The following is a 72089-nucleotide window of genomic DNA, read 5'->3' on the forward strand; positions in this document are numbered from 1 at the left end:
TGCTGCAAGAAAACCAGGGCTACATTAGGCTGGACAATTGCCGTATTATTAGATAAAGGTATAGGAAGAGCCCAATCAGAATTCAGGTACAGCAATTTATTCACTTGTGCATGTGATGAGACATCACAAAATCCTCAATGCAGTGCTGGGGGTTTGATTGTGTTTACAAGTCTAGAGAGAAGAGTGCCCCCTACTGGCTACTGAATACCAACTCAAACAGTCCCTCAAGTGGCCTGGGAGTTCGTCCAGCAAGCAGTCAGCTAAGCCAAAGCCTGTTTAATTTCAGAAATCTGGGAAAGGGGAACACGGAGGCCCAGCTTGTATGAACTGGTAATTGTGCCATGCTGTGCACCTGGTGCCTGCCATCTGATACCTAATTCACTTTTGCTCTATGCGTTGTTTTCGGCACAATGTTTTATGACCACATGAGAAACTGGTTATCCGGAACCCATCAATTGTGTATTATATTGCTACTCAGGACAACTGAACCATAATAAGCCCAAGGTAGTTACCTGAGGAGCACAAATAATCCTCTTAAAAAGGGACATGAGGCACTTGGAAATGTGACTGTGGTTTCTTTGTCAGCAATGTTAAACAACATTGCAGGCCCTTTTGTATTGCCTCGAACAAATAGTATTATATTTATATTAATATACTTACACATATTAAATTTCATGAACTGCCATGTAATAGACCACAGCAGAATTGACAACATACATTAAATAAGAGCATATTAATTATGCAAAAAGGAGGTTATTTATTTATTTATTTATTTATTTACTTACAAGTGAACATAGCATGCATCAGCCTCTTTGGCCTTGTCATGTAGCACTGAGGCATCAAAGCAACAACAAAAAAATCTATAAACTCAGACTAAACTTCCTGCGTTGCTTAGGTTGCGCCCTCCTCCGTTTCCTTTCTTCATTCACCTTTGAGCATTTCTTTGTTTTCCCACAAGCTCTCAGAAAGGACCTCGCCTTGCTGGACGTGATGCGGGCTGACCGGAGCCGGAGTGCAGTCAGAGGGCGGGCCGTTGACACTGATTTCAGCAGATGCTCGGCTCGAGGGGTTAGCCGTTTGGTATTTCAGAAAACCCCGCCTCCAGCCAGGTCTCTGCTCCCGTCTCCCTCCTTGCACGCTGTAATTGCTCCCGTGCATACACGGCAACGGGTCTTTCCAAACGCGGGCTTCTGTACAATCAATACGGAATACTGTACGGTGCTGAACTGAGTTAGACCTTCTTGGGTGGCGTTGCTGCTTACAGACCGCACATTTCCCAAATTAATTTCTGCCAAAAAATTGTTGAGCCATTGCTCTAAACATGACACTGTATACAGTAACTGCAACAATGCTGAGTATCCTTTTAGATGTAAATATTTCAGTTTTAGTGTATGTTTTTCAGTGGCTCAGACTGTTCGAGTGTAATGGAGCATATTTCATATACTTGCAGAAGTATCCAACTGACTCGAGGCTTTACAGTTACCAGTATAGGGGCATCAAGGGGTTGCTGGTTTAGAGCAAGAACATAAATTAACTTCAAAAATAAAGTAACTCCAGGCAGCTTGTACAGCCGAGATATGTTTCTAGAGGCTACACATAAGGACACATTATTTTCATAGGGTTCACTAAAATTTTGAGCATAAAAAAATCAATTTTTTTATTTTGCGCGAGTACTTATTTCCATCTCAGTTAATAAGCCACAAAAGCTCTTCGCTTCCAATTTCTTCCAACTGATAGCCAGTATAAGAACATCATGGGTTTGTGGTTTAAACAAAGAAAATGAAGTAACTTCAAACAAAAAGTAGCTTCAAGTAGCTTGTGCAACAATGTTATGTTTCTACAGGCTATACATATGAACACAGTCGGTCAATTTCAGCGTGCTTAGCTGGAGTTTAAACCTCAGGTATAAACCTCTACGCTACAGAACTGTGTTCTTGGAAGAGCTACTCTTTATTTCACATTCAGATAGCTGTTCCAGTTGCAAAGTTCTGTAGTCTAATGGTTCAAACCTGAGGTTTAAACTCTAGCTCAGCACCCTGCAATTGCCACATAATTGTTAATGTTTATTCACAATTATAAACATAAACATTTATTTTTATTTTGTGCCAGTTTCTTTCCATAAGGGCCACACAATATTCACTCCCAATGTAAAGGACTAGACAGCGGAGGTGGAAAGTCTAGGGGTCAGAATGTAAAAGTCCTTCCATATGCATCTTTTTCACTAATTACTTCTACCTCCTGGCTGAAGAATTGTGCTAATTAGCAAATCCAGGTGATTGGAACAAAATACTGGGGAGGATGTTTACTTTTTTAGCCTGGATTTTCCACTGATGATAGACAGACTTTAGTTTATATCCAGATGGTCCGGCAAAGCGGTAGCCATTGTACTGCCTGTGCATGCCTAATGTTAGCTAAGATACTCACAAATTTAAACCGGAGACACTATTTTGTCTGACTCTGTTGATGAATGGTATTTAGTTGAGTCTGAATTTGAGGATGAGGAGTCGCGATGGTTTGAGGGTGAGAGGTTGAAGAGCGAAGGTGAACTGGCACGCAACATCTTGTTTGAGGACACCTTGTTACATTTTCAATCGATCTGGGTTGCCTCAAGATACTTACTGAAAGTGACATAAAGATGTTTTGGTGATCTGTTTTCTAGCTTGAATTGCACAAAAAAAAAAATCATTTTCAGCCTTTTTGAATTTTTTCTGCTTTGAGGCGTTTCTGTCACGTGTCCTTTTCATTAAGGAAGCTGTGCCTTGGATGCAGCGGTCTCGGAAAGAATATGTCTGAACAAAGATGAGATTAAATGTAATTTTAAAATGTAATAATATTCAATTTGATAATAATAATATACACATGTACTGTGTCTGCGAGCATAACATCAATGTACTAGCCCATTTGGAGTTACCTGTATTATCTTGCTTTAGACAACAGACCCATTAATGCCTCTACTACGGTGTCTGTGAACCTGCCAAGTCGTAAGAAACTTCTGTAAGTATCTAAAATATCCTTAATTGCATAAAAAAGGCCGGTCAGAAGCATACTGTACGCTAAACTGAAATAGCATTTTGAAAGCACAAATAAAAAAAACCCTGCTGGGATGGCAGGGTACCCCACCCCCTCTCTCTCATTTACATATTGTCTTTTCTTGCGCCTGTTCCCTTTCCTCCTTCTTTGTCCCACAATAAAAATAAAGCCATGCGATGATCTTTTGTATGTGTTCAGGGAACCAAAAACAATGTGTGGCAATTGCACGTTTCGCTAAACTCTCCGTGGAGCTTGGGTGATCACAAACAATCGTTTTTGCGACATCGTTTGCAATTCCATCCACAAAACAGAGTTCCCGTATGAGCCACTTCGCATTTCCTCATAATCAGAGACGGCGCTTGCATGGGCACCTCATTAATTAGAACATTTCAAATTAACAGCGTTGCTTGATAACTATCGTGCCAGCTAATAGTACCTTGGTTCTTGCGATTTCCCCTCAATCCATTTAAGCGCATGTAGTGAAATGATAACACTTCCCTTTAAACACTATTTGCATGGCAATATTCCATGCCTCTGATGTACGTAAGCTGTACAGCAGTGGGATCTACCACGTTTCTTTCCTATTTCTGTTTCTTTTGTGGCTGTTTGTTGTTGTCCTGATTTTTCTGAACGAGACCACTAGGCTACGTACCGGAATGAAATTGCAGTGTTCCAGGGCAGTGGCGAACAAGACTACCAAACTCTACACAGCCAATTCGCCTGCGATTCTATCCCTTTAAATGATGTAGAGATGAAATGGAATGAAAGCGGTTAGGGCAACGATAAACCGATGGTCACAGTTTCATTTTCTTAGATGTAGCAAAGAGCCCAACACAGTGTGGGAGTGAGTGGGAAGATCTATGGGACCACAGATACTCTGATTAAAATGCTGCTTAACCAAACCCTCGAAAACAAGATGAAAGGACCTGCACGGAGAGAACAATTTAGCTCACCATGTGTAATCATATAGCCGAATCGATAATAAACCAGATGAGGGTGTTGCCCAATACCTCCTCTGTGTCGTTCAACTCCTATCTGAACAGATAAAAAGGAAAACATAAAAACAGTGAGACACAATAAAACAAAAACCAGGAGGAGGGAACACGTGACACGTTGTAAAGAATGGCAAAAAGAAAGGCAGATAACAGAGAATGACAAGGTCGATGAGGCTTATACATTTTTGAACTCATGAGCTTAGTGACATAACATTAAATATATTCTGTTTTGACAGCGATACCTTCTAAGATCTATTCACTGGCGTGGTTTCAGTGATGATACCCTTGCAATAACCTATGGTCCACAATACTCCCAACATCCCAGACCTGCCCATGGTGTTGGTTAGAATTAAGTAGGAAACACTGAGCTGGAACATTTCCTGGGATTCTAACAGCCACGTTTTATGGATATTTATTTCTCCAGTTACAGCTCATATAATCCCTCTAATGAAGTATTGATTTCATCCTGTGAAAATCAGAGTGCTGCTGATTGCTGACTACATCATGTGCATTTCTGATGAACCTCATTGTACCTCAAGCAAGGAAACATGGCGTCAGCTGATTGTTAGGAGCTGTACGCGAGCCTTCGCGAGGTGCTTGGCTGAAGAGTTACGATGCGTTACGGAGGGGTAATGCTGCTCCCTAACAGATGTATAATCACTGCAGTTATGACGCAGGCTACTTACACAATGTAGGAACACATCCAATGCATAATACTTAATGTCCATCATAAAATTCTCATCAACACATTTTGATAGTGTATATATTCTGCTCTGATTTAGTACAGATAATATCTTTTGGACTCATAAAATTCATTATAAAGGAGAAGTAAGCAGGCAGAACTAGAACGTTTTTGGCTGATTCCACATCATTTCATAAGTTTGGCTTTTCATATTATGAAGAGGAAGGAAATAATACTGAACTTGCTCTGTGATTGGCTAAACTTAAAGACCTGTGATCAAACTGTTTCTTCAACCTCATTGCATGATTCACATACTTGAGAAACTGAGGCCACAAAGGCTGTCTTCAATTTAATAAGAGTCATGGAGTGCTCAATTTCAAGGAGAAGCATAATTTAGGGGTTGCTAACCATAACTACATAGCCAATATTCTGATGGTGAAATCAAAGCAGGACAATGGAAAGACAAAAGGACTGATGAGAGCCTTCAAAATCAAGATTAATTTAATTTAATTTTTTTATTTGTTTAGATGTCAGAAAAAGACTGAGAACCCCTTTGAGCTAAAGAGTACAACTATTTAAATGATTGTTATTTTCATCAATATTCTCAATAAATTAATTTTTGTTTGTTCCCTTTTGGTTAATACCAAGTTTCCAGGAAAACTAACAAAAGTGTTTGACCGGCGTGATCTAATGAGTTTCAAATAACTCATGTCAGGTGAATGTCCAACCGTGAATGTGGATGAAACATTAATTGTAAGCGATGTGTATTGCCGTGTATAACAGCAGCAGTCAACCGAACAATACAATACAATAAAGTAATGCATGTATGTTCTTATTGCAAACTTGTGTTCAGCAAGCAACTGCACATCACCTGAGGTTAGAGGCAATCTCAGATGAACAGCTAGCTGGCTGCTCTAATTATTTATCAGCCCTGAAAGAATGCCCATTTATTGAATCTTCTGGAAGCAAATCTGACCTTTCACTCCAAACAGTCCATTTGAAAATTAAAAGCATCTGACATTAGTTAAATAGGTGTTTCACAGTCAGACCATGAAGTTGTAATTTAACACTGGGAAAAGCCTCAATGAGAACCACTTCTGTTATACATAGAGGTACAGATTTGATATCCTACAAAATGTTTAAATAGGTGCATTGAATGTAATGTTACCCATGAATATGAAATAAGGAATTACAAGTGAGAAACACATTGTACAATGCCGTTGATAGCTGAGTATTGAAGTTTAACATTGACACATGTCTTTATTGCATGCTGATTACATTTACTTAATTTAAACTGATACAATGAAATCATGGACAATGTGTCTGTCATTCAATACATGATAGCATATGTGTATACTCCTATGTGAAATTGCATACGATATACAGTTTATCAATGTTCACCAGCTAAATTGTGAAAGCATACTAACTATGCATTAGTATTTGCATTCACGTGTACGCACTGCATGAGTACTGCACATGAATGCATTTGTATAAAATTGCATTGTAAGAAATGGCATTTTTTAAATATATAAATTGAAATATATAATGGCAATAAAAATGCCATTATTAGGTTAAAATATTTAACATTTCCCTATAGGCCTATGAATCTAGTTTGAATTAAGTTATACATGTGCCATATACATTTTTCTGATGCTGAATGCGTTTAGTGCTCCTTTCCAGAATAAGTGCATTTTGTTGCACTCACTGCGGAGCTGAACACGTCTAATTTTCACCCTAATTTGGTATGTCCAATTATCGCCCGTCCTAATGCCTCCCATGCTGTAATTAGCATTTCAGAGATCCCAGAAAGTTCCCCAGGGTCCTGCTCAGGAGTCTTGGTTGTAATTTGGTTCTAAAGGTAATCACAGGGACGTTACGGCAGGTTACCTCGCCGACAGGCTCAAAACCCTCAATTTACACCTCCGCAAGCCAGAGCGTCACACTGCGACAAGCACCACCGGGCTGTTACTGCCCCAAAGTGATTGGCCTACACTAATCTCAAGAAACGGCTTCATATTAATAGCGTGGTTCACATCAGAAGGGACAGTGAGCATATGTCTTTTAAAATGTGGTTATGATAATCTTTAATCTTTCCGCTGTCAGCGATAAAGGATAACTGTTCGTCTTTATTGCATGACATTCATCACACATACATAATGTGCTTTATTTATTTATTTATTTATTTTAAATAATGAAATTTTGTTTTTTATGAAACAACGGGTGTCAGTTCATTTTCACTGTGTTAAGGAATGCCACTGTAGCTACTCAGGGCGAGTATCGGCATGCCGTTGAGGAGGCGTTAATTGAAAAATGGAGTAGAGCTTTGAAAATTTGAAAATACGATGCGTACTCGGAATCAGGAGCAAATGTGCAGCGGGGAGAAGGCCCCGGTCCTCCTCAAAACAAGAGTGACAACCATGAAATCTTCACAGCACCGCTGTCATTCTAATTTATTCCCCGGTTTGTGAAGGGAAACGTATGAAGTCGCTGGCTGTGTGTATGTGGCATGCAGCCCCGCCTAGAACTCCCAAGGAAATAAATGTGAGGGGCGGGCGGGCTCAGAGGTGTATCCTGCTCCTTGAGGAAGCACCTAGTTGAGGTGTGGAGGGGGGTAGAAGGAGGGGGGTCCCTTGCCATAAGTGTAATAATCCACTAGCGCATTAAAGCTCATTGCCCTCCCATTTGCATCATTTGCCAAGCAATCTGCAATGGCAGATTTGCAGTGCCTCTGCCAGTGGGCACAACCCACCACTGTGTCCCAGAACATACATTATAGCTTATTTTTCATGCCCAGTTTAGTAAACCACAGTTAACTACTGGGATTTTGGCTGCACCAATGATGTAGACCTGACCTGCAAATAACTTCTCTGCATGAAGGATGATCATCTTTCAGGAGCCATAACTATGTGATCTATGGGGTGAATTCAATGCTAAAAGTTGTTATACTCATAAATTAGCGCACAATAAATGTTCAGCATTAAACTCTGACAAAGTACATTTGATCCCTATTGAACTTGTATAAACCAGGTTAAATGAACATTTACCATTCCACTGTGTATTTGTACACTCATAAAAACTGTTTAGAAAAACTGTTTAGAGCTTAGATTAGATTACACTAGATAGCCAAAAGTATGTGAACATCCAACATACTTTTGGTCCACCCTTTGCTGATATAACAATTAGATGTTGGAGCATTGCTGCCAGGATTTGCTTCCATTCAGCCATAAGTGGAAGCAAATCCTCGCAGCAATGCTCCAACGCTGAAAATGATTTTTTTTTTTTTTTGTGCAATTCAAGCTAGAAAACAGATCACCAAAACATCTTTATGTCACTTTCAGTAAGTACCTTGAGGCAACCCAGATCGATTGAAAATGTAACAAGGTGTCCTCAAACAAGATGTTGCGTGCCAGTTCACCTTCGCTCTTCAACCTCTCACCCTCAAACCATCGCGACTCCTCATCCTCAAATTCAAACTCAACTAAATACCATTCATCAACAGAGTCAGACAAAATAGTGTCTCCAGTTTAAATTTGTGAGTATCTTAGCTAACATTAGACATGCACAGGCAGTACAATGGCTACCGCTTGGCCGGACCATCTGGATCTAAACTATCTGAATCTAGTCTGTCTATCATCAGTGGAAAATCCAGGCTAAAAAAGTAAACATCCTCCCCAGTATTTTTTTCCAATCACCTGGATTTGCTAATTAGCACAATTCTTCAGCCAGGAGGTAGAAGTAATTAGTGAAAAAGATGCATATGGAAGGACTTTTACATTCTGACCCCTAGACTTTCCACCTCTGCTGTCTAGTCCTTTACATTGGGAGTGAATATCTTGTGGCCCTTATGGAAAGAAACTGGCACAAAATAAAAATAAAAGTTTATGTTTATAATTGTGAATAAACATTAACAATTATGTGGTAATTGCAGGGTGCTGAGCTAGAGTTTAAACCTCAGGTTTGAACCATTAGACTACAGAACTTTGCAACTGGAACAGCTATCTGAATGTGAAATAAAGAGTAGCTCTTCCAAGAATACAGTTCTGTAGTGTAGGATATATATATATATAGTGCACATTCATCTCAGAAATGTAAAAGCTGTTGTTGTATAACAAAAAGCACATTTTATGCAATGGTTGAATGGAATTTGGAACAGTGTATATTAAACACATATATCATTGATAGTGGCAGAGCTACCATTGGCATAAACACTCTATGCAGTCGTTTAGGGCCACAAAATTCAGATTTTAAGTGGTGAGTGTGATTTATGTTGGAGCACTTTGGGGCCACAACATTCTTGTTCAGTATCACCAAAACCCAAGGTCTGGCTCTGAATGTAAGATACAGATAGCCATAAGGTAATTTAATTTCTCTAATCAAAATGTTTTATTGATGCTCCTGCGTTTTTTTTAAACTTACATTTGGAATAATAATGTATCTGTATTAACATTATTTAATCCCCTAATTGCAGGGATGTGATTATTGCAGTTTCTGTATTATTGGAATACCAGCTTCTATCTCTCCTTGTATACTTATACATTTTTTTTATGATTTTACACCTTTGAGTTTTTTTTTTTTTTCCAAGAAATATACTTTAAAGGTTTGTAGTTCTAAAAAATAAATCAATAAAAAAAATCCCATTTTTGATTGTTCCAGATGTGACAGCTTGGCCAGCCAGCTAGCAGGCACTTGACCAGAGGGGGCTGCTGGTGTACAGTAAGACACAGCCGTTCCACTGAGAGAATCCATCCCTCTCCGGGCACTGTTGCAGCCAATCATTTACTGCCACACAGCACAGCTGGACACCATCACAAACAGCATGGCCAGTATTCAAAAGCAGACCTTGACATCTACCCATACACTGGAACAATGTCTTTATAAAATTAGCCAGACCATTAGTCCTCTTTCTTCTGCTTTCTAAACACACCAAATAGTATGTTTACGGTGAGTTGTTAACTATTTTTCAGGAAGTGGGATCTTTTAGCATTGCAGCTTTTAGCATTGCAGCTCCCCAGGCCTGGTGGAGCCTATAACAGCGAGCCGTAGTGTGCACGATTTATTCAGTTCTTTTATTAGGGGAAATTTTTTCATGTTATTGTTAACTGGCAGACAATGGCGATGCAACAGCTCTCCCACTCCCGGACACCCCACACTAAATGTCGCATTCGCAATGGCCTCATTAGGAGTAGCAGGATCAGATCATTACAAAGCATAGCTGGCCATAGGGAAGGCTGTTCCTTTGGAATGCTGCCCTGCGCATGCCATGTAAATTGTGACCGCAATATGTTCTGCTCTTAAGACTTGTTAGCATATGCGAGGTGCCCTCAGGTTTTGGCTATGGAAACATAACTCTGTGCTTGCACTGTTAATGGGAGAAGCATTGATTGCCTAATGGTGCCCCAAAGGTAGAGTTCATATGCTATTTGTCTGAATGGCCACTGCATAGCAAAGTCAGTCACTGATTCACTGTCCTTTGTTCATTGTATACAAAAAGAAAAAAAAAAAAACACACATATACACTCATACGCAGATGCACAAGCACGTGTGCAAACATTGACTTGGTCGCTCTATCTAAGGTAATGACAGTAACCTGTTGTGGCAGACTGCAGCCTAAATTGGAGACACATTCAGTTTTCATCGCAAAAAATAGCTCAAAGAAATTATATGTTTTATAGAAAGTAACAGGGATCTAAAATGCGAGTAGTCAATCAGAGACATAGAAGAGACCTTAGAGCTTGGATAACAGGAATATTTGTGTGTATGGTTGAGTATGTCCATGAATGTACTCTTTCCAATTAAAATAATTGTCACATTACTCAAGGGTATCCAGAAAATTCATTCATAACTCATCAAGAAATGCTACATAAAAATAGCATTTATAATAAAGTCAATAGCAAGCAAGGGATGGCTTATGATAATGCTAAAGCAATATCACACGACAGGGAGTATGTTATGGTTTATATCAGCATGGTTGTACAGCGGTCACAATGTGCTAATGTACACCATAATATACAACCTTGAGTGTGAGATTGCTTATGTACAACAGCTTTATGCAACACTTTCACATTGTAATGAAGATAACCCCCACAAACACCTGTCCTATTCATTGTGCTCTTGCAATAAGCAGTTACATCATCATTGAAGGCAAGTGAGCCAGTAGCTGTAGCAGCCATATATGCCCAAACAGTAACACTCCCGCCACCATGTTGTGGTGCAGTTGCACAATGGTTTTGTTTGCTAGACAACAAGATATTTCTCTTCTGCCTTTTTTGTCGAGTTTTGTCGAGAACGGTGAGGAAGAACTTGCCTGGCCTGCACAGAGTCCTGACCTCAACCCCATCCAACACCTTAGGGATCAATTGGAATGCCAACTGCGAGTCAGGCCTAATTGCCAAATCAGTGCCCGACCACACTAATTCTCTTTTGGCTGAATGGAAGCAAATCCCTGCAGCAATGCTCCAACATCCTCTCAGAAGAGTGAAGGTTGTTACAGCAGCAAAGGGTGGACCAGCTCCATATATAGAGAAAAAGAGAGAGAGATCATGGGGTCATATAGGATAATTTAGTACAGATTCTTCTCATTGTTAAATGTCTAGATTATGCGATGAGTTACTGATTGTTACTGATTATATGTGTGGTAACTGAAAAAAGACTTGCATTTATTTTAAAATAACCATCACCAATGTATTTGACTGGCACATCTCTCCATTAAAATACACATTAATTATGCAATGTTACCTTTCACCACCACATGAAGGCATTAAATGTATTCAGTATCATCTCTCTTACCATGTAAATGATATGGAGTGATGTGTTCCCCATATGTGATATAACATTTCAAACCTCTCTAATGATATTGCTTTCCATGACAAATATGCATTTTAAATAGTATGTTACTGCCACTATACCATTACCAGAACTTGAACTTCTACGACTGTAGCAGCAGTAACTTTGAATTAATATTTTAGATGCTTTGATGGGCTTTATTGTATGTAATTATTCAATTATACATTTTTCTAAAAAGCTATACATTTAAGCTATAAAGATACCTACCAGAATTCCTAGTGCAAAACAATATTTGTGTTTGGGAACGGCTGTGACACTTCACCTTGAATATGCATTATATGTGCTGAAGCCGTGTGACCTTTGAAAATCAATACATTTCCCTCATTAGGTTCTGGAAAAGTCTAATAATACCTCGGCTAATTGCACACAAACACAGCTGGGAGCGGTCGGGTGAAAGAAATGAATTTTATAAAGTGGGTACATTCATTTAAACATTCTTAATTAAGGGTCTGATTCAAAGCAAATCTTAACGTGTTTTTTTTTCCTCAGCCTGTGCCTGTGAGCGCATTAGCGGATTAACTCGGCAATGAAAATAAGTCAATGCATTCGCCATCACACACCGTATCGTCAAAGCACATTACAAGACATAGGCTGCTCGTGTATTAAATTGTTTCATCACCCTCATCATGCTTGCGTGGTTGTGACTCGGGGAAACATTGGAGAAGAAGCTGAACTGTGATGGTCCTGATAATTCTAATGAAATTCTATTTTTTCTAATAGCGCCAAATGGAAGTGGAATAGTCTGAGAGCCGTTTAAGCGCACACTTCTGAATATTCCTTATTTCCATTTGAATGGTGTTGCCATTACAGGGGGACACAGGGTGTTGACAATTTTGAGAACTTGATAATCAGCACACATGATGCACACTAGCAATTCCTCCAGGGATATTGATCCACCTGTGGTCATTGTAAGGACTGATACACAACCATGTTACATTGATTTTTCAAAGGTTTTCTAAAAACATACCCTTCCTTTCTTTTCATTCATATATAGTTGCAGAGCCTGAGCTTTTGTGAAAGCATCAAAAGAGAAACATGTACCATATGCCACATATTGTCAACTAAATTATTTTGAACTGTAGGCTTGAATAGGCTTTACTGCAAATAACAGACATTATTTGCAAAGTTTCCTTCTATATGAACCATCATAATCATCATATAGTTCCTGTGATAACACTCCTAGCTAACAAATGCATCATTGAAAAATCAAATAAGGTGAACATGCTCACTGGAATATTAGCCCTTGAGTGATCTGGAAGAGAATGTATGCTGCACTGGGCAAATTAACATTTTTAATGAGCCACAAAGTTCATATGCAAGATCCATCCCTTGGGAAATCAGTGAACAGTGAACAACCAAGGAACCTTAAATCTAGAACAGTGTCACTAGAGCAACAAATTGAAAAGGCAATAGTGTGTCATTAAAACAAAATAAAAATACAGATCTTTTTTTTTTTTTTAAGTGCATGCACAGTTTTTTTTGTGCACAGTTATTGTCTGGAAAAGACATTTCCGAACAAAGTGCATTCAGGTTAATTTATGAGAATGCACAGTTCTTCACCGTTCTGCATATTTAAACTTGGAATTGATTATAAGAGATGGTTCGTGATTACAGTGTCATGTAAAGACAATGGTGCTGACATGTCTTTGTGTTGTAGTTAAATGAGAAATATGATGAAGAGATACAGAGGAGGGTGGAAGGAACAGCTGAGATAAGACAAAAATATCTGTCCATATATATACAATTACATGTAAAAACAGACGTGGGAAATGTGATTGTTTTTCCTCTGTACTAATTATATTTGTCTTTAAAATCAATGAAAGACTACAAGGCAAACTTCTGATGTCTGCATTTATTTCATTACTTTTGTTTGACATATATTTAACTATATTTCGATGAACTTTAGATGAACTATGGCACAAGTGACTAAAGATATGTGTATAAATTATATTTTTGGTAATACACAAAAAGGCTGTGGTTTAGCCACCTGCGCTATCTGCAACTGCTACTGCCATTTTAAACTGTCTGTGACACTTTTGTTTTCTACCAGCTCAACTCAGAGGGAGTTTTTCCATTTACACAGAAGTACTATGAACCATTCGTATTTGCCTTTTCTCACCCAAAGTTTTTTTTTTTCACTCCTAAGTGTAGATATCTCTCCATGTGCACATTCATAAAGAAGCCTTACAGCCCTAAATGGAAAGTGGTCATTCTCCATGACATTACAACAATGCCATTCAATGAGTCAAGCCTCCCTATTTTAAGTCAGCATAAGTATCGGGACAAAGTAAGTTTTGACAAATTGACTGACTTGCAAGGTCAATATTTCATTGCATACCCCTTAAAATTGATGCCTGCATCAAGTTTGTGACTCACTAGGTTCATGATGCGTCCCTTTGAGATTCTCTGCCAAGCTTATACTGCTGCCTCTTGCAGTTGGTGTGTGTTCTGTGCTGGGTTTTCGAACTTCAGCTTCATTTTGAGCGAGTGAAAAGCGTGTTCAATGGCGTTTAAATCTGGTGACTGACTGGGTCACGTCAAGCTCTTCCACCGTTTCTTTCTGATAAGTTGCTCAGTTAAGTTTCCTGTACCTTTAGGGTCATTATCTCACTGCATGATAAGCTTCCATCCAATGAGTTTGGTGGCATTTCCCTGAATGTTGGTGAAAAATATGCTTCTGTACATTTCAGCTGTCATTCTGTTGCTGCCATCACTGGTTACATGATTTATAAACACCACTGAACCGGTTCCAGATGCAGTTATACAGACCCAGGCCATTACACTGCTTTCACAATGCTTGAGAGGTGAAGTAGTATGCCTAGGGTCCAGAAAAGTCCCTCTTTTTCTGTACACTTTCACCTTTGCATCACTCTGGTGAAGGTTTAAGGTATTTTTTATTTATTTATTTTTTTCACGGCTGTTTGTTCTTGGTGGTGACATGTGTAATTGTAGCCTCTGTAATTTGCATCTCTCAGTCTTCTGAGCACCTATGATACTTCATCCCCTAATGTATGCATATAATTAGCAATTACTCAAACTGACAATTTAGGACTTTTGTTCACAGCTCTTATAATCATCCTGTCATCATTTTCTGATGTCTTCTGCAGCTGGGCTGATCACTGGTGATTCCTAAGTCCTTCATTTGTTAGTTTTTTCTTTTGGACATTATATACTGTTGACTTTGGAATACACAAAAATTCTGAAAATGTATTTTTGTTTCTCTTCTTTCATCTTCACAATAGCTTTCTTGGATGTCATATTCAGTTCTCTGACCTGCATCTGCAGTTTTCTCATCTTGTGTCTTTTAGCTTATCTTATCTTACTCCTTTTACATAACTGTACTGGAAGACTCATCATATCCTTCATTTTCAATACAGGGAGAGGCAGATGCAGAGGCAGAAAGATGCCAAAGTAGCTTCTCTAGAAGACCTGTGGACACAAGACAAAACTAGAAAAACAAAAGCTTATATTGGCGTGTGCCTCCATGAAAAATTCACATTTCATATTGAAAATCTTGTCAGCAAATTGTGGCAAAGACATGGCTTCCTGAGCACACACAGAACCAGCCTTTCCATGTTTCGTAGGAAGGGAATTGTTGAAGCAGTATTTATGACAATGTCTGGATTATGGCCATGTGATTTATAGGCGTGCAGCCACTACAATACTTAACCTGCTGCCCTACAATTTATCACTGGTGACGCACATGGTACTCATCATTGTATATTATATGAGAAGGCTGGCTATTTTTTTTTTTTTTTTTTTGCAGGCGCAACAAACATTGGTATCTGTTTATTTACAAATCTCTTATTGGAAAATTGCCTCCCTATATTACATCATTGTTGCACTGGTCTTCAGGACCTTATAAAGCCCATTCCGGCGACTGGCATGTGTTCCAGGTTCCTCGTGTTAACACAGAGCTTGGAAAGACTGCTTTTAGTTTTGTGTTCACCAGATTTGTGGCACAAGCTTCAAAACATTTCAAAAAAGTATCGTACCTTTTGGGCATTTTAGAACTTTGATCCTAAGCATTACTGCCTCAGTTTGCAGCTGTTTTAACGGATTATTCACATTGTTTTATTTGTTTTATGTTTGTTTGTTTGAATATGTATTTTTTTTTTCTGTAAGCTGGCATCATTGTAAATGAGGGCTTCCCTCAATGATCTTCCAAGATTTAATTAAAGGTTGAAAAGTGAATTTAATTATAAAAGTAAACTGTACGGACGCTTACAAAGGATATAACCCATGCCCCGACACTCACTCTTTCCATTTTTAAATAATGCAAGTAATATGGCAAACCTGTGAAATTTGAGGCTGCATAAGTATCATTTGTCTCAATACTTATGCAGTCCAATACTTGTGCTTAATTCATTGAATGGTATTGTTGTAATATAGTTCAATGTTTCTTTTGATGGCTCTTTGCTCATGCCATCACTCTAATACAAGTCAAACGGCATATTGTTTGACTACCAATATAAAATTGTGGAGTACAGATAGCCAAATAAAAAAGACAGCCAAATAAAAAATGAAAAAATAAAAATCAATTTCTTTGTCCCAAACATCATGGAGCTCACTGTATATGATTGGTTGTCTTATCTCCATTTGTCTTTGAAACAAACAAAACCCCAAATGCTTCAAGAAATGCTGAATCACAGGGGTCATTATATTAAGGACTTGTTCAGCCAAGGGACATTTCTTCAGTGGGAGGGATCCGATATAAATCCCCTCTAGCTTTGAACACTTGTCATCAGTTATTCAAATTTAGCTCAGCAGAGATAACAACATGTCTTTATTTGTTCATTGATGCTGGTGAGGTTGTTTGCTGGAACATTTCGGTGCTGTGCTTTATGCTCTTATAAAGAAAATAAACCATTTCAAGCACATGCACGTTTCAAAATTTGGAAAATATGCTTGAACAATGCATGATATATCCAGTTAGAAACTGGGTCCTCTCGGAGGAAGCGAGACAGGCATTTGCACCAACTGCACCAATACGGCTTTCAAGCTGGCAAGAGCATTCGCAAGTTCATAGTTAACGTTTATGGCCGACTACTGACATCACACGCTAGCTGTGCAACACATCTGCGAGCATATAATGCATGTTTAAAAGCCAATAAGGAAGAATCAATTTTATGAACTCAATGTATGGCAAGGAAGGCTGCATAGATAGGTCTGATTTTAACAAATGGCATCAGTTGTTTCCCCCAGTGACATCAGTTCAGCAAAACATGCTGTCTCATAAAATCTTGCAACTAAAAGGCGTGTATCAGGCACGTGCGCAATTGGACAATTCTAAACAAGCCAGAACTGCTAAAGTGATCAGTGATGTCACTTGAAGAACAGCCCTTATTGTTTGTGAAACATTAGGCTTGGTCGCCTGCATTTGGCCCTGTTCACTCGCGGTGGGAGCACATCAACCCTCCCAGGTGTATTCCATCTGCAGCAAAACTGTATCTTCACAGAAACTATAAAAAGAAGCTTTTCACTTCTTTGGTCGCAAGCTAGCTTGATTGATTATTTGGACAGGTGTAAGTGCATGCTATGCAAATGCACATCTGCTGTGGATTGCACTGTATTATGATCAGGCTGTTGAGAACATTGGCTAAAGCACATGAGCTTGATGGCAACATACATTCTCCAACGCTGCTTAGTTAATGAAATAAAGGCTGTCTACCCATTCAAAGTGGAGAACACTCCATTCACGTTTAAGGAAAAGTGAATTAATTTGGTCCTTAAGAAAAAAACTCAAAGCATATGTTGTAGTCAAACTACCTCTACGAGTTATGTATATGATAAATTAAGTTTAGCTTCTCATAACAAATACTGTGTACTGTAGCAACATAAAAAAATATACATATATTTTACCATTGAACATATTTAACTCCAGAAAGATGGTGCCTGCAAATATTTATAAATATCATTTCCATGCATTATATTTGGCTGAACTATCATCATATATGTCCACCTTTATTATTGCAAGTGAAATTCAGAAGAATAAGTCCAAGTAAGTGAAGAAAAAGATAATAGAACACATCTGGCAGGAAATCACAAGCACCTGACAAATGACACACTGATCTGCTGCTTTCCAGAAACAATATGGTTCAATAACCGTGAGCTTCAGACTGATTCCTTTATCACATAATACATGTTTTATGTAGTATATGAAACAAGAACTATAAAGTATGTGAAAAACATCAACAAAGTACATGAAGTGCACATTATTATTATATGTGTTTGTAGGTTATTTAGAACTATAATTATTACTTCTTTTTTTTTTTTTAATGTTTTAACCCCTGATATATTTAGATGTTGACTATGCAAACTCTGTCTAAACTTTCCTGATTGTATTTGTTCTTAGCTTGCTGTTAATTAGCATTAGTTTCAATCGGTTTCATTCTCTAGTGAATAGAAGCCATTTTTATGTTTTTTTTTTTTAATGCTTCTCTGTGGCTTATTGTCACAATTAACTAGAAGCAGCAGCATATGAAGTATGGAAGTCATATGCTGGTGCTTCACAAAAGAACTGTCGGTGGTTTCATCATCTTTGCGGTACTCACCATATGAAAGTGCAGTGCAGTTATCTTCCTGGCTACATGGTGCATGTACACTGTGGACGGACATTTGGAAGGTTTCCTTGTCCTCATACCGCCCACCCCCCCTCCACCACCCACCCCCACCCCATCATTGACTCATCCAAGATTGCCAGATACCGAACATGAAGAATCAGAAGGTAAATGTCAGTGACAAAATATGTTATTCTTACTGTATGTGTTGGTGCTTAAATGCTCATTGTATCGCGATTCTCATTAAATTGGACTCTACTAGACACTGAGAGATTGTGATGGGTGTCATTGACAAACACAAATAAAGCTGTTGTCATAAACCAGCCTTAGGTCTACAATTCTCATATGGTCTGGGCTGAAACAACACTTCCACCCTCAGGCTTTTCAGAGCAATTTATAACACTAGACTGAGAAATCATTCTACAGAAGGTCAAAATGGCAAACTGACATCATAAGAATATTATGCTGATTATTATTTTTATTGCAGGTGCTGATCACACTTTAAATAAAAAGCCCCCCCAACACACACACACACACACACACATCTGGTTTGGGCTACTTTATATATGTCAGTCTATGTAATTGGAGATCAATTTTGATTTGTTATACCTGCGAAGCGAATAACTGTGCTTTCCTTAAATCTGTCCATTATCATTCCAGATTGCATGTAGTTAGTTAGTAGTAGGCTACTGCGAAGCGGATGGGATTTCTTGTCCCAGTCGATTACCATGTGAAATGTACTAGTGCAGCGCTATTTTCCACGCAGTTGGTTTTTGTAACAAAAAAAAATCGATCCACTTCCGTCTGTGCACCAGTAACCAGTTAGGCAGTTGCGTCACTGTGGGCATGGCTGATTAAAACCGAACGTTGTAGCTGTACCTGTAATAAACTCAATTTTCAACAGCCCATTTGTATTCAACGAGAGACTGGTTCACTTGTTGCTGCTTTTGCATAGGCTACCATCTGTTTTGTTTGCATTCGCTCTATTCACCGGAGACTGCCTTCAGAAACTGCTCTCATAACAGTATCACAGTGCTGCAATCTAATGAGATGCCCCCAAAAGACTACACATCGAAACAGACAGCTTCTAGTTGTCAGTGGTGATCAGAGGGACCCCGTGCGCTTTAGCCAGTTGTCGTGTGGATCACTGCAAAGAAACTTGTCCACCGGTGCACATCGGCTCAGCGAACAGACTCTGGGAAGATTTCTACTTTAATACCAAGAAAAAATAATTTTCCAAATGGAAGCATCAAACAGCACATCCAACATAACTGGGAACTTTACGAACCAGTTTGTGCAGCCGCCGTGGAGAGTGGCGCTGTGGTCTGTCGCCTACAGTTCCGTTGTTGCTGTGGCAGTTTTTGGGAACTTGATTGTAATATGGATAATACTGGCCCACAAGCGAATGAGAACCGTTACCAACTATTTTTTATTGAATTTGGCTTTCTCTGATGCTTCGACGGCCGCCTTCAATACTCTCATTAATTTTATATATGCCGCTCATGGTGAATGGTACTTTGGAGAATCGTACTGCAACTTCCACAACTTTTTCCCTGTCACTGCAGTGTTTGCAAGCATCTATTCCATGACTGCGATAGCAGTTGACAGGTAAGGGCATGGTGGAAATATCAGAAGAGCTTGTATAACAAGGAGGTCCTTATAAAACCCTAACCCAAATTTACAGTTGGTTATGATAGTAGTGGAAAAATGTTATTTTAAAATATCACTAACGACCATTGGTCGCTTCTGCGTGATCGCAATGTGCCAAAAGAGCATGCGGGTCTGAAACATGATGTTATCTGTGCCAATAATATAGTTGCAATCCAGTTGCGGAATTTCAGTAGGCGCGCAGCTTTACATTTTGCATTGCGAGACTATATTCGCTGTAGTAATGTTCCAGGCAAACAGCATTAACGTATATTCCTTCATTCATTCGTTCGTTCAGTACACTGTTCTGGAGACGATGCGGCTTGTCATTCGCAAGCGCGAGTAGTGTACATCGACATGCGGACCTTCACAATTTCTGTTTTCGATTTTATAGGCAACTAGAAATACACAATCATAAGATTTTACACCTCCTTTCATGAACTAACTTGAAAGCTTACAAAATATATTTCCTGCTTACCGTAGGGTATGGTTTCCTAATTTATGTTAGATAAACTATAGCCTTATATGCTGTAATGACTTTAGTAGGGTGCGCATTTGTTGTACGGTTCCTACCATTTCCATATACTGCTTTCTGTACTGCCGAAATTGAATTTAAACCACAGGGTATAGGAATACGCCCCGCGTTGGGTTAGAGTGTGTAGCCTACAGATAATGGGTGTTGGGGGGAAATGTTAAACCCATTTCTCGGCTTCTAATCTGACAACAGCCTGCAAGCAAAAATGTCCCTGCAACAGAATGGGCTCAGCATATATACGCAATATATGAATCGCATTCCCCATTCATAGAAACACTGTAGGCTACCGTACGTGTAAATTATTTTCAATAAGCTTTACATACCTACGCACTAAATATCTTTAATAGAATACAATATCCATGGGTAATCGTTACATGATATTTTAAGTGGATAGCTATCTAAATGCAGTGCCAGAGTCCATGGTTTGCATCTTAACGGGTTTATGTAATATCAATTCTTATTTAAAGTGTGATCAGTGGCAAATAGTCGGAAATTATCCTCTTTAAAAAAGTTACATGTCGTTGACTTTTATAAAAAGCGAGAGAAAGTAATTGCTATAGGCTTGGGAATAAGATCAACAGTTGTTTGATAAACTGCAGGACTATAGTAATACATTCACCTTGGATTATGATTTCGGCTATTTTAGATTTTTTGCCATCTTGATGCAGTGTTGTCTGTGTCAAAACCGCGTCCTGGAGAAAGAGGTGATGTCAGTAATATTCTCTGTGTGTGTGTGCGAGCGTGCGTGCATGTTCCATTTTGAATATGGAAGCTCATGGTGTCACTCAGTTGCATGAATGAATGGAAGCTGAGGGATAAGAAACCTTCAGTGATAGTGAGCCAAGAACTACAGCCCTTCCATTGAATCATTGAACCGAGGAATATGCTTAGAATTGTGAGGCCACACACAATAACAATACAATGTATACGATACCATTATTATTATAATTATTATTATTATTAGACATACACACTTTAGTTCATACAATTGGAGGAAGAACTGAATTTCATTGCTAAATTCATTAAATACTCTAAATTCCACTGTAAAATGCTTTTGCAGCAAGTACAGATTTAGTTCCAGAGCAAATAAAATGAATTTCCCCTTGGTTTTCACAAAGCCAGTTTTGCTTTCTCATGTGCTGTTGTGCTCCAAATCAAGCAGTGCAAGTCTGCAAAAAATGTGTCAATTAAATGTCTTGAATATTGATGTTGGACGATAAGAAAGTGCATTAAATGGGGCCATGTTTTATGCCGACAAATTTGAGTGCAAATATGGAAATATATGTACATTTGAGAAGAACTATTGTTATATTGATCATTCTTAAAATGGGGTTTGACAGTATTGGCATTTGAGCCCAGAAAGCCTTTCTCAAAATGAGGTAACATTACAATGTGGTCCCTTCATACACAAAGCAGATAACACACCTGCTCTTTCTGGTCACAACAAACATTAAGCTCTACAGAGAAAAGAACGCCCAACGGAGATGGATTTGTCATACTGTGTAGATCAGGGAATGGCTAAATAAACATAGACCTGGATATGCACATAACATTGCATAAACAAATTGCAACCGATGAGAATTACAAAGCAAATTTCACCATGCTCTCACAATACTCATTCTCTCATTTAAATAACTTGTCTACGATACAGTACCTCAGGGAACTAAGTTTAAATAAGAAGCCTCTTCACCAGGGCTGCCCACACCTGTTCCTGGAGATCTACCGGCCGGTAGCTTATAACCTATAATATATAATAACCGATAAATCAACTGATAAAACTATACTCAGGTGTGTTTAATAATACCTTTTTACCTTTTTTCTGTTATCATTGGAGCATGTGTATAGTTGGCATCAATGCAAACTTGCCCAGAGAGTTCAATAAAATGAGGTTTAAGAAATACTCATTGGGTCACATCGTTGTTATGTGCACAGTAGCTTGGGAGCTATATTTTGTAAACCAAAGACAATTCCAATCAAAACCGACCCTGGACTGCTTTTACAACTTGAACAGTCACGAAACTAGGTAACAGGTTTATTAAATGGAGAACTATTTACTGTAAATTGGGTGGGAGTAGTCGACAAGCAAATAAATGAAAGTAATTTAAGTCTGGTACCTCCATTTATATCCTGTTACTCAAACAAGTCACAGATGAAGCTCGATACAGATTACTTCCTCCACACTCGACTCTTAAATGGCTCATCATTTCATGCCACTTGTGTGCCTGCAGAACCTGTTAAGCATTCAAGGATTCCTTACTAGACTTGATCAATACTCCATTTCATTGTTGTTCCTGATGGGTCCTTTGGTTGTAAAGAAAATTGAAGGAGGATGAAGGGATTTAAACAAAGTGGTTCATACACAGTAGAATGTTCGGTGTTAATTCAATTCTAAGGCTAAGTTCACATTACAGGCCTTAATGCTCAATTCCGATGTTTTGCTCGGGTCCGATCCTTTTGCATTGACTGTTCGCATTCATGTTTGTAAGTGACCGATATCTGACGTAAGTGAGAACAGACCTCTGCTCTGAAAGAGCTCACTTGCTCGCATTAACAACAACAAAAACATAACATTTTTTGCGACAGTCCATCGTGGCAACAAACAAAATAGCGGTTCAAGCTTTGTGGAGGTCGGATGACGCTTCATCAGCTGGTGAAGATGAGGGTGAGAAGGTGGAGGAAGGCCAATGGAGTGATGGTGATAGTGATATGCACCTGTGCATCTAAGTGAGGTTTAAAAAACACAGGAATTCCGATCTGACAGTATGCTATGTTTTCAGCCTAGGACCACATATGGAAGTGGCCCAAATCTGCTCGGAAACGATCAAATGTGTTTCGCACAGCTCAGAAAAAAAATCTGATCTGTGTCACATGTTGGCAAAAAATTGGATTTGGGCCACTTCAGCCTGTAATCTGGACATAGCGTAACAGAGTTCATATGAGGCCACTCTGGCCATAGTGGACTCACATAAAGCCCGTTAGAGTTGATTTAAAACTGAACAATTCACTGTGTACCAGTGTCACTACCTTTTGTTTTATGTTGAGGAGGAGACATACCCAAGGTTTCAATTCTGCGTCACAATGTTGAGAGCATATAAAAAAAAAAAAGAATAAAAACTTTTACAAATTGAAAAAACCTGAAATACGAGGACAACGAAAATATGAGAATTAAATAAAGTGTAAGCTCTTGTTGTTTTAATTTATTTTTTTATTATCATCCCTGATATAAGAAATAGACCTCAGTCTGTTTGTTAGCTGCCAAAAATGCTTTCAAACCATTTCTTAACAGTATAAGACGCCAGTGGCCTTTTTGTCAGCAAATTATTTTTAATAGGCCAGAGCCAAGATGTTGATGATGATGACGATGATAGTTGCTTTTGTTTCTTTTTTGTTGTTGCAAAACATGGTGTACTACTGAAGGCTCGTGCTGCGATAAATGTCCTATCAGTTTTATCAGCTGTATTATCCAAACCTTACACCTGGGTGGTCTCACAAATCAAGAATCAATGAATAGCTGTACATGAAAGAACTCTCTCTGTCATTGTGTAGTGGCTTCTAGAGTGATCATCTAGTGGTGATTTATTGTTTGTGAGTGACAGAAAAATCTAATGTGTAGTTGTCTTGCACCGATTAATTGTTTGTGCCTCCAAGGCCACAATTTTTTGAGATTTGTGGTGATTTCACAGCACAAGCATGTTACACTGAATGGTCTCAGTTCAACAATCACAGTGGATTAACTGATTAACTACAGTACACTACATGTCATGTGAACTTGCCTGTCTCAGCATGAAACCTCTTTTTTATTTTTATTTTTATGATCCTTGAAAGTGAACCTCCGTGTGTTGAGAGGCATAATGGAAAGAGAAAGGGATGAAGTCAAAGTGTCTGTCTGTCGGTCTGTCTGTCTCTCTCTCTCTCTCTCTCTCTCACGCACACACACACACACGTGGGACCACGTTTTCACACAGAGCTGCATCAAATGGACAACATCTGAAATTGCCCACGTCAGATTCATGACCTCAAGTGAATGCCATGCGATTCTAATCTACCGATCAGTTCTTTTACTGCTCTCTTTAAAGGAGAATGAAAGCAAATTTCCTGCCTGTCTGACCATGGCGATTTACTTTCAGTCAGCATATAAAAGTCCTAGCCAGACTATTCTCAGATATCACATAAATGAGATTGAAGAGCATCACGCACCTTTCTCCACTCTGCATTTACTGTACAGAACTGCCTGAAGCGTAAATATTTGATCTGGCATTAGACAGAGAAGTCCAAGTACAAACAAATTATTGTGCCCGTGGTTACTGTTTGCCATTTTCATGAAATATAGTTAGTAAAAGATCACAAACTGCACTGTTGCTTCTGCCTAGTTTCTGTTAGCCTTAAACTCCAATTTAAGCTTGAAGCTAAATGAATAACCATTTGAGCAAGGTTAAATAAGTAAAAATTAAATTGTGCAGCTTGTCATGTAACTATGTAGCTTTCATGTTTGTGACAAGGTCAAATACATATGTGTTTTATTCTATGACTTTATGAGGTACACCTAATAACATGGTAATGGAAAATTCACTTTACTGTTATTGCCTTTTTATATTTTGTCCTTAGTCCTTATTGTTATATGAATTCAATTGTACACATTGAAGTCACAGTAATGAGATCAAAAGTTTCATTTCATAGAGCATGTATAGTGATCTATTATTTACAGGCAAAACAAATTAATTATGGGATGTTACAGGTTCAGTCAGTCAAATAAGATGTTCCGTTAATTTCATACTATTGTAAAATAAGACAACATGCTACAAAACAGATTATGAGTAAACTTGTACAAATATTTTTTGATTTCCTTAAGTTCAATGTTTTGAATAACAGTTCAAAACATTGAGCTTAACATTTGTTGTGTTGTGTTGTGTTGATTTCTGAAAATATCATTTCGCGGTCTAAACAGAATGTGGCACTTTACAGTCATAGGTTTTTTTTTGTCTCATCTCCAAACAAGACAGAAAGCAGAAATGCTTTTAAAAATACACCATCACTGTTCAGTAGTAGCAGTTCACTGGTCTGTAAAATAGTAATGCTACACAGAGGCACATTGCAGTTGGGTGTAGACCTTGTTTGCCATTGGTCTGCCGTGAGGTAAACAATTTCTTGATATCCGCGACCCTTGACCTTGCTGCGGTCTTTTTGTTCCTGGTTTGTGAAGGTACATGGCTATCATCCACCCACTGAAGCCCAGACTGTCAGCCACGGCAACCAAGGTGGTGATCGTCTGTATCTGGGCACTGGCCATTGTTTTGGCCTTCCCACTGTGCTTCTACTCCACCATCAAGAAGACTCCCCGAAGGACCCTCTGCTATGTGGCCTGGCCCCGCCCAGCTGAGGACCCCTTCACGTGAGGCCCCGCCCACTCTTCTATCTATGCAAAAAACAAATGCTTTTTTCTCCACTTTCTTCACAATTCATCCAACACCATTGCATCCGTCATGATTTGGATCTATCTAGTATCTGACATACGTGTAAATGCTTAACTTTGAGAAAAAATGGTACAGTTCTTTTCCATTGTAGTTTTAAGTGCCATATAGTGTTCATACAGCTGTGGTTTTGATTCTGTGTTATGTCTGACAAGCATAGTTATGTGTTTGTTTTTTTTTACATTATATTGCACTTTGCACAGGTACCACATCATTGTGACTGTGCTGGTGTACATACTGCCCCTAGTGGTGATGGGCATCACCTACACCATGGTGGGAATCACCCTGTGGGGAGGGGAGATCCCAGGAGATTCGTCAGACAATTACCATGGACAGCTGAGAGCCAAGCGGAAGGTAGGGAGCAGTCTCAGCAGAGGCCACACATGGAGGAATTTTAAAGCAACGCTTTGGGAAGCTGAGAAATGAGACTAAAAACTACAATGCACATTTCTCACCACCCACCCATAACAACTGATGTGGTGATACTTGGGAGGTGTAGTTTCTCGAATGCAGGTGCAAAAGCGCTTGCTGTGTCAAGTTCACAAAGGAGGGGAGCTTAGTTTAGAATGGTGAATTACAGAGTAACTGAGACTGAGATGCAATGGCTGCTGCTTTACCCTCAACTTGCTTGGAACTTAAATGGTGCACAGATTTGCAGTGTCAAGCAAGTCACCCGTGGGCCATACATTTTAACTCATTATGGACCAATGCTGTGACTAGTTCAGGGGTCATTAAGAGCCACGAGGTCTGTTGATTTAAGTTTTACCATGAAAGTAACCAACAAATCGGATGAGCAGACTGTGTAATAAAGTGGTTTAATTTATGAATGAAGCGCTGAGTAACAAGGACAACCGGCAGACGCTTTAGGATCAGGATTGATCACACCAGATCTAAGTGATTAATCACCAAATGAATAAAGAAATAAATTATTAAATAAATAAATAAATATCATGTGCAGTAATTTAGAGCTTGCCATCTGTAAATCGCAGAGCACCGTGAGTGAGGTGCTCTTCTCTGCTTATCAAGGTCCAATGTGGAGTGCAGACCACCGTAAAGCATGCCAGATTGTTCGGGCTAGAATGAGTTTTGAGCCACTGCACAACTTAAAGGCCAATTCCACCCAAGAAATTTACAGTTTATGTTCTGTCCATATTTCCTCATTACAAAAAAATTAAAAATCACTTGAAAAGATTCCAAGAATCTAGCAGCTTAGCAGTTATAATGAATCTGGCCAAATTCAGATTAATCAGAGTGAGTTGAATCTGTCAATCTTCTGGGACAGAAAAGAGTTAAAAGGATGATTTAGAAATGACTTTAAACAGTCCCATGGGATCTGTTATGGCCACAGTGAATTATGCCTTGTTTTTGCAGGCTTCCTAAATGCGAACCCAGCTGATTAATAGAGGATTTAGTGCATCCACATTGCACATGATAAAAGCACACATAATTCAGAAGATGACATTTTGTGAAACTCAAGGGAAGGTCCTTTGTGATTCTGGAGGAGAACTGGAAGTGGAACGATATGATACCGTGTGTCTTGACATTGGGTCACTGTGTTTTCACATCTCTGCTGATGTGAAAGTAATACAGATCGATGTGTGTGTGTGTGTGTGTGTGTGTGAGTGCACATGCGTGTCAGGAGTGTATTACATTTGTGTGTGCTTATATGTGTGTGCTTGTACATTATTAATAAAAGTGCTGTGCAGTATTAACAAAACAGGGACAGGAATATTTTCACCTAATAATGTCAGTCAAAGCAAGGGTTTTCTGATTAAAGGGACTTCCTTCTGTGAATGCTAATATTCATTTGAGGGCCCAAACATCTTTTCTGGCGTTCTTTTTCATTACCATTTCATTGTCAGCATGCAGTTAAATAAATTCTAGTGTGTCATTGCGCAAATGTAAGGCTTGAACTCTGGAGGAAATTGCATCCTGGATCTGCAAATAATACAGGTGAATGCTATCAGAGAATTTAATTACGGTGCACTGAACAACACAGGAAGTTAATACGCCCTCATCTTTAAAGCTTAAATATGTATCCTGGTGGCTCTGCTTGTGTTAGTGCTAAGACTGCACTGCACTGCACTGGAAATTAATATAAGTTCTGCTACAACTTTTCAGCAAAACCTTTGGTACAACTGCAGCATAGCGTACAGTTTAAAGCTTTATCCTGGGGCTATATGGTGTGTTAGTGAAAAGACTATAGAACAGGAAGCTGATCCTGTATTCATTAGAAATTTTCCTTAACTGACTTACAATCAAAAATGAAATTGCATTGATATGAGCTCATGAATGCGGACTGTTTGTAAATGTTATGCGTAATCCCGTTCATGTGATTTGCATAAGGAAACAGCCATGAACAATTACAGATAAGAAAAAAATGATGAATGCCGAAATGTTCTTGGAACCTTCTTACAGTTTACGATCAAACGTGATCATGCACAAGTTTCGTGAATGAGGCCCAGTGTTTTTGTGGGAAAAAAAGACACATTTATTTGCAAGACAAGGTTAAAACAAATGTTGATTGAAGCCATGATTCCATATGGATTCTACAAACCTGTTTGTAAAACAACATACATATTTAAAATGTAACTTCTAATTATCGTGGGGTCTGTGTATTTTGGCAGGAACAGTATATGCAAAATCTGTGATAAAACACAGCTGGAGTGCATATTTGATGTAAGCAAATATAAAAATGTAAGGATTTGGGGAGGCTTTTAATACCTGCGGACAAATTCCACAGGTGGCACCAAGAGATTTGTTATTTTTGGCCTTTCTGTCTGTGAAAATGAATAACTACTATGTGCAGCAGGGTCCTAGTTCAAGTGTCCCAGATTAAAAGATGCTGAAACATTGTCATCTGAGGAAGGCAGGCAGTAAACCAATTTATTCCTCTTGAAAACAAGAGATCAGACTCTGACCCAGTACAAATGTCCTAAGGTGCTGCTGTCTGATAACATAAATTGGATTGGTTCAAATTTTCAGAGAGAGTTCATTTCTATCCTTTTAATGCTTGTCTGAACTCTCCATCTGACACAAAAGAGGACATTTGGTAATGATTACTTTTTAACCCTTGCTTCATGAAGGACTCATAATGCAGCCATGTGGATCGCGAAAGCATTGCAATTGCATAGGAAGTTATGAATACTTTATAATAGGTTTTACATCACCTCACTTCCTGAGACCATTCTGTTGGGGAATAGAACATATTAATAAGTACATATTAAGCTATCCATAAAACATTTGTTGCCGTCATAAAAAATAATATGTGAGTATGAAGCTGTCCAGGGTGTATTCCTGCCCAGTGCATGCTGGGATATGTTCCAGCACCTCCCGTGACCCTGACCAGGATTAAGTAGATATAGATAATGTATAGATGGATGGATTTGAGTATGCATTGTCACCGGCTGGCATAGACCTGACCTAATGATCGCAGACATAAGAATGGTATGCATTCATAATGCATCCATAAGGACCCCAGCAAGGCTTACATAATAGTTACATTGAGGGATTCCATCTATGATGTCTTAATAGTATGCCTCGGTTACTGTGTGAAACTCTCAAAAATAAAGGTGCACGGAGGTACATTTTTGTCCTTTAGGGAACACATGTCCCAACTGTACCCTGAACGTACAATTTTATTCTATTTATTCTAAGAAGTGCTTTTTTACCAGCAAAAAAGGTACAAATGAATTATGTATTGCTGGCTAGGTACCTCTAGGGTACCGCCCCAGTGTTCGTAACTTCATAGGCTCTTTTTATGCCTTTATACTGCATTGGACAGGATGAAAGAATAAAGAAAGAAAAATACACTATATGGCCAAAAGTATCTTGACACCTGACATCCAATATCTCATCCAAAATTATGGGCATTAATATGGAGTTGGTCCACCCTTTGCTGCTATAACAACCTCCACTCTTCTGGAAATGCTTTGTACTTGATGTTTTTGTTTCACTTTGTACTCACTGTTTGCCCGGGGGCATTGTCATGCTGAAACAGGCAAGGGCTTCCCCAAACGGTTAGGGAAACACAGAATCATCTATGTTGTCATTGCATACTGTGGCATTAATATTTGCCTTTTTTGGGACTAAGGGGCCTATCTAAAAACATGAAAAACAGTCCCAGACCAAGGGGTGTCCGCTATACTGTCATATAGTGTTGCAGCTGTAAGACAGCTTTTTGGCGGTAAATAATAGTGTACGGTTGCACCTGTTTCAGCGTTCATTTGGATTCTCTCCAAATGACAATCCGGCAGTGGCAACTTGTGAAAGACATGCTCAGCTGTGCAAGTCACGTCGGAACAGCTAAAATCATTAATAACTAATTACAATACCAAAAGTAAACTGCATGCCTATAATTTGTCCCGTGTAAATCATTTGAGGTATGAAAAGTTCACAATGCACCCACTAAATCTTCATGATTTTATTATAATGAATGTAAAATCAGGGCCATTGCATCTTTCATAATGTCTTTACACACTATGCTATGCAATAATAAACCTTACAACTTGACATGAGGCTCCATAACTAGGGCCACCAGTTAGACTCTATCACATGTAATGCTGGGTTTTAAACTTGTATTTCAGTTGTTATCCTCCAGGGGACCCTATAGGCAGTTCACAATTTAATGAAGTGACCAGTTATACAATTCAGTGGACAATTGTGTCACTTATAAAAAACGAGTTTGTTGGCTTAATATTTAAGAGTCAAAGGAAGAAAGGTAAACATGGATCAATGTCAAATGCATGCACTACAAAAAACATGTCTGACTGAATGAGTGTGACAGTATTCATCTGCTACACCTCACCCAGGTGAATTTAATTTATTTTGCATAGCTTACAAATGAAAAATAAATCATGCAAGGACAATAGCAACAGACCTAACAATTAAAAACAAGCAAGCATCACATAAAGACTGAGATCTGCACCGAATGTAAATTGTGTATCATCAGGAGAAAAGACAGCCTTAAGCAACAGCTGGATTTCATTCAAGATTTAACAGATGCATTCTGAAATGCAGATATTCTCCTGGAAAAAAAAATTAATATCCAAAATTTTAAATAAACGATTAATAAAACGTCATTGCATCAGCGACACTTGACAGAAGTGAGTATTTCTTGTTTAGTTTCCTGTCTATGCACTGATTATTTATGTTATTTCCATATTCCATGCTCTCAAAAAATATGCATATTTTTGAAAGTAGCCAGTGCAACCTGGTAGTACCCTACTTACTGAAACCCTCCTTCTCCGGATGATGGCGTGGCTGATGTATGTACTGCCCTGCATGGGTTCCCATTCACAGTCTCCACCCGCACAGTTCAGATTAGATTCCTAGCCGTGTGATGGCATCCCTGCTCTAGTGTCTCGGCTCTATATGATATCTGACAGACCTAATTGGAGGTCATATACTTCAGGAACAATGGTAATGCTAGTTCATCTCTTTGGCCATTAGGTTGAAGAATGGGGAGTTATATGAAATCCATTTAGCCTTACATCGGAGTGATTTTTGCTCACCAGGAGCCACCAGGATGGGATCTCGAATGCTAAAAACTGTCATTAGAGCGATTGTCATCTAAAATGAGTTTGGCTATTGGCTAGTGAGAGTGACCAAAGTAAATGACAGTGGAGGCTGAACTTGCAATAGCCTCTGAAATTGCATTCCTTTACTTTTCAAGCTAAGGGTTTTTTTTTTTGTTTTTTGTAAAGTTGCAATGGGTCACCGGGCTCAGCTTTTTGTTATTTTATTTTTATTTTGTTTCATTTTTTGCCTCACTATGAAGCCTAGTGTTGCCATTTCAGTTTTTTTCTTCAGTATTGTGAAGTCGTAAGGTTTTATAGTAGTATGTCCCTATGTCAAGTTAAACAGTGGACAGTTCTTTCAATAGGGAGAGAATGACTGCGGCTTTCAGTATTCTCCTCTTTTGGTTAGGCCTTATGATGTGTGCATTGTGTTATGATTATTAAATAGATAATTACATGTTTATTTATTATTATTTATTTATTTTATTTTCACATTCAATAGATAAGCCATTCATTTTTTTTTTTTGGTGGAGACCTAAGTTTGCAGTCATATATACAGTATGTGAAATTTCTGACTCAATGGAAAAAAGTAAAAAAATTATCACATATGAGCTTCCCTAAAAATGCAACCAGTACATTTGAACACCATTTTTTTTAAGTAATTGTAGTTTTCAAGCTACAGTTATCTTCAGGTTAGCACCTTGGCTGGAGTTTCAGTGTGAAGTAATTGGTAGTTTGTAAAACTACACTTTCAAAGTGGTTTTCCCTACACTGTCCTTCAAGCACGATTAAGTATTTGACAGTATTTGTCCACTAATGTCTAAATTGTAATGCGCAGAGAGAATAAGCTCATCAGAGGTCATTGACAAATGCCTACCTTATAATTCCGCATTTAAGCTCATCCAGCTCATCCACATGATTGAAATATCACTGATCCAAAATGGTATCTCAAAGAATTGTGTTTGGGAAAGGGATTAATGAAGTTCCACAAACCCAATGAAAAATAAAAAAGAAAACATAATAAAAATGAAATTTTACCACTGCCTTCAATCTATAATGTTAATCACTTCTGTGTGCAAGGTAGTACAATCTCATTAAGGCCTAATATAGACACTGCACTGTGGATTGTATTTGTTTCATTCATAGTACAAAAGCCATTCATTTGTGGTTTTAATTGACAGGCTGCATGGCTGGGCTTGGTAAACTGACGTTTGTATACCTATACATCATAATTTTAAGATGTGTCAGAGGTGGGATTTCAGTCTGCTTTTAGGGTTGTAAGGTTTGCTAACATATTCCTTTATTTTGCGCAACCTAATAAATGTACTTTTATGTTAATCACACAACAATTTCATTTGCTTTAACTGACTTCATTTTACAAAACTAATAAAGTTTGTATTAATACAGACCTGTTTAAACTGATAGTATGTTAAATGTGTGTACGTCATTACATTGAGTCAAATTTAGTATATGCATTAATCTTTTAGTGAACAAATGTCAGATATGTATAACAAAATAAAGACTCCATCTTGTTCTTCAGTAGATGCTTCAACTGATGGATCAGGCTCTAGTCTTAAGCAAAGAGGCTGCATGGTATGTTAATGCAGCATCATTAATTCAATTTGTCATTAAAATGTTCTAGCTAATGCACCAATCATTCAAGTTACCTCGTGATTTACAAGAAGTAAGCCTGGAACATGCTTGATGTGGTAACCATGGAAGCTGAAAATAAATGTATTCTGCACTGCTTGGTAAGGTTAAAACTGATGACAGCAAGCAAACAAAGACACCTGTTAGTCTGGCAATAGAGTTGACCTGTACTGAAATTTAATGCAGGCTTACTAAAACTTGTGTCCAAGAACTCCTAGGAGTGAATACTGTAGGAGGTAAAATGGAAGTGGGTCATATTACTGTTTTATTAAACTTGAAATTAATTAACTTATTTTAGTACAAAGTTTTAAATGCTTTTTATCTCATAAGATTTTTGATGGAAAATTGTCTTGGTGTATCAGCTGAATTAAAAATAAATAAAACATAGCACAGCACTCACCAGGGAAAACGTAAAAAAAAATATATTCATAATTGCTTCACAAGTTTCAAATTTAATATGGACTCATTTTAACTGCATGTGCTCTAATCGCCTTTCCTGGTTCCAAGACATATCGGTACTACATAATAAGCTGAAGGAAGGCTACTTTAATTTCCTGATTTACATGGACATTGCAGAGATTAAATGGGCCATGACTGTTTTTTTATGTCATTGGAATTTCATAGTAGTGACCTGATGGTGGCAGTTAGATGGAGTTATGAGTTAGATAAGGGCCATTAGCAATTTTTATACTTTTCCCATATTATAGATTTAAAATTAACCTTAGCTGGTATTGACACATTTGCCAGTGCTGTGATAAATTGATCCAGTATGATGGCATCACCATTTAGGCATACTTGGGTTCTGTTGCGGTAAAGGGCCGTTGCACTTTTTGAGAATAGAGGTTTTTGGACCCCGATCCTAAGCTAAAGGTCTATTATATATCTGGTGTTCAGCATCTTAACAGGTCCAGTCCCATTACCATTGGGCATGGCCATTCAGTGGCTTAGTGGCATTAATAACATTGTCGGTTCCACAAACAAAGATCCTCTTGTTTATAAAGTAAGCTACAAAATCTATAATTAATCTTGAAGCAATATACAAAGTGATGACATTTATCATCTATATTTAATATCAAAATAGCTTGTTGTTGATAGCATTGCCGTTTGAGCTCATTTTAGCTTGCAGGCTTTAGAGAAAATGCATTGCCTAATAAATTCCCTTTGTATGTAATATTAAACTTAAATAAACAATTTGTCATATGTTTGTTTTCTTGCATAAATAGATATCGTGTAATTGATAAGTAAACAAAACAGATGTGCCTGCGCACTCCAGCAATCAGTGAGAGAAGGTGGGGTGCTCGCCAACTGTGGAAAAGTACTGAGATGAAAAGGAATACAGTGGACTGATTCTAAGAAAGGGGAAGTCGGAGCACACATAAATGACAACGGCAAAGAACAAATTTGTTCTTACGCTCAGGCCTGTAATGCACGGAGAACAGGAACTGACGTTTCAGTGTTACCTGACGTCCTCCTCCGAGTTGACATCTTGTAATTGATATCTTGTGTGTTAGTTTAGGATGTGGCAGCTATCCCTTTAACCACCATAGCTGGTGATCTTAAACTGTTTTGCCAATCCCTGGACTCTTGGATTTGTGTGTGTGTGTGTGTGTGTGGAGGGGGAGATGGGGTCGTGAGCAGGATTTGTGTATGCTCTGACCACCGTCCTCCCATTCACTGTATGCTCTTTGGCCCATGTTTGATTTTGATTAGAGAGGATTACTGTGGGTTCTAAGCTGAGTTCTCTCAGAAGCTTACCTAGGCGTGCGAGTGGTGCACAGGTGCTGGAGGAGAAAGATTCTTTAATTGTAGTTATGCTTGACTGAAATGGCGCACGGAACGTGAAATGTATCAGCAGGAGAGGGATGAGAGTGGCAAGCCTTCAAAGCATATGGCTGTAAATCCCAATACAGGAGCATGTAACGAATGCAAACCGTTTGAGGATTTCCTCAGGCATTGGCTGGCTGCTTTGAAACCTCAGCCAAAAAAAACATTTTTCACTGAAGAAAGGGGTGCATGAACAAGGGGTGGTTGAGTTTCTGTGCATGTCAATTGGCTACTGATGTCATCTTTTTAGAGGTAGCCATCTTGACAGAGTTCAAGCTTCAGGGCCTTTTGGCTCATTTGCACATGACAAAATTCATTTTTCTTTGAAAGGACTGAACATGCGGTGCATTAATAGTGCGTTGGATGCCGGTGGTTTTGTGGTCACTCTGTCCTCCCTAAAACCAAAAGAACATGAACATAATGAATGCATTCTTCATCGATTTTGTCTTTGTCTGGACAATGTATTTATTAATCATTGTATTTTGTACGGCACAGATTTTTCTTCTGCTATTTTCAGTACCAGTATAACTTGGCTATATTTAATTCATGTTGCTTTAAATTCCTTCAGTGCATTGTATGCATTTATTGTAAGTAACATAAATCATTGTGGAAATCACACACAGGAAAATGTTCAGCATAAAAGAAAGTCTGATATAGCACTTGTATTTGTAACTGAGGAAATATTCTCTATATTGACCTCATATCAACACTTCAGCACAACCAGATTCCATTTAAAACCAGAAAGTGTGCTGTGCATTTCTGAGCATGTAATATGGGTTTTCAGTCTCAGTGTTCATATTTGTCTGTGTTGTGTTTTTAGTCTGTGACCTAGTCTATGTTCTGGTCAGTTACCTGGTCCGTGTTCTGGTTTGTGGTCTGGTCTGTGTTCTGTTTAGTTATCTGTTCTGTATCCTGGTCTGTGGTCTGGTATTAGCTATGTTTGGGGGTATGGTCTGTGATATGGTCTGTGACCTGAACTTACCTGATCCTTGCTTGCCTTGCTCTGACATTTTTCACTGGGGAATATATTTCTAATCCTTATCTCTTGAGTAAATAAAGTTCCTCTCATCTTTATGCAAAGGTTTTATTCACCATGCGGTAAATGTTTTCGTTGGTTTCTGGGATGTTCACTGCATTATACATAATTTGTGCATTTAAGACACTCATCAGTATTCTGTGTTTAATTTAAAAAACAGACTGATGTTCCAAAAATGTACACGGCTAGCCTGAGTGTTCCAAAAGCCTTCCAATTAGTTGAGATGCACTTGCTTTTTTCACATGTTGAGCAGCAGTTTTATGTTAATTGTTCAGTTTGCCGCCTGCTAGGCAAATGTGCTGTTAAACAGTTACAGTTTCCATGTACTCTTTGTTCAGGTAACCTGGCTGAAATAAAATGTGTTTTCCTTGTCATTAATCACAGTCCATGTCACCTCCACATAGAATATATCCAAGTCATGGACAGTTTTTGTTTTGTTTTTGTTTTTCCTATTAAACCTGAGGATATTACAACATACAGAAAATTATTTTTTTCAAAGAAGCTTACATTGGTCCTTCTTAATCTGCCGTATCATGACTCAAGGGAATTAAATAAGCAAAATTATTTCAGAAAGCCATTGGAACTGGACGGCATAATGACAGACAGCATAGTGCTGTGTGTATTTTCAGTTTAAGTGAAAACAATTTACCAAGCTTTTCAAATGGCCATTTCACACCAACATTTCAAAGTCAAAACAGCCACACAAATCAGTGGACTGTCAAGCCTCCAGCACGGAATCATCAACAGAAATTCGGCTCACTCACAGTTCGCACAGAATCAGATCAGACAGATCAGTGAGGACTGAGGTAGGGACACAGGCCTGGAAATGGCAAGCAGTATATTATATATAATCTCCTCCTCAAAAAGGGCCAAGATTTTTTCAGTAAAACTTTACTTGAACCCTTCGACATACGACTGACATAACATTGTCATACGCATGACTTAGCTGTCACAAGATGGCATAACAGATTATGTCAGTTTACGGCAAATGACATGAAACTGTCATCACTTTCATTGGTAGATGTTATGACGATAACATCTGTCATAACATTTACCGGCAAAAGCATGACAGTTTTATGTCAAACTGACATTGTCTCTTATGCCATCTTGTGACAACTGTCACAAGAAGGAAAGACTTTTCACCATACCTTGGCAAACTAACCATTATTTATGGAGGTAACTTTATGCAAGCTGAGACAGGTTCCAGCCACAAGGTTACATTTTTTTTGACAATATAAAAAAAAGTGCAAGTCAGTGCTCTGGGAAACATTGAACAGGTATAAAGTAAGCGTATTAAAATCTGACAAGATCTTTATTCCATTTTTATGATTTCCTGTAAAAAAAAACCACCCCTATGGTTTTAATCTCCATACAAAAAACTTTTAAAGGTCAGGCTGTGAAATACTAATTTTAATATATTATTAAAATAAAACATTAGTTATTAAGACTGGCATGTATATACATAGTTTACATGATGTACCCATGTAAACAAAGCCAAACTAGCAAGAACTAGTCCGATCTACATAATAGCATCTCAATTCACCATCCTTAAATTTCTAATACAGCCCAACAGCAGTGTGTTTTTTTTCATTTGCCCTGCCAAATATGCAATGTATGTATCCAGAGTCCCATGGTGACATCACCTTAAGCACAGTTTCTCATGAAAGATAAGCAAGTTGAACTGTCTTGCGCATTGAAGCTCCTGCCGAAAGTTCCCCAACGGTTGTGCCTGTCTCAAAGTCACTGAGGTCTCCTCTTGCAGCCATGCTAGCCATAATTAATGTCATCGGGACATCTTCAAAATTTTTAATACTGGGATTTTACTTTCCTAATTGGGTGGATTACCCTTGCTTGTGTGGGAGCCTCTGCTTTGCATACTTATAGTCCCTCATTTACCCAGGTGCTGGATTTCAGCTCATTATCTGCATGTTGTTCTAATTTGTTTGCGCTTCAATTTTTTTTTTTTTTTTCCTGTAGCCAAGTCAAACAGAACCACAAAACCTATATCATTTAGTGCGGTGTGTGCAATGACCTCAAAGAGCAGAATATGTACTTTAATTATGTACATTGGACATTTATATGCAGCATTATTCAGAAGGTCTATGCCCGTGTACATTGTTTGCACTTCATCCCATGTCATTCACTTCACAGACCATGACAGAAAGGATATTGGCAAGAAATGAACTAGTAAACAGGATTAAATGTTTTGAACAAAGCAGACCATGATGTACACAGTTTTATCCCAGTGCCTCAAATCCAAGTCTCAGTGTCTTAAAATGTGTACATATTGTATGAGTCTCCATCAGAGTAGATGTTTCCCATTGCAGTAATGTAGGTGTGTCATTAAAGGTATACTATGCAGGATGTTTTAGCCTTGCTATGGTCCTGCGTTTACAATCAAAGAAGTATCCTCCTCTGTCTTCAGCCCCACCCACTCACTTCAAATACCCCACATAACGTAGTGAGCTTGATAACTAGAGGTACTGTAATGTTAGTACCGTGAAATGAGCAACCCTGAGCAAAAGTAATAAGGCAGATTCAATTGTATCTTAATTCATTATGTTCATTATGCTTAATTAATTCCATTATGGCGAATGTAATAGTGTTTTTATCGTTGGGGGGTTCTATTTTGAACATGTCAGACCCTCACGAAAGTCCTTATTGTCGCTAGCTTCACACTGGAGACACATACAGGTCCACAGAAAACAAACCAAATCTGCATTGCTTCTCATCGCCTTGGCGAAATTCAGCTGACGCCAAGAAAAAGCAATTCCAGGGTTAACCCTCTAGCTCTTGAACAAGCCTCTCTGCATTGTTGTTGTTTCTGCTGAAACCTGAGGGGTGTACTACGGAGCGAGATTACGGGGTTAGTGAGCTGTTAAACTCTAACCCTGGGGTTTTCATATCGCAAAGTTGACTCACTTTAAATTGGGGCATATCGCCACGGTAACTTTGGCTAACCTGGTTCGAGGCAGGTTATGTTCAGGCTATCTGATTGAAACGTATGAAAGCACCACCCTTCGACCAGGCAACTCGGAAAAGGGCATATCCGTTCCTGAAGGCTCCCGTAGAGCTTGGGTGTGTTTTTGCAGGGCGGGGATTATTTAGACACAAAATAAATCTGCTGGCTTTCTCCATGGATCTACTATATGAAAGATATAGGCTACATTCTCAACGGAGGGAATATAGTATATTTGCAAGCTTCTTGAGCCATACATATCCATATCTGCTTCTCTTAATTATGGGACTCCCATAATCCTTGAGTTTATGAATAAACTTTGGTGTGATTGCTTCAGGCAATATTTCAAGTGCAAGGTTTAGGAGCTCTAGAGTGAGCATTTATTTCCAAAAAATTCCTTTGCCAGTGTATTACTTTCCATAAATTCAAAAATGACAGTGTCATAAAAACAAAAAGAATAATAATAAAATAAAACAGATGGAGCTTATGAATCTGTGGTTCACAGTGTTAATGCTGAAGAGTAAGTAAGGCAGGAAGATGAATGCTTTGTGTTTTATAAGCGTTGTTTCAGAGTGAAATACTATTTGGCTGCTCTAAACTGGACAGGGCCCATGCAGGGTTATGAAAAGAGGGTCTGTCCAGTGTAAGGTGTAAATAGTCCTTCTGTTCCTGTTCCTGTTTTTAATCAAGTGCCTCTTTACAGTCCCTGCTTTCCTCTCCACAGATTCTTAGTAAACAGCAGTGCGTCATATATGTAGCACTGACCCCGGTACTCTCCCAGTCCTGCCACCATTGTCACTGGTGTACCTGGGTTTTTATTTCCAGGAAACTGTTCCTGCAGTGAAGTGTCTTGTGTTGGAAAATGGCTTAATTAATCTTGTGCACCACAGTGTTGCCTGGTGTCAACCTTAACCTTAGGGGACAAAGCCCATCCAAATATGGGTTGGAACCAGATATATGCGGATAATATTTTCTATTCTAAGGATTTGTATTTTTATCACAGGAAGGATTAAACAAATATAAACATTAGAGACCTGGTATGTATGCTTTGGTGCTGGGCAGCAAACTTGCACCTCGGAGTTCATGCCTGGCACCAGCGTCTGCTGCTAAAAACTCAAATTTGAGACTTGTCATCTGGCTTGGTTTTCAGAGGTCCCTTAAGACTTGGAATCTGTTTTCAGAAAATCAGTCTTGAGGCTTGTTACCTAATTCAGTATTCAGAGCTCCCTTAAGAGTTGTAATCTGTTGCTGGAAACTCAATCTTGAGACGTGTTGCCGAATTCAGTGTTCAGAGGTCCCTTATGACTTTGAATCTGTGGCTATAAAAAACTCAATCTTGAGACTTGCTACCAAACTCAGTGCCCTTAAGACTTTGAATCTAGCTCTGAGTGAGCCGTAGGCTCTGACTCCGAGATCCAAGCATATGCATACCACAGTGCCCGGGACACTGTCACACTGTCAGGAGTCAGAGACAGAGGATTGTGTGTATGCTTTGGCAATATCTACAAATGTATTTCATGCCAATAAAGCATTTTGAATTTGAATTTGGATTAGGACATATGCACTGGCTAGAGAAGGTTCTTAGTAGCATGTCTGTAAGTATTTGTGAGGCTACAAAAGAGTTAGAGAGGAAGGTGCAGATGAGGTAAAAATATGATGGTTTATTAATAAACATAATCACCAGTTAGGTCAGTTAATGCGAATATGAACACATGCAATGCCTATAGCTGGACACGGGGTGACATGACATGATCATGTTTACCAACAAAGTGCATAACCAAATTATTCCATATGGCAATGACTATGGTACCAGGATGACTACTAAGCAGATTCTCCCTCAATGTTTCTTTGGACTTCCCTTACTACAATCCTGAGCAAGCCTTCCACACTCCACGGTTCCCTTTGTTTACACGAATAAGGGCTGGATGGGAACAGGCCTATAACACCTTGCCCCACCGCCAAGAGACCCCACTAATCCTCCAGCAAGAGAGAAACTACATAGTATACTCGCGATAGTGATAGTAATAAGATGCTTTGTAAGACGATGCGTGATCTTATGATTGCACCTATCATTTCTCTCGATACCTTTCTATGGAGGTCCCTTTGTGATCCAGACACATATGTACACATGTATGTACATATTCTTTACTTTGCATACTTGGGATCATAACCTCCCCATACCACATCATAACAGCTCCGTGTGCCTGTCCGTAATGTGGGTATTAGTCAGCCCAGTTCCCGGCTGACCCAGGGGTGCCGCTTGGTGTCCTGGCCATCTGTTTATTCTCCTTCCTCCAGGCTAGTAGTGTTGGTGGGTTAAAAAGGTTGCAAGGCTGTCCCACGGCCTAGGGGTTGCTGTGGTTCTGTTATATTGGGTGCGTCACAATACTATAACAAATCTATACCACCTCCTCTCCTCTGTGCCCCAAAAGCCGATCTTTTCGTCCTTGCTCCCTCCAGTGTCCCAATATCGCAGGAGATGAGCGAAGTGGCTTCAAATATGGCTCTACGCCTCCTCTGGTGAAGGATACATCGATGTATGCTACCGCGGTCTTTCCACATTTATAGGTGACATCACTGCCCACTCACAGTGTCAGATTCTGTGGGATTGAAAGACCATCCCACAGAATCTGACACAGTCCCAAGCGGAGATGGCAGAGAAATTGCATTTTCCCCAATTCTGCAAGACATTGTGTGTGGTTCAGTAGGTTATCACACATCAAGTCCTACCTGAAAGCTAGATTTCCTACAACAGATAACAAAATGTCAGTTCATTTTTGTGGCTCATATCCTATGGACAAATTTGGTCATTTAATACGGGCAAGCAGGTGTATTTATTTGCTTGTACATGAATGTTAGGTAAACATGGCAACTACGAATATTTGGAATATGCATTAATTAATTTATTCAACCAACCATTTCCAGAGGATGTATTTATTACCAGCAAATTTGATTTCCGATGTCATAGTGGGAAATAATTGTTTTTCAGTGTTAATGCCGAGCATTGGGAAACCATCACACATAATATGAAGCAACCTATCTGTTTCACTAATCTGTTGAAATGTTTCTTAATGTGTCTATATGAGATGAAATGAACTGGCAATGTAGGCTGCCACGATATAGCTGGGTGAATTTGCTCTCTGTGTATTCAGACATTGGGCACATTGGGATTCTGGAATTACTGTAAATTGTTATGTTTGTATACTTAGCTGTGCCGATTATGTATTAATTGGTGTCTTGACGTGAACCACAATATCAGATCCATGTTTGTACCAGCTACAATAGCAATTACTTCTACTTGAAACTTAAAAGGTATTTTGCAGCTTTAAATTGGCTGACCACGTGTACGGTCTGTGATTGCCTTTGGGACTATTTGTGGACTCTACAAAATATAAAAATCATGACTGGTCTATTTCATCAATAGTCACCGTCACATTTGATGACAGAGAAGCAGATAAGCTGTCCCAATTTTCTTCACGCCTCCTCATTCTCTCCTCCCCTCCTCTCCTCTCTTCCTCTACGCATACTTCTGTGTAGGAGAGGAGAGCCAGTGGGGGAGTGGAGGGAAGGATGTGAGGAGTGAAGAGTAATGGGACGCACCCCTGGTCTTTCCAGCTGCCATTTGCATGTTGTTTACAACCGACAGTGTGCGGGCAATGGAATTACTAAAGTCCAGAATGAAGAGAAAAGGTGCAGTTTGGTTAGAACTTTTACACCTTACACATCCTCTTCGGAAATGCTTGATTGGATTTAAATCAGGTGACTAACTTAGCCAATCCAAAACTTTCCACTTTTTCCCATTGTTGAATGCTTGGTTGCATTGGCAGTGTATTGGGGGCCATTGACTTGTTACAAGATAAAGCCCCTGCTGATGTGGTCGGAGGAATTTCTTTGTAACTAGCCAGACAAAATCTGTTACATTTCCAAATGTATTCTTCTGCTGCCATCCTCTGTTACATAATGAATAAAGATAAGTCAGCCCGTTCCAGAAGCAGCCAAACATGCCTTGACAGTATCTCTTCCATTTTTCACAGGTGAGGTGGTATGCTTTGGATCATGGTCTGTTCCTTCCTTTCTCCACACTTTTGATTTCCCATTGCTTTGGTAAAGGTTCATTCTGGTCTCATCTGTCCACAAACAAAACTCTTCTGACTCGTATCTGTATTTTTTGGTGAATTCTAATCAGGCCTTTAGATTCTTGCTGCTGATGAGAGGTTGCATCTTCGCGTATTGGCTCTATAATTCTGTCAGCCCTGTCGTCTGGAGATTGTTGGTAATGTCACTGACCATTGTTTTAGGGTTTTTCTTCACTGCATTTAGGATTTGTCTGTCATCAACTGCAATTGTCTTCCTTTGCCTATCTGGATGGTGTTTATTTCTGAGTCCACCAGTAGTTTTATCAGTAATTTTGCTTTTTCAAGACTTTCCAAATTGCTCTGCTTGATATACCCAGTTTCTGTCCTATCCTTCTTAATGAATTCCTCTGTCCTCTCAGCTTACAGATGAGTTGTTTTTCAGCCATAGTTGGTCCCCTGGTCTTCATGAAGGTGTATGCTGCTGACTCCAAATGAAATCCCCACAGATGAAAACAAAGGTTAAAACCAAGACTAGACACTTGGTGCCATTTTTTGTGTGAATATTTAATGCAAAATGTAACACCTGAGCAACTGTTAACACCTGTGTGTCATCTGTATCCAAATTTTGCACAGCTGAAAAGGAAGGGACTCAACATGAAAATCGATAAAATGGTAATACATATGCACGTGTAAATCCAGTGAAATAAAATCTGTATTTTTTGTATCATATTCACCTTTGGTCTCAAATCCAGATACCTTAACTATATAGCAAAAATAACAAATTCCTCTCTACACTTCCCATACTTTTGGAAGGAACTGTATTTTCCACTTTGTTTCTGCTTTGTGAAGGTTTTTAATCACATTCCGGTTGATGGTAATCTCGGCTCTTTGGGCTAAATTGCACATTACAGACACTCGCGCAGTCCTCTAATCACTTGCACAAAAGAAAGACCGGCACCTGCAACCATTTAGCGTTTAGCTCACATTGCGGTCCTGTGAAATTATCAAAGATGGATTGGCGGGGAGAATCAGGCACAGTGCCGGCAGATCGGTAAACAGGTTCACACCTCTTTTCCACTTTCTTTTTGACGGCTCTAGGTCAAGTTGAGCTCTTTTTTTTCGTAGAACCGTGGGCTTTCGGTGGATCGGTAGTGATAAAGGAAACAAAAGGGTGTCTTTTTCTGTACGTTTTTGACATTCTCAAGCCTTTATCGGGGGCGCGTGTGTGAGAGGGAGGCTCCGTGATCTGCAGTCACGAAGCCACTTTTCCAGCGTGTCTCATTTCAGAAAATGTCTCATAATGGTCACACCGCTGCATCTAAAAGGGGGATTTGCCTCAGCAGTTACAATCTCACAGCAGCAATGATGGAGTTGTGCAGTTCCATGTTATCTTTTTATTTTGCGCTATGCTATATTATGGCAAAGTGTGACTTTTTTGCATCTCTAAGGCCTAAGTTCTAGTCAAAGCTACTTCGGAATACATTTGAATTTGTAATATCTCCCTCTAGGAACATATACAGCAAGGCTGTCAATGCTCTCACTCAGTTATCCTTCAGTAGTTCCCACTTTTATCAATTTCCATGCATGCTAAATTTTGGTCCGCTAGTTCAGGTGCTCTCTTGCATGCGATGATGAGTTTCCATGTATTTTATCTCCAGAATTCCTAGGCAAACTTGGCTTTGCATTTGCATTCATTCATTTAGCAGATGCTCATAGCAACTTGCAAAAATGCTTACATACAGGTTTTTTGCAACAGTCAGAGCCAATGCTAAGTCATCTGTGTCACAATAGTCAGTACTGAAACTTAAACATAACTTCAATTGTCACTCTCGGTGAAAAAGAGAGATTTAGAATATAGTGCTTTAAGCAGCAGATGGGTTTTTGTAGATATAGTGATAGATGTGACACGCGTAGGGCTACTAGATCTGCTATACACGCAAGTGTTTGTTGAAGATTTAATGGACTGAGGTGGGGTGATGGTGGTTGTCAGCTGACACCCAAGAACACAAGCAGTGCCTAAAGTTGCTAGATCACTAGACAATCATCTTTTGGGTATTTCTATTCACAAATGATTTCCGCGCAATCTTCAGAGGTTCTGCCCTCAGGTCAGCTTACAGAAATATAATGTACTTCAATATATTATAAATATGTGGATCTATGTGGAAAATATATTTCACAGAAGTGCAATATAGTGCTATATGTTCAAGTGGAAATAATTATTGCATTTGCCAATATATTAAGTGTTCTGATAGATAATACATTGATCTCAATATATTTTACAATATATTCCAGTGCCATTGGGGAGTTTCAGTCCCCGAGTTCATACCATCTCAGGAAGTTGGGGAAATCCTGCATCATAAGATTTTCCACTCGTGTCAAAGTGGAAGTATGTGTTCAGAGGCAGACACACTGTATTTTTGTTGAACCCCTGAAAGAAAGTACACAGCATTCAGTATTTATTACTTGTACTGATGGCACAGGTAGGTGGAGCAGAGGATACGTTTGTTCATCCTTCCATGAAAGGGATTTCTGGGAAAAAAGGATGGACACATTTGGATTGAAATTGGTGAAACGGTCGACTTTTTGTTGTAGATAATAACTTGACTTTGGAATGACTTTGGAACTGACAACTCTTATAGAGTATAGTGGCAGATGTATGTAGCCCGTAGTTTATAATGTATTTCTACTTCTTTTCCAGCATGTAAAAATGATTTTATTCTGCTGCTCAGATGCAGTTTTGTCTGCATTTTTGTGCTGAAAACAGGACAGAAGATCTGTTAAAGTGTGTGTGTGTGTGTGTGTGTGTGTGTGAGAGAGAGAGAGGGGGTTCAGAAGTACTTTAAAAGCAAGCCAGAAAATCTTTCAGACAATTTCAATGTAACAATGGTGATCTGCAACAGGAAGTTGTACAAAACTGCCAATCTTTCAGGAGATTTCAATATAAGAGATATTTTTCTGAGAGTAGGAACTGCATTTTAAGTTCAGGAGGCTCGCATAACGTCCAGAATTATTTGACTGTCTTGGATCATGTTGCCAGTCTGATATTAACCCATCACTGAGATGGAATACTTGATTAAAATGAGTTGTCTACCAGGAATAGTGCCTCCTACAACTGTCTCCTCCAGGAACAACTTAATTTTCACAGAAATCCACCCATTCAAGTACTAAGTAAATCCAACTCTGCTTAGACAAGAGCAGATCCCTTCTGTGTAAACAGTAAGCAGTTCTGACAGATAGATGACAATTATATCATAGTAGACCTATACTGGATGTAAGTGTTACGTTTAAAAAAGGTGTACCAATTGATTAGCCCTTTCTTTGACTGTATATGGGCTATGAAAAAGGGACGATGGACAAGACTCCCCTTTCAGCGTCTATAGAACTGAGAGAACGATTTGAAAAGAACAATTAACTTCTTTGGTTATGGCTCACATTTAACTTCAGTCACTGACATGGATTCCAGTTTAATAGCACATCATTTTAAAAATAATAATTTTTTTCCCTAAGTTGTCTTTAAATTGCAGTTTAATGTTTATTAATGGTTTAAGAATGCTTTTTCGAGTTCCGGTCAGCTTAAAAAACTGAAATCAGCTACACCAGGTTATTAACTGCACCAATATGCATTTCAAAATAAAAATTTGATGTGTAACTTGAATCGCATTACACCTTGTATACATTGTTGTTGAAGTACTAAACTTACCTATATCTTGCAACTTCTGTAGAACTTCTACAGATGTCTTTTCATTTCTTTGTCATTATTTATTTATTTATGTATTTAATATTTTATATGTTGCAAATGCATGTTTCCAACTGTGAAAATTAAATTCAAACCGTAGTTGTTTATCATTCTAGGTGGTTGGTGTATTGCATTAAGTGTAGCTTCAGTACCTCGACTACCTATACTACAAGGGATTTTTAAAATTGTTTTTAATTTTAGTTCCACAATAATTAATGGACACCTGAGAAAACTTGCCTAATTATTTCTGGTGTTTCTTGATAAAAACAAGGACAAAGTGTCTCCCCTCCCTCCACACACCAAGCAACTTGAGCAAGGTGAATTAATTTTCCTGCCTGTAGCTCCTTAATGGACTTAATTTACTTCTAATTGAGAGGATTTGTAGAAATTGGCCATTGTGAAATTTGATCAGTTCACTGATTGATGTTTTGATCTGGCGCCCACGCAAGACACAAATTGTAATTCAGTTATAATTGACTAATAAATATTAAATGAGTCAATAATGGCCTGCCATCGGGTCCTTGATGAAAGATATAAATTGCCACAGTCCGAGCTCTGTGTACATTTACCATTGTGATTGGATTTCTGAAGCACGGTATACTGACACCGTGCAGACACACAACCTAAATAATGAATGTGAGGCAACCACATGTGGAACAGGTCATGTGGTCCTAGGTTCTGCAGCAGTAATCTCAACACTCTTCAGCAATGGCACTTCACGCAACTGCTTTTTTTTCAAAGCTTTTTTTATCCTTTCTCCCCTTAGACCACTTGTACATTTATTTTTCTTACTATGATTTGGATTTTAAAAGATATATTTCAATATAGCCTCATCTGTAGTTCATGAAAATGCAGTTTGTTACATATATGCTAAAATTATATGCTAAAATTAGCAGAATTAGTGACAAAAATATAACATATGCATTGTTCTGTATTTTTGCAATATATTTCATTGTCCAGTGTGTTCTGCTATTGCATTTAAAAGTTTACTTTGGAGAGACTGGCATTAGTTTGTTGATTTGCTTCCAATTTACTGCTTTGCTATATAATTTGACACAGAAAATGTATTCCTTGATTTGTGAATTCAGAATTTTGACCGGAATTAGTTTTATTTCCCATCAGTAACCCCTGAATGGTCTTAAATAAAAGACATTTCCAGCTTGCAAAATAGTATGCAGTCAATTGTATTTGAGTATAGTGTGTTAATGAGTAAACAGTGCATGCTATAACGCCTGATTACACAGACTACAATGAGCTCAAGAAAAGACCAAGAAATATAATGGACAGTTTCTTTATACTTTGCAGTTTCGACCCTGACGGCTTTTTTTCTTTCATACAGGGGTGTGATGTGACTCAGTTGTAAGACTCCAATACCCGTCAGTCCATTCTACAAAAATAACATTAACACCGGTCCCAAGTGGAAGCTCTGCTGACAAATGTTCTAAATCGGATTTCGAAAGCGAACGTCTTCAGTCGGTTTCCGACGCACGGAATGGCCGACGGTCTCTGCGAATACCTCTGTGAGGCCGCCGGTAGAGCGCAGGGAAGGAAGCGCGGATGTAAACAGCGGTGTGTGGCTGCGCTCGCTGACGCGTGGCAGAGAACCGCCGGGGCCAAACTCCGGGCTCGGCTCCTCCTCGGCGGCCACAGTAGACCGCGCGCAATTTAATTACCGCCATTCGTCAAGCCGAGCGGGAGGGCCTTTCGACCGGCGCGGACGCGGGGGGGAAATTCCAGATAGCACGCCTCGCACGTAATGGCCTGCTCGCGACGCCGCGCTCTCGCGGCAGTCCGTCGACGTCTTGAACCGTGGCAGAGGCCGCGCGAGTGGGCGCTCGAACTGTTTTTTCTTTCGCGCTCGATTAGGCTCCGGAGCAGGAAGGCGGCAAGGCGTTTGCTGCTTGCTGAATTGTAGCCGGAGAGTGCAAGTTTCTGAGAAGATTAAGCTCGTTTGCCCTTTTTCAGATGGTCCGCGGGGGGGCTCTGGGTGTGGGAGGGGGTGTGCTGGGTTGTGGAGGAACATGAGGGGGAGGGGTGTCATTCACGACTCTTAACTTGTTTGGACAGGTTTTTAACACTGTTCTACTTTCCGGGGCTGTCTGTCTTCGCTTACCCGTTCAAGTTTATGGGTTCAAATAAATAGTGCTGTCTCCTCTTGGAATGTGTGCACACAGTGATTTACAGGTGCAGTCACTGCGGTTTACACATTGATTTTGTGTATCATATGGGCCTACCTGACTTTCCATTGGCTATGTAGGTTGCTGAACCACTTAAATTCAGTCTAAACTTACGTGAACCACAGTGTATGTGCATTTTCACCATACGCTTAGGAACTGTGCCAAGCAAACAAGCTGTATGTGGACAGTTTGCTCTAGTACTGAATAGTATGTATTTCCAGGACGGTTAGACCTACGGTAGATCGAAGGTCCAGAGCACAAGGGTTTTCCCTAGGACACAGCACCACCCCCAGTGTCCCTTGGTGCAGATCCAACCTGGCGGACGAAACGTCACCTCTCCGCTCTCTGCGCAGGTGGTGAAGATGATGATCATTGTGGTCGTGACCTTCGCCATCTGCTGGCTGCCGTATCACATCTACTTCATCATCACCGGGGTCAACAAGCTGCTGAACAAGTGGAAGTACATCCAGCAGGTGTACCTGTCTGTGCTGTGGCTGGCCATGAGCTCCACGATGTACAACCCCATCATCTACTGCTGCCTCAATAGCAGGTAGGTGCAGAGGGGACTCCTGCACTGCAGCTGGTTCCTCTGTGGCAGGGCTCAGAACCCTGCTGTGGGAAAAGAGAGCGGCTATAATGCAGTGAAACAATGCAGCGCAATACAAAGCTATATAGTATTGCTTCATTCAGCTGCCTATAGGCAATTCATTATGGGCATGTGTGCTTTTGTGTGTATTTGAGAAGGGGGGGAGGTGGGAGTTATCAATCTGTTCACAATGCTGCTTTACTTGGAATGAGCAGTGATATTTATTTCTACTTTTGACTCCTCGTTTTAGATTTTTCCAGTTGGCTGCCCATCTCCTAAAGTTGAGAAAATAATGAGATACCATTTCCAAAAAAAAAAAAACAATTTAAAATTCTAAGTGAAAGGAGCATTGTGACAGATTAACATTGAGACTGAGTTCTGGTAGTGATAAGCTCTCGTTTGCGAATGATGTGTGCAATGCATGCTGATGAACTTGTTGTCAGTATATTTTTAGTAAGGTAGGTAGCGGGTGGGGGGGGGGGGGTGCTTGGTGTTGGCAAACAAGACTGCTAGTTTTATTTAGCTTTGAATAACAAGTGTGTTCCCCAAACATTTTTTTTAAACAAGCATTCTGTCTTTGTGGGCATACATTCTGTATAGCTGAGCTAAGTTTTGATGTGAAATTACAGCTGTCTGAAGATTGGCTTTTTTCAACAGCCATTTGGTTTTTTATTATGGTGGCCTTTAGTGCACCAGCTCTTCAGCTATGTATTGGATCGTCTTGTGAATGTGTACCTCATTCCATACATGGATAATTAAATGTCTATAGTTTCATTTTTTCCCTATAGCTTCTTCACAGTTAAGTGTTTTGTTATGGCAACCCAGAGAGTGCAGCTCCTTCCCTTTTAAGTTGTGAAACAGCAGGTCTTGAAGACCCGGTAAGACAGAATTATTGCTTGAGGCAAGGTACAGTATGTACTGTAGAGGACATCAGCGAAAAGATGTGCCACCAGTGTAGCTGAATTAATTTGCAGGGAGCAGGGATGAGGCAGCTACAGCTTCAACTATCAACTTTTTTCTGTAGAAATGCATTAACTTTTTGCCGAGAAACATGGGTCACCTTAAGACCTCCACCAAAAGAAGCATTGTACAGGGTGTCCAGAACTAATAAGCCATTCGGTCATGCTGAAGTTAGATTTTCTGTTATGTTCCGGAAAAATTAGAGTTGCAATCCATGCCGGGTGTGTATTCAGTCGGGCATTAAAAGCCTTGCGATTATCCCTTCTTAGCCTGCACCAATTATTGCCCCTTCAGGGTTTTTCACAGTGTGGTAGACCTCAAAAGAAGATTGTTCAGGAAGGTGTAAGAAGAAAAGAGAACAATAACAAGACATATTATAGATCAGTCCTCCTTCCAGTACTGCCCTTTGTCAGGTTGAAAGAGTCCTGACGTGAACCAGTGCATTGGAAATATGTTTCTTATGTGTTCTTGTGGGAACCAGAGCAATTTAACCTGCACCCCTCAGCATGCTCACTCTGCTCAATAAGTGGAAGTAATGACAGCAACAGTCAAGTCTATTCATGAGGAAGAAAAGATTTGCGTTCAGTTTATGTCGTAGGAGACAGAGAATGCGCCAAATAATGCATCTGTCAGGTACACATTGAGTACCCCCATTATCACAGACTATACCTCCATTTTCACAGACTACAGCTAAATTAATGACTCACTAAATGCTAGAAAATAGGACAAAAACAGATTTTTGGCATGCACACCATGGGTCAGGACTGAGCGTAGGAAACTCTGCAAAGCCAGTGTATTCATACATTTACATGTAAATAACTGTTTGTTGTAAACGCGGATGGGTGACAGTTGTGGGGGGGCTCCTGCTCATTCGCCGTCTCCTTTTGCGGCACGTCCAGGTTCCGGGCGGGGTTCAAGCGAGCCTTCCGCTGGTGCCCCTTCATCAAGGTGTCCAGCTACGACGAGCTGGAGCTGCGCAGCACCCGCCTGCACCCCACCCGCCAGAGCAGCATGTACACCCTCTCCCGCGTGGAGTCCAGCGTGGCGGTGGCCTACGACCCCGCCGACGGGGACCACCCCCAGGCCGCCCGCAAGAAGAGCGCCCCCCACCGCCACGCCGGCGCCAACGGCTGCCCCGCCAACGGCGCCAAGCCCGCCCCGAGGGCGGGCCTCTACAGCGCCCCCAACGCCTCGCCCGAGGAGTTCTCCTGAAGGGCGATGGCGACGGCGTCGGAGAAAAGGCTGCTGGGATTGGTCTCCGGGGGGAACGCATCACACAGTTACTCCAGGAACGCAGATTCCCAGGGATTCACTCCTCCCTGTTAACGCATGGTGGATTCCTGTGGGAATCTGTATTCATGTTGTCGTTGTTGTTTTTCTGTTTGCATATTTCCCGATGATTCCTCCTAGGTTAATTGGAATGCTTCATTTCCCCAGGAGCTTGTGAAGAGTTTGTTTCGTGCTTATACCTGTCTTAAAGTTATGTTTGCAAGAAACAATTAGTATTTTTAAAGAAACCCACACATTTTGTATGCTGCAGGCAATTACTTTTCAGGGGACGTCAAACATACAGTATTTATTTTCCAGATCAAGAATTTATAATTTATGATTTGTTCTCTAATTGGAATCTTTCTAGCCAATTATTTTGCTCTTGGTGGATGCCATAATATTTAACTCTTATTCGCTTTTTGGAATGATTCGGATAATTTTATTATGTTACAGTAGAAAGGTTCTAAGTTTTCGTTTTTTAACAAAATATGGAATTGAGAGTGTGGCTGCCAAACATTGAGTATGTAAAGTAAATACATAGAGAAATACAACCCCTTTCTATTTCAAGAGTCCTTTATCAATAAAATATAACAGTTGGTCAGCTTAGCTGGCTTATGTTTTCTAGCTGTAAGCATATGGTCCAGTGGTTATCTGAACCTAGCTATCCTGGTGTTTACTGCAAGCTTATTTATCTGCCTACCTATTGATAAATCCAAGTCTGAAATGAATATTCTTATCTCTCGCTGTCCCCCAAACTCTCATGGTAAGAAGATGCTCCAGTATAACATATAAATCATATCAAATTGCTAAGAATATGGATTCATTGAGATGAAATGAGAGGTGCATTCTTTCAGAGAATGTGTGGAATACCTTGCTCAAGCAGAACACTGACCTACTGTGTTAACCCCCCCCCCCCCAACTGTTCCTTTTTGCATGCTGTCCCTGAATCATGAGTGGCACTGTTGTCAGGGCATTGAGTGGTGCACACGCTCATCTTCAAGTCTGCCGAAGAAGAAGCAGCAGTGGTTGTTGTATGCAGGGAAAAAAATGGCTGCTGTCACATTTGTTTGCTCATGGTCTCCAGCAATCGTCGTTATTTAACAATAACAAAAATGAAAAAAATATTTTCTAATTCGAGCATATGCAGACTTACCCATCACTCAGACTGTGTCATTAATGTTAGGGCATAAAATCTAATTAACTTATTCCAGACTAATGCACAAAGCCCATGCAGGGCTCTAATTATCATTTCTTAGCAGCCATTCAGCTGTGCAGGGTATTTCATATAGTTGGCAAGAGTAGAGAATATCCCCTTGTTTCCAGATGGTACCTGGAGCGGGAGATTGTGCATGAAGTATCTCCTGTCCAAACCCTGAAATGAAGGATGACCCTTTGTTTTTGCCTGTATGTTATACAGAAGATTGTGGAAAATGTGTTATTATTAGGGAAATGATTTGGCTTATTTATGATCTAAGGAAACCTATATTTGAGAATATAAAATCTGTATTTGAAATTAATAATAACTGTTTCCCTAATAAAATGTAATGTTTGTCTAGGAAAATCTAAAACACTTCCGTCAAACTATGGAGTTCATTTTTGAATATTTGTGAATGTGTTGGTCGTGTTTGACAAATAAATTATAATTATTAATATACTTAGTTTTATATATTGTTGTTGGACATTTTAATATTTGTGCATGTATAATTTTGAATATTTTGAAAATATGTTATATATAACACATGCATTTTTTTCGCCATACCCTATTGAATTTGTTTAATTTTTACATTATATTCTTTCTCTATAATGAAAAATCACTCTCATGAATGCTTATGTGTTTCCTTTCTATGGAGTCAACTATATTTGGCTGCCTCATGCCACTGTATATCAGTGTGTAATGCGTATTATCTTCAGACAAGACCTGCTACACTTCTGCTTTTAAAATTTTCTAAATAACTAAATGTTTCCATTTTGTGTTATTCAGTTTTTCAACCACAGATGTATATACAAATGGTCATATCCGACAAGCACATATGGCTTTTTCTAATGGCTTTTGGTTACTGTATCTCTAATCATACCCTGTACTGTGATAAAGCAACAGTTGTATTTACACAGTTCCTCGGAAGGTTGTACCATTTAAAGACAGAGCTTCCGAAAGTCAGGCTTGGCACATTTGTGTATGCCGATGTTTGTTCCAGCCTATTCCCTTGGGGCGACTGGGCTGCCAAAAAATCCATCAGTCAGGTACACGTTGAATACCGTTTTCATTTTTCCATTTTCACAGACTATACCTCCATTTTCACAGACTACAGCTAAATTAATGACTCGCTAAATGCTAGAAAGTAGGCCAAAAACAGATTTTCGGCATGCACACCATGCGTCAGGACCGAACATCGGAAATTCTGTAAAGCCAGGGTATTCATACATTTACAATTAAATACCTGTGTGTTGTAAAACCCCGGGTTTTTTTCTCAGTTTTTGCTCCTTCAGTCTTGTTTTTACTGTGTCACTATTACAGGAACGACAGTTCTTGTTCTTACATAATGTATTTTTTCTGATTTTCTTATTTTATTTATGATTTCTTTTTTCTCCTTCAATGAATGCAACCTAATCTCTGTGGCTTTGCACGAAACACATATATATCAAGATGCATGAAATGCTAAATTTGTAGCAATCAGTCATTTACAGTGTTTGCCAAACAGTGGTTCAAATTTAGCTAGTTTTTTTTATTTTTTATTTTTTATGTGTGCTATACTTATGCTACCTCGTATTTGCACTTTAAGTGATATGCTATTATTACTACCCTTAATTGGTCTGTTACGGTATTTATTTTAGTTTTACACCATTTTTTATTAAAACAGTTATTATCAGTCGGTGCAATAGACTTTGGATACTTTGGAAATGTCCCCATTAGACTGTTGCTGTTCAACTGAAAAGCCAAAGCTGGGCTGTGAGTTGATTTATGTGACTGTGTTTGTCATATTTTTTTGTCCTCCTGGTCTCCTTTTGTTATAAAGAACATTATACAATCGGAATTTGCTTTTCTTTTTATGACTGCATTCATTAATTTTGTAAATTCATTGTACCCACTTTTTGGTTTTTTTCCTCTGTGTGTACGTATGAGACGTCTTTTCCTGTGGAAGTCAGGGTCTGTTGTTTGCAGTGATGACGTCCATGGTGCCTGCTGCCGGGGGTTGAGAGAAACACACTTCCTGGTGTTTATGTCTGCTTCACCTTCTGAAGCTTTGAAATCCCCGTGGTTCTGCTTGAGGCGGTTCTGTACAAACCTCCACTGCTTTGCCAATTAATTTCTCTTCAGCGTGGTTGTATATACTAATTTTGGCTGGGGCATTGTTTTATGAGAGACACCAGAAGTCTTAATGTGCTGCAGCCTGCACAGTAGGAAAATATGACTCAACTGGAATGGAATCCAATTGGAATGTATGGTTTTTTATGATGTTTGTATACTTTTCTCATCAAATTGTTTGGGGAAAGGTGAAAATATAGGGAAACTGTTTTGTTTTTGCTTACGTGCCCGGCCATTGTCCAGAGCTTGGGTTTGGTATGTTCAACAACATACAACCTTGGAGCGTATTCATTCATTTATCAATCTCCTTCAGTGAGGTTCATATTAAATCTTAAGTGCCAATAGTTGGATTGCAGAGCAGTTTTGTTTGATTCTTTTTTTCAGAGAACAACTGTATGTTTTCTTTGACTCTGAAGATGTGCTTCAAAGCTGCTGTAGCACTGAAAAGCAATGTGGCTTGTAGTTACACCATAAAGAAGATTGTATTGTAGGTGTTAAGTGTGTCACAAATTAACCTATTCAAATGTCATAGTGCATCGTGTGTCTGTGTTTGTGTCAGTACCACTTTTACATGAGGTTCATTCTGAATAATGAACATGTGATGATTTCTTTTTCTTTTTTTCAATACAAATATTGTTTTGATTTGGTGAATGTTGCTTTGAATTATAGTACATGAAGATACTGAGCAATGTTGAGTCATAATGTGTTTACTTTTAAGTGAATGTGCGTATTACAAGAATTCAAAAATATCTTTAAAAAACATGGGATTTAACAAAAGTTTTGTCCCCCCAGAATTCTATTTGTTTGATACTTTCCATTGTAGAGCATTCTGTATGTTATCTCTTAAGCTATCAGCCCTGTGATTCAACCAAAATCCAAGCAGTACCAATCCACGGTTTCATCTCTTGATTGCATTGAGTGATAATCCTTTTGTGTTGTGTGATCCTTAAATCCGTGCTATAAATAGAAATGTCACTCACACTGTGGTTATATTTAAGAAAAGGGCAGAAGGTTCATTTCAAACAATTTGGGTTCATTTTAGATGATCCACTTGACTGGTGAAATGTACCTGCATTTTCCTTTGCATACTGTAAAATTATTTTGTAAAATATTGTAATATTGTATTCTCTCTCTCTCTCTCTCTCTCTCTCTCTCTACAGTATTGTTATTGTTACAGTAGATTCACAGAATGTATAGAATTTTTAAAGACATCATGAAAGTATTATTCAAGAATGTATAGAAATACATACCAACAACATGCATTATTATTATTATTATTATTATTATTATTATTATTATTTCATTTGAAAGAAGAACATTTCTAAATGTTTCAATGCTATGCCATTCTGATGCAGTGCACTGTGTTACTTTTAATGAAATGTAAATGTGTATTGACTTACTAAAGTAATTGTATGTTTGAACAAGTATAAGTATGTGAATACATTTTTAGTCTTTGTTTATGTGTAAAACAAACTGACTGCATCATTCCAGAAAATGTTTTAGCATATGTGTGTTGTGTTAAAACATGAAGGATATTATCATATTGTATGCAGCCTTGGAAACAGGCCGTATACCTACTCATTCATCTTAATTGTTAAAAACATTTCAAAAGTTGTATGTCTGATGTGTGTAATTATTATTATTATTTGTTGGCTTAGGGCACTTACATGACGTCATGAAGGACGTGTAAAAAATTATGCTTATTGTATGCTGTCAATGTAGTGTATTCATTTTTGTTAGAAAAATTCATCTGAGAAATTAATGTTAGCAAGTTAGCTCAATGGTACTTGCCTGGCATCGAGAAAAAGGCACTTGAAGGTGATGAATAGACAAAACGGGCATGTTGCCACTCTCCCAATGCAACCATATAGATATTGATGCGTCAACGCATCCAACACTGACAGAACAATGTGTATGACCCTTTAATGGTAGGATTTAAAGCTAAGCGAATTATATATAAACAAGTATAAAACTGTGAGAGTATACTCCCTCATGTATAGGCTTTACTAATCTAAAGCAGAATATGTTTAGGCATTGTGCTTACATTTAAATGTTAGGGAGTGCCGTAATACAGTATGTATTTAATGTATTGAGAACTGCATAAGCAGGTGCTTAAAATAAAGTGAGACCATTGTAACTTTAAATTCAAATCATATAGCCTGCATGTTTATTGACTGTTCTGTGTAAGCTATTCCTAAGTGGATACTTTCCCAGTCAAGTAATTTCTGTCTTTTTTGTGTATCATTTTCAAAATATTGATATGAATAAATGTGAATTTTGTTCATCTATAAATCTCAGTAGTTTCTTTCACAATGATTGAGCTGACACATGTTTACATGGCTTGATGTCAAGGTTTTGTTTTGCACATATTTAGGGGGTTGTTGTGCAATTAATAGCCCTCCAGATGGAACAGTGAGCTCACTAATGTTATTGCAACAGGCTGGGAAGCTGTCAAAACAAAGGTTGCCCACCAAATAATCTCTTAACCACAAATGGATGTGTTCACTGGAACTCCTACAAGGTATATATTATGGTGGGTCAGGAATTAAATCAGTCATGTCTACATAAGCATTTGACTTGCGTATGATTCATCCTTAGATCATTAAAAAAAAAAAAAACCCTTGTTAGGATATGGTATTTATATGTGCAGGAATGTCATTAAGGCTGATTAGTCATGCATACAATTTCCAATCTCACACGTGTTCACCAATTAGTGCTGTACAGTGCAGCGCGAATGGAATGTTCTCATAGGTGCATCCCAGATTCAAGAACATTCCGGATTCAAACACGCGTGCATGTTGTAAAAGAACAGGCGTACACTAAGTACATGTGTAGCTTTTATGGACTAGTGTCTAAGGCTACGTTTACACCGCAGGTCTTCAAGCCCAGTTTGGATTTTTTGGCTTTATCCCATTTTTGTTGACTGCCTGTTTACACCTACTTTTAAAAGTGACCCATATCCAATACCTGGGCTCACATGGTTTCCACTTGAAACAACCTGCATGCATATGCAAGGGTTTGGTTACTGATACGAAAGTAAACGACCACAGCGCTTCGGCCATTTATTATGGACACAAAACGGGACAGAAATAATCATTTGAGCTATTGCTTTTATCTCTACCCAGTAAATCTGTTAAAGCACTTTTTGCAAGGCTTGCCACACCATTCGTTGCCAAACTGACAGAGACACTCCTAAAGTTTGTAAATGCCATGGTTATGCGGCAAAAATACAATTTCTGTGAGTTCTGTAACACCATGAAGCTTATGGACTGTTTGGCAATATAACTGACATTGTGATACAGATAGGAATTCAATTTAAATGTTAATGATTTCTCTTGTTTAAAATCTCTTTTCTTTGGCTTTGTTTGGTATTTATTCTTTTTTTTTTCTTTTTTGCCCTTTGCTTTTCTTATTGTTATGAACTTTAAATGGGGAGCAAGACAGCATGAATAGCAGTTCAGTGGTATTCAAGCAATGGAGGTCAGCTGCACTTGAGTCTTACCGGCAGGCGTCCAAATATTGTTTTGTTTTGTATTATCCCAAACTCATATGTTCCCAATTTGATCTTGGTTAAATATGAAATATATAGGCTGATAAAACAGAAGTAGAATACAACCCCTCCTTCCATCACAGGGTAATACGATGTGCATTGTTCTTCTATGCTTACAATATTCTAAACATACAGTAACATCTCAAACTGGATAAAACTGGACAGAACTGCGCAAATGCACTATTTTCCATGTTAGAAGGTTCTCCTAACAAAATACATAATTTCTCGTGATCAGTATTTAAGCATGACAACACATTCTACTCAAATTGTTATTTCACAATACAGAAGAAAATTAAAGCCCGTGTCTAAAAGCTTTCTGCAACAAAAGGACAAAGAATAAAAACCCTTGTCTTGACACATTTTCTCACAAGCTATATTTCCTATGGACAAGCACTGCATTGTTTTCATGTCTAAGACATCAGACAGGCCAGTTACACACTGGGACTGTCACAGACTTCAAATGTCATGACAAAGGTATTCTGTTGCATTCAAAGTTGAAAAGCTTGGCTTTTCAACTTTGTTTTACTCAGTTTTACTGAGTTTAGGACACCCATACAAGGGCAGTGGTGAATGCCACACTGTCCTATCCTGAACATATACATTTTCTGAAAACAGTTAATGTTGCAAAACCATAGCTAAATGTTTTATGTTTGCACTTCCTGCTGAACCATTGTGAATATGATCTTTATGATCTGTCAAATATGTATATCAAATTTCAGAACGGTTCCCAAGTTCCTGGAAATGTTTTAAAGCAGTGCTCATTATACGTGCAATGCCCTGGTTGTAGAAAGCAGTCTGAGAGAAACAACTATTCATATTCAATGAATAGGAATCATTTTAATATTACACTTGTGTGTGTCATAATAGGTGGAGAGTTGACTTATTTTCTTTATTTCCCTCAATTTCAGTTTGTAGCCCCATAGTTAACTTTGCATACTGAGTCAATTTTATTGTTTAGAAGTGAAAATAAATTCACAACAGGTTCTGATTGTCATGGATTGATCCTCTATTTAGGACCATCAAGAGATCTTGATGTCTTGATGTCCTGAATACTCTCAATGACCAACACATGGCATGAAGTCCCTTTCCATTTCAGTGTCTGTAGCCCCCAGGAAGTGGCATGCATGCTCCCTAACATGTCCAACAGGGGCACGGACCTGATTTGTGATATTGCAGCTCTTTTCTCTACCGCCAGCTCATAAATTATTCCTCTGTTTTCCTTCAGGGAACCTGCAATTCTTGCAAGCAGAGGGACAAAAATTTATCTTTACTCCCCTCCTCCTCAGTCTTTCTTTTTTCCTTCATGCATTTGCATGCTTATAAAACACTTCCTCTGCTAATGGCATATTAATGTATTCCCCCTATTTCTTTGAAACCACAAAGCCTTATAATGGAAAACAGAATTATAAGATGGAGCAAAAACGGGTGACAGAACAAGAAAAAGTGACAATGCTGTTTAAGATTTACCGTCCACGAAATGCACAAAATGAGTAGGTTAATGCAAATTATCAGTCTTTCATCCTCTTTCATATCATGTTGGTGAATGTACAGAGTGAAGACGGGACGCAGTGGGTGGATGTTCCTGCATATGTGCCCGGAACTCCACCACATGTTCTGGAACACTAAGATGCTATGCATGGGGTTTTTGTTTGTGTACAACCTGATGTAATTGTGAGTCCCATTTTTTCAGTTTGGTGGGGAAGGAGGAGGAGGGTTGGGTTGAACTTGAACTGTATTTGACTAATTCTTGGTATGCTGTACATTAGCTAAGTTTGAGATTAGGATTTAAAAGTTAGCATTAAATTATTTTTGTAGAGAAAAAAAGCTTGTCTTGAATATGTAAAATTGTGTGTCACAAAGCATTTGTATGTGTGTGTGTGTGTGTGTGTTAGGCATGTAAATATCTGCCCTGATATATCACAAAAGCAAAATAAATAAATAACCCAATTTGTTTGCCTTTTAGCCGCTTTCCCCCAGGGTCTCAACACCATTACCTTTAAAAGTTAATTTAAAATCATTAAACCACGCTGGCATTCAAATGAGCAAATAATTAGGAACTCTATTAGAGAACCCCCATAACAGGAACATAGCAATTTCAAGCCCTGAAAGAGACTGGGAGAAGACCAATCAGCAGGTGACACACATGACTATGATCAGTGCCGTGTGTTCACTGTCACATTGTTTTATTATCAATTCAGAAGCTCGGCGAATGTATTTACTTATTTATTTATTTTCTTCAAGAGAATTAAGCTGAAGAAAACACACACACACGCACAAACACCCACACACTCTCTGCCAACTACAATCAACTAAAACTGAGGAAATGTTATTTACTCACACCTTATCATGAGCTTCATTCATAAAATTAGCAGATTCAGTCACGACCTCATCAAGACTGTTGAAGAAGGATGAGCAGACTGACAAATCGCTCATTTTGTGAATTGAAGCATTTGGAGAGAACTTGTCGTGATGAGTTGGGAGTTCATTCAACTTCTTATCTACTTTTTATGATGAATAGTAGCAAATTATCTCCTCAAGCAGAAGTTCAGGTAAGACTAGGTAACTAATTACAGGCTTCTAGACCCATACAACGAAACTCAAATAAAGAGGACTTACAAAGGAGAACAACGTTCATGCTGTATTTTCATGTTCAGAAATTTGCATAAGCGTGATGTTGTTTAAGCTATGCTGATTTAAATAGATTTCCTAAGGACCATTTGTTTATTGTCAAGGAGAATGTGTAAAGTCATACCATAACCTGTGGGTTTAATAGGAGTTTCAAAATGAATAAATAAAATCCGTAAAAGCCTTTGAAAAGGATCCCATGGAAAGTGTTTTAGTTTACGTGGCATACATCAGTTAAATCGCCATTTCAAAGCACATTTATAGACACTTGGTTCAAGTTCAACGAGTGGCTTTCTCCTGCAGACTTTCTGCAGATTAATTTACCAGTGAAACACTCCTGGGTGTCTTTTAATTGAGACCGACGATCAGGCAGCAGTGCATATCCAAATATGGAAGAAGCCAGGAGGGGTTGAGTCCCGTGACGCTAAAATGCGATGAGTTGTGACATTTCAGACTACAAAACATGCATGACATGGCAGAGACACCAGAGATCTTTACTGCTCAACCAGCCTTTGGCTTTCCTCTGTCCGATTCCTTCAGACAATTGTATTGTGGAATCGCTTCATTTTTTATCAATTGGATTTGACATACACTTAAAAAAACTGTCGCACATGCACACACACACACACGTGCACACACGCATGCAAGTCAAGTCAAGTCAGTTTATTTATAAAGCACATTCAAAACCACGTAAGTTGACCAAAGTGCTGCACAAGGAAAATAAAAAGATGCATAAAATAAGTAAATGCAATAAAAGGTATAAAATACAATACACAAAGATACAACACATACCAAGAATTAAAACTCATACGCCAATGTAAAAAGATGTGTCTTAATACGGGATTTAAAAGAGTCAGTGGAGGGGGAAGACCTAATAGAAAATGGTAGACTATTCCAGAGCCTTGGGATGCACGCACACACTTGCACATACACACAGTCCATAAGTATTTGGACAGCAACACAATTTTTGTTGTTGTAACTCTGTACTTCAGTAAGTTGGATTTGAAATACAAATAATCAATATGAGGTTAAGCTTTAATTTAAAGAGTATGTGCATCCATATTGGGTGATCTGTGTAGGAATCACAGCCATTTTTATACATACATAAAATGCATGATTATAATGCATTATGTAACACATGTATTCATTGAGAAGCTCCCTGCTCTCCTGCCATCCATTTCTCTCCTTTTAGACGTTCCACAGCAAAGCACCGTCTTTTAAGAACCGCCCCTCAGTAGCTTTGAAGTCTGGCCCATGTGTCATTCTACCTGACACTTTTCTTGGGCGACAGCTTTGAGGTTCATTGTTGAAGGCAGAGACCATGCTAAAACACCCAGCTTCGCACATACGTACAAATGAAAACTTCCCTATACCGCGATGCTATTAACAATGCGATTATTTGAAGATTCAAAGCGAAAACATCAAAGAGCTCATTTCAACTGTGAAAATGCAGCAGCACATTATGTGTTTAGTCCTACTTACTTGATACACAAAATAGTTCAGAAGTACATTAAAGCAACATCTGGCCAGACAGTTTCCGAGTGTTTTCATGACGCTGTCTTGTCTTGTGCTCCTATCACTGCTATTTTCAGCTTTCTTTTTTGGTGTTTGAGGTGAGGGGAGGGGGTCCCCTGCTATTTTCTGCCTGTGAGCATTTCTGCAGGAGCTCTGTGTTTGCAAGCCTTCTGTCACCAACATGAGCAGGTGCAAGCAGCACCCCGACAGCTCCCGGGGCTGTAATATATATGTCAGAGGGTCAGGTGACACCTCTTTCATTGTGATTCAGTTCAATAGCAATCATGCAAAGAAGGCTGAGGAATAGAGGGCTTTCAAAAGAGCACACACAAGCAACAGCAATACACCAATAGAGTAGGTCTCCTATCCGACAGTTTGTCCAAAGAATCATGTTTAATATCCACTGTTGGATTAAGCTGCGAGTGTTCTTGTGTACATGTACACAGAGATACTGTTAGATCTAGATATTATTACATTCACCATCTTATAGTGGAGCTATAAGTAAAATGATTATCACACATTCATTAATATCTTTTCTGTTCGCTATATTCTTTTTTTTTTACTTGAAAATGACCAAGCAGAAACTAAAATAACAGAAATGTCTGTCTCTTTTGTTTTTGAATGAAAATCTGAAAGTTGTCATGACCTGCTGAATGTTTTTGTTTGTTTGTTTGTTCTGCCGTGACCTGCCAACCAGATTTACGTCTGCGACATGACAAAGTCCTCTGACAGAGGCCAGATGAAGCTGGCTGGCCATCAGTCAGTTTGGAGGAGGCACAGTCCAGAATTACTGATCACGAGTGGCTTGTGCCACAAATACATAGAACATGTTTAAGCATTAAACTTACAATGTTAGCATGTGGAATTCTGTCCATTCTTTACATACATGCATGCAGTATACACCTGTCGTAACGCAGCTTGTGCATTTCGCTCACATCATAAGCCTGCTTTTAAGCTCGAGGCCGTTTTTCTCTATCTGAGCCTTTCACCGATCGTTTTATTTTTTAAAATTTATTCGAAGGTCAGCGCACACTGGCTGAAAGATAAGTAGTATTCATTAGTTACTGTGGAGATGGTAGCAAGTCTGGATGAAAGAATAAAAATAAAGAATTAAAGCAAAACATTCTGGCATTCATCAGGCGCTGCAGGGGTTTGCTCAGAGAAAACAAGAAGACATTCTGTAAATTTACTGAGCTCTAAGCCAGATACAAATTAAAAAAGAAAGACAATTTAAAAAAGGCAAAACCCATAGGTGAAGTCAAACTTTATTACTGACCCAGACAAAGGATGTGAGTCGAAAGTGTTCATTTGAAGCAGAAATGATGGGAAAATATTTTGGATACTGAAAAAAAAAAATGTTCTGAAAATCGAATTGAAAAGAAACATTCACTTTGTGTGTGATAAAAAAGGAACAAAAATATATACAAAATAAACTGAAAATGCTCAAACAAACCTGCTGCAAACCTGGGGTTTTGGAAACCAAAGCCAGTCAACCTCTGTAGGGAAGCCTTGTGTGTGCATGCATGTGTACTGTATAAACAGTAGATCAAGAGCGTAGATACAGTAGATCTCCTGTGATGTCACCCCTGTCCTTTTGCAGGTCCACAGTCAAAATGAGTGAGGTCATCTATCTGTCATTGCACTTTTGACACCATGAAAAGCTTTCTTTCTTTCCATTTCAGATGAAAATGAAATTAGTTTTTGCTTGGGGGCACTATGCAAACAAGGTCAGTGGACTGATGAATTGAGTGCGTGTGTGTGTGTGTTTGTGTTTGTGCATGCATGTGCGTTTGTATGCCTTACTGTATGTATGTGAAGTGTGAAGACCTGCACTGACATACGGTTTTACAGAAACATAATATATACTGTAAAATGCATTCTTATGTATAGATACCACAACCATGCATGCTCTAGGTTTGTAATGCTCTAACTTTGTAAACATAACAAGGTCACATCCTGGCTTAATCTATAGCCTACAAGTTTCACATGTTTGCTCCCACAGAATGCTTTTAATGTATTCTTCATGTTATGTAACCACATCAGGCAAATGATTTATGTGCAATAATCAATATGGCAACAGCAAACAGTCTCATTTGAAATTATTTATATTTGTGGAAAATGATACTGTAAAATGATTTCATCATTACATCTCAGGCTCAGTTTGTCAGTAAGTCAGAAGTGCCAAGTGCTAAGATATGTTTTTTTTTTAGTTCTTTTTTTTTGCAGTAAGTAAGGTGTTAGGAGTAGCTGTTATGTCCCACCATGAATTGTCACTTGCAATCAGGGAAATTTACACTGTCTTTAAATAAGTTGATAAAATTAGAATTGTTAGATGTAATATCCCACAACTTAATGATTTTAAAATATATAGATTTAATTATTGTTTTCTGCTCAGAATCAAATTTAAAAGGCCCAGAAAGTGGCATAATCAGTTATTTGAATAAAAGGTTTTTTTTTTATTTTATAACTGACTAGAGAATGTGAGCATGTTTGCTTATTTAGAATAGTGGTCATGTCTAAATCAATGTGGGCTTTGTAATGTAAAACAAATGTCTGCATTTGACATTTTCGTATTTTCAAAACCCACTCCATGTCCTGTATATAAGCATATTTATTAAACTGTACTTATTTCTGTGACTGCCACACAGTGTTTGGGAAAATGCCATTTCAACTTCACAATGTAAGTGTGTGTACCTGGATAGTTTATTATTATTTATTTATTTTTTGCATCTGTATTTGTATTTGAATGTTTCTAGAAATAGGTGAAAAGACATTATGTTCAAGCTTGGTTCATTGGGTCAGGGTGTGGGCTAAAGGGGGAAATGTTCGAAGCTGTCTCAGTGGATCACCATGTCAGTTGATGTTTATGCTCTGATTCACCTTGACCTGTAGAGCAGACTCCCGTCAGCTTCAGACATATGATATCTCCCCACTTGGGAAATGCCAGCAGCCATTTTGTCAGAAAAGCAGTGCAGAGTCCGGTATGCCAGGAGACTTCCTCTTCAAAAACAGTTACATCTGAAGACAAAAAAATTATTTTTAAAAACAATTTTGCGTCTATTTTCTCCCCAGCTGCTGCTTGTGCCTCTTGAACTACCCATGCCAACACACCAGTGGCTCTGAAGAGTGAGCAAGTGACTTTATACAATACAGTTCAGACAGTACTATTGGACAGATAGTGGCAGTCCTGGGCGGGAGGTGTATCTGCAGTAACCATAGGAACTCTGCTCTACACTACTCCTGGCAGGATGAGGCCAGTTGTACCCCATCCAGAGTCTTAGGCATAACCTGCCGATGACAGAGCCAAGACTGATGCACATTTTATAGTGACCAGGCAATACCTGTGGCGAAATGCTTTTTGCTGACTGAGTCAGTTAGGAAACTGAAAAAGAAATGGCTCTTTCTTGGGCAACTTATTAACACAGCAGCTATAAAACCATGAGATATCGCTTGATACTTGTCTAAGGTAAAAAGACCATCCTCCTTTGGGATTAAAACCTGCACCTCCTGATTACAAGTCCCCTTCCGCAATGGCTATGTTGCTCGGGTACTTAGTGGTACTTAGCAGCTATTTAAGCAAAAGATCTATTTTTGCCTATTGTAAATTTAACTCGACGTGGAGGAGGACGGAACATGGGGAAACTTGGAGACATGTTTGACAAGTCTTAGACCTGATGAACCAGAGAGGCTGCATCTGGACACAAGGTTGAGACCCAACACGCAGTGTCCTGGCATCGATCAGAGTGGGGACCCCTTGTAGAACCATTGACACGGCACGACCATCTAGTGAGCAGCTCTTAAACATTTCATACAGATTTGACACCGCACCACCGAGGAACGCAGTTGGCGCTCAAGTTAGGTCCCGTCTGCGAATAGCGACTCGCTTCTTAAAGTGGCCTCTCAAACGCGTCGCCATAGCACGGGAGTGCATGTAAATAGTGTAGAGTAATGTAATCACTTCTTGTTATGCTTCCCTCTCTAAAAAGGGATGTGCGTTTAGCATAAGTGACCACTTTAACGTTTAACAGACCCGGAGGCCGGCCGCGTGGAGGGCCCCATTTCCTGAGCCCCGTCGCACCGCGGCGGAAAAGCTAATTTCTCGTAAGAAGGAAAAAAAGAGAGCGGGGCACCACTTCAGCGGCACTTGAGGGCGATGCCATGGAGATGTCTGGGTCCCTGTCACTCCATCAGTCAAGATGGCCGCAATTACCTTGGCAATCACGGGCATCTCGGTGGACACTCGTCGCGTTGAACAGCTTATCAGCCCTGCTAAGGACGGGCTGGGGGATCTCTGATTAATGTGTGCTGAGCCTTTAAGCTCCCCAGAGCACGATCTGGCTATTGCTTTAGACATCAGTCTCAGATCAGCTTTGACTAGCGGTCATTTTCAGTGAGGACATTAGGAAACTGTGTCAAAGGTAGGGCAGAAGCGGAGAGCGTCCCAGAGCCTCTACTTTAACATAAAGAAAGAGCTCAAGGAAAGACTACCATGTTTGCTCAAAGATTTGTCCTGTGTGTAATGACATCATCATTGTGGGACAGAGTGATTAAAAGAACTTGTGCATCTTTATGACTAACAGCAGTAGCTATGAGCTAACTTTTGTACATTTTCTGTGAACTTCGCCTCAGGAGCAGTATTATGGGTCCTGTCACAGAGCACTCTATGCTCTATGATATGAGTGGACAGGCAAGGCTGTCAGCGCGCTCCTATTTGGATGAGCACTGTTGTGTCTGTGTACTTTGGTGGGGGCCTGTTTCTGGAGGGAAACCAAGGCCAATCCATCATCTTGACTTCCCACCCTCGGGGACGTCGCTTGTAATCTCAGGTGCTGGAGGCCTGCAATCCTTCCAGGTGCCTCAGACATTGCAGGAATTCTTCTGCAGTCTATCACTAGCGACAGACCCGTCTAGCTGTGAAGAGCGCCAGCTCGTCTCTTTGTCATCACGTCTAGGGCAAGATGGAAAGAAAATGGCGGAGTCAATTAAATATCCAAGAAAAAGCAAAGTTACCATGTAATGACTGGTCCAAGACCTGTGGTGACTTTACTGGCACAGTGGTTTGAGCATGTCTAGGGCAACTTTGGTACTGTGTGATTTCACATTTCTTTCATTAATGCAACCTGATAGATACCAAAGAATCTTCCTTTACTGCATTGGGGCAGTTAACGACCTGGGATTCGAACCTGAAACTTCTCCTTTAAATGCCATCTGGAACCTCAAGGGTTAAACCATAATCCTGAATTATATCCTGAGGCTATGTGTCCAGGCACTACTGAAGGCGATATCGCCTCTGCCCCCTTATTTTAAGCAGTGAGTGAGCACTGCTACAACTCCGTGCAGCTGTGGTCTCTCATCCAGTGGACATTCTGTGCATGCTGGGCACAAGTCACTCTGCACAAAACGCAGCAAGATACTGCTACCTGCTCAGTGTCATACCAGTGAATGCAATTTCCATTGAGTATCTTGAAATTTCCACAGGGATCTTGAGGGCACGTCAGAAAGTTCTGTACTGAGCTTTTTCCCAGTACAATGTAAGTAAAAGAGACACTGATAAAGAAGGACAATGTGGTGTAGCAGAAGTGATTTGCTCTTGAAGTGAAATAAATATATTCATATGTTTATAAGGGGGGGAAATGCGTTAGAATTTCTCAGCTGTACCCAACTGCCAAACAGAAAGGAAGATAAAGAGCAAATGTGCTTCTCTGTTTGGACAGGTTTAAAGGCTCTGTTATTGCAGCCGAAAAAGAAAGGAAGACGGGGTACGGGTAGAGAATTACGCCCGCCATTATTCGATCGTCCTGAAAGGGAGAACGGGCTTTGGAGATGTTTCATGTCATCCGAGATTAAATGAGCCCACCGCCGCAGTGCATTCTGTCCTGGAAGCCCCACTGCTTGAATGTCAGCACGCTGAAGATGAGGTTCGAGCACTTTTGTGCTCCTGCGCTTCCGTTGCTCAAACAGCACACACGCACAAGAGCCCTCTGTTGTGTGCTGCATAGTGCAGACTTGTTTTGGTGGAATTGATCTGCACCGGAGCAATCGAGTTGCCTTCAGTCAACACGGCATTCCAAAAGAAGCCCTGACCCGGAGATACATCAGGAGACAAACTCCTTGCTAGACAATAGAAGGACAAGAAAGTAGTAGGAAAAAAAAGACTCTTATTGAGAAACCTAAGCCACATAATTACTTATACACATTCTAATAAAAAAAATAATAATAATAATAAAATCTAATTATATATGTACATCCTTTTAGACCTGCAGATCGTAGCTGCCATTTCACTGTAGTCAGAGTAACGGGTTTCTCTTTAGTTGCATTGAGTTTATTCAGTAGTTGTGGTGCAGTTATATGACGGATTCTGTTGCTCAAAAACATAAGATATTTGTCTTCTGCCTCTTGATCTTCCTGGTCTTCTCCCGTTAATGTTGCGGTCCATCAGATGGAACTTTCTAAGTGAGTATTGAACACTGCACCTGGAAATCTTAAGCTTCTTAGCTATTCCTCACTGGGAATAACCTTTTTGCCTAAGGCCTTCTTCTTTGCCATATTTATTGCAATGTTAGTGTCTAGTTTACTAAAGACTGAAGGTATTAAGCTACCTGGGGTTTAAAAATACTTTAAGATTTCACTCAATTTAATTACTCCTCCACTTCCATCCCATAACCCCCCCCCCCACCCCACCCACTTTGCACAATGATTGGATAGATTTCATATAATGAATTCAATTGTAATCAAAGCCAAAGGAGACTATTGTGCTGAAAGTCATGTCTAAGAATATTTTAAAGAAAAAGCCATCTTTCTGTGCTGTAGGTAGACATTGAAAAATGTCTGTTCTTTGGTATGTGATTCAATAAATGTGCATATATTAATTGAATTCTTCCCTACCTAAGGTTTATAAAAAAACTACAGGTGGCCTAATACTGTACTTTTTGGCTGTTCCGTATGTATATAATATTTAAAATGCAATACCAGATAAATATCTGTGAGATCCTTTTCAGTACCTTTTCTTTTATATGTGTTCCATTTCTACAGAAACAAGGGCTTAACGCAGCACTGCGCTCTGTGAATGACTCTTTTTTTCCTGAACATGGGGTGAACGCAGATCACTAAGTGGTCTTGTGCACTGACCTGCACTGTTGGAAGCCTCTGCGGAGCACAATCCGAGCCTTTTTATGTTCCATATCGGCGTGCCTTTCTTCTCCCTCGGACCAAAAGTCAAAAATATGATGATGATGACACGGCTCCAAAGATCATCAGTGAAAGCATGATTCAACCCAGGCAGCATCTTCTGGGGGCCCATGTTGTTCTTATGAAGGGTGGCGCCCCTCTTGGAGCAAAAAGGTTGTCCTCTGATGACTTTGGTGAAGCTGGAGGCTCAAGGTGAACTTGTTCTTGTCAGGTCCATAAAACAAGTTTAATGCCCTGTCTGGTAAACTTTTTTTTTTTTCTAACCCTGTCTGTATGAAGTCCATTAGACTGGGCACTAGGGGAACTGAGGTTTGGAAAAAGGAGCGTGGGGATTTTGAAAAGTAGGGGAGATTCAATAAGGGGTCAGAGGGGAGCTGTAATGCATTGAACAAACTATCTCTTCTTCCGAATGTAGCAGCATAGAAATAGGTTTCTCTGTACTTCCTGGTTGGGTGTCGCTCCCAGGTGGTGGGTGTGTCACTTTAGAGCGCAGCTGGTAGTTATTTATTGAGCTGGGGTCACGTATTTAAGCAGTGGCCTCCCCCCTGCTTCTTGCTCTCCTTCCGTTGTCACTTCCGGGTCATAGGTGTTGTTTTGCTGTCTGCGACAGGTACGTTTACTCTTGCTTCAACTCACTGGTTACTGGTCGTACTGATTGAATGCTTACGGCGTTTATTTTGCGCTACAGAGTTGTGGGTGCGCCCTGCCGTTGAGTGCGTCTTTAGCTTGTGTGCCGCTCGCTTGGTTTCGCTGTGGTAAGTGTTCCCTCTCTCTCAGCATTAGTGTATGCTATGCTATTGGCTAATGCTGGTGTGGTCGGCAGGTTAAAGCGCTGGTAGCTGAGTTGCTGGGGTGCATGGGCCCTTCTCCCTCCCTCCTCTGTGTTAATGCCCTGCGGATGAAGGTGATATTTTGGAATCAGCTGATATTCACCGCCGCTACCGAACATCAAGACGTGACGAGCTGCTGCTGTTCTGTCTCCGGCTGCCACTTTTTCATTGTTCGTGCTGCGCTGTATGCCATTTTGTGTGCTGCTTTTCCGCACGGTTGCCTCTGGCTGATCGCTACATTCTGTGCCCTGCATGGTTGTATTGCAAAGCTAACCGCTCTGCTCTCTCTCTATCCAAAGACCGGACTGTTTGGCTATACACAAGGCTTTTAGCCGGGGTTAAAATCCCCTTCCTGTAATTGTGTGGATGAATTGTGGTTTATTTCGTTAGTTTTCTTAGTTTTGGATTACTCCCATTATTAGTTTGGATTAATTATTAATATACGTCTTTTTTTGATTACTTTTGTTTATTTTGATTTAGTTATTTTAGTTGCCCCCTTCAGTCCTTATTTGTTTTTGGGTTAATTTCCATATTTCTCCTGTGGTTTTATATTAAGACAAGTTGGTTTTTATTTTCAGTTGTTATTATTCCTGATTTCCCTTCCACTAATTGTTTTATCCCTTTTCAGTTGCTGAGGTCGGTGGCGGTGCTGGTGGCGGGATTCCCCCCCCCCCTTTTTATGTTGTGTGCTGTGCTCCCTGGGATTCAAGTTGTCACCACCGTGTGTGTGTGTGTTCACGTGGGCGTGGGTGATTTTTTTTGGTTTGCTGGGTGACTTCCTCCCCACTGGCCCCTGTCCATCCGGTAAGCCTCAGCCCTGATTAGGTTCCCCTTTCCCTCCCTGTATGAATGGTGTTTTCTAATCGTGTATTAAAAATATTTTAATAGTTGAGTGTAAAATAAAGATCTATTTTCTTTACAAATTGGAACCACGTCTCTGCCCTTTTGAGTGTTACGAACCTGTGTGTCTAAATGTTATTATGGATGCGCTTGTGTGAGTACTCGCTGCCACACAAGCAAGGTCCCAAAGTACACCCATTGTCCACAGGCAGATTTTGTTTTGTTAAGCCCTATTGTAGTGGTAGATACATGCCTTCAGGGCAAAATCAAATGCAGAATAGTTATAGTTATCAAATAAATTGCTCCCACATTATACTGCCAGTTATAAACTAAGGTCTAAAGCTGAAGATAAGCAGGAGTGATGTTAAAAATGAGAATGGGGAGCGTCCAAATAATGATGATACACAATTTTGTTTTTTGTGTATTTTTCGACACAGAATGTCTTGTTGCACTTGTACTGTACATTTTATCAGATCAGATAGTTGCTGGCATGGTCCAAACTACAATCAACAGGACAAATTCATTTTTGGATGAAATATTAACCGCAACATACAAAAAAGACTTAATGCATGCTTATGTTTGGAACTTATACATAAAAGCCATGCAAGATCTGGCCTGTAAGATGAGCAACACAGAATGAACTTCAAATCTTTACCAATCAATCATAGATGTAATGTCACATGAC

At 39.3% G+C, this 72089-nt stretch overlaps 1 protein-coding gene across 1 annotated transcript; it reads left to right on the top strand.

Annotated features, from left to right (window-relative positions):
• The first annotated feature begins 18986 nt into the window (after window positions 1-18986).
• On the top strand, window positions 18987-56470 carry tacr3a (tachykinin receptor 3a). The gene is made up of 5 exons (XM_064335118.1): window positions 18987-19718; window positions 25493-25681; window positions 25964-26114; window positions 49091-49287; window positions 51183-56470. The coding sequence occupies exons 1-5, from the start codon at window positions 19351-19353 to the stop codon at window positions 51493-51495; spliced, it is 1218 nt and encodes a 405-aa protein (XP_064191188.1). The 5' UTR covers window positions 18987-19350; the 3' UTR covers window positions 51496-56470.
• The last annotated feature ends 15619 nt before the right edge of the window (window positions 56471-72089 follow it).

Source organism: Anguilla rostrata, chromosome 5 (genome assembly GCF_018555375.3).
Source record: "Anguilla rostrata isolate EN2019 chromosome 5, ASM1855537v3, whole genome shotgun sequence".
NCBI lineage: Eukaryota > Metazoa > Chordata > Actinopteri > Anguilliformes > Anguillidae > Anguilla > Anguilla rostrata.

Excerpts from the sequence above, each read along its gene's own strand:
- tacr3a (XM_064335118.1), top strand. The coding sequence starts at position 19,351 with ATGGAAGCATCAAACAGCACATCCAACATAACTGGGAACTTTACGAAC. Across the intron at positions 25,682-25,963 it reads CCAGCTGAGGACCCCTTCAC|GTACCACATCATTGTGACTG; the intron begins GTGAGGCCCCGC and ends CACTTTGCACAG. Across the intron at positions 26,115-49,090 it reads AGCTGAGAGCCAAGCGGAAG|GTGGTGAAGATGATGATCAT; the intron begins GTAGGGAGCAGT and ends CTCTCTGCGCAG.